Below are 70,445 nucleotides of genomic sequence, written 5' to 3' on the forward strand. Positions count from 1 at the left end.
TTGCTGTTAGCACGCCTGTTTTGTTGTGCCACAGCAAGAGGCTCCAGGTATAGCTTTCTCCTCCTGCCATTCTTCTCACAAGTAGTAGGATGCCCCAGAAGCTGCTTTGCATCTGCTATGCCATTTTCTCCTTGGTCTTTTTTTTTTTTTTTTTTTTTTTTTTGAACGCTTGGGATTTCTGCTTAAAACAATTGCAATGATGGGAAATGGTTTTGACAGAAGACTCGACCCTTTGTGCTGCATGCTCTCAGCACTGAGGCAGAAACTGTTAGAAGACCCGAATATTTTCCAGATTACACGCTCCTTGTCTGCCTCCATTGTGGGTGCTGGAGAGATGCAAGAGAATTTGCCTAACAGCCAGTGGGAAACTTTGCTCTGAAGGCAGTACCATGAACTTTCTTCTTGCTCTTCTTTCCCAGGACAGTAGAAAGGGAGTCTCTAAGTTTGGCAGAAGTTGAATGATTCAGATTTTCAAGCCACAGCTGCATGCAGCTCAGTGTGGGTCTCCATGGACCATGCAGCCCTGGTACCTTACATCTCTCCTGGCTCCCATCTTTGCTTTGGCACATTTGCATCTCCTTTGTGGACTGCTGGTGTGCCAGGACTCCACCACTCCTTGACCTGAATTTCCTGCCCTTCTGGGCTCTTCTTTTCTCTCTGCTGCCAGTAATTAGGGGCAAGTCTCAAACAACAAACCCATGTGGGAGTGGTAGTTAATGTTGGCTCAGACTGGCTGGGAAAGACCTCAGTAAAGGACTCAAATCCACAAGAACCAGGGCAGGGATACCTGAGGATTGGCGTGAGTCTAAGCCTTCTCAACTCAGTGTCCCTTGGCGTGTACCAGACCATGATCCCAAGATGTTCCAAGTCGTGTGTTGCTTCTGTAAGTTTTGACCTGCACATCCAAAGCCAGAGATGCCGGAAAAAACTCATGTTATCTTTTAAGGGGGGCAGAGCTGGGAGCTGGGTCTGCTCGCATCTCCACAAGTAGAGGTGGATCAGACTGCCAACATAACATTGTTCTTCTTCTCCGGTAGAGATGCATGAGCAGAGAAATTAGGCCAAAACATGGAGCTTTTACCCACTTTGTCTCTTGAGAAATCTCACAAGCTGTCTGCTCCCATCTTGTACATCTCCTAGAGGCGTGCCCTGGCATCAAGGTTTCTCTCCATATACCTCGATCCCTGGATGGAGTTTTTCCTATTGGAAGACTGAGGTTCTTAATGTCTTCTTTACACCTGTCTTTAATAGTCAGGCCAGTTATCCTCAGGGTACTCAGCCCCCTGAGTCTGGAAGGCAGGGATGGGGAGAAGAATAACCCCTACCATTCAGTTCAGGAGGCAAGTTAGGGACCTGTTGCTCCACCTGGACTGTCACAAATCCATGGGGCCAGATGGGATCCACCTGAGGGTACTGAGGGAGCTGCTAGAAGTGATTGCTAAGCTGCTTTCCATCTTTTAGCACCAGTCATGGCCAACCGGGGAGGTCCCAGACCACCAGAGATCTGCCAGTGTGCCACCCACCTACAAGAAGGGTCAGAAGGAGAATCCAGGAAACTACAGGCCTGTCAGTGTTGGGAAGGTCATGGAGCAAATCGTCAGCAGATACAGGACAACCAGATGATCAAGCCAAGCAAGCATGGCTTCGTGAGAGGTAAGTCCTGCTTGACCAACCTGATCTCCTTCTGTGATTGAGTGGCCTGCCTGGTGGATTAGGAAAGGGTTGTGCATGTGATCTACCTAGACTTCAGCAAAGCCTTTGATTGTCTCCCACAGCATTCTCCTGGAGAAGCTGGCAACCTGTGGCTTGTACAGATACACTCTGTTGGGTGAAAAACTGTCTGGAGGGCCGGGCCCAGAGGATGGTGGTGAATGGAGTTAAATCCAGCTGGCAAATGGTTACAGGTGCTGTTCGCCAGAAGTTGGTGTTGGGGCCTGTCCTGTTTAATTGATGACTTAGACACGGGGATTGAGTGTACCCTCAATCAGTTTGCAGATGACACCAAGTTTGGAGGAAGTGTCAATCTGTCTGGGGGTAGGAAGGCCCTTCAGAGAATTGTGGACTGGCTGGATGAATGGGCTGAGGACAACTGTATGAGCTACAACATGACCAAGTGCTGGGTCACACGCTTTGGTCACAACACCCTCAGACAATGCTATAGGCTTGGGGCAGAGTAGATGGAAGACTGCGTAGAAGAAATGGACCTGGGGGTGTTGGTCAGCACTCAATTGAATGTGAACCAGCAGTGTGCCCAAATGGCTAAGGGCATCCTGATTTGTATCAGAAACAGGGCAGCCAGCAGGAGCTGGCTGGGAGGTGATCATCCCCCTGTACTCAGCACTGGTGAGGCTGCACCCAGAGTACTGTGTTCAGTTTTGGGCCCCTCACTACAAGAAAGACATCAAAGCCCTGGAATGTGTCCAGAGAAGGGCAACGAAGCTGATATGGAGTCTGGAGCACAAGCCTTATGAGGAGCAGCTGAAGGGATGAGGCTCAGCTTCAAAGTAAACCCACAAGGATGTGCTCGTTGATCTGTTGAGGAGGAGGAAGCTACTGTGTCATCTCATGCAGGTGGCAGTGAGTATACCAGTGTTCCCTCACTCCCATCATGTGGTGGTGGTGGGGAGAAGCTCTGCCAGAAACCAACCTGCTACAGGAGATGTGAGAGCCCCATTTCTGTCTCCACCTCCTGGGAAGGGGACAGCACTGTCCATGCCTTCCTGCCTGATCTCCTGAGCTAAGAAAACTGCAACACTTGTGGCTTTGGTGATATACTGGATAGCTTGTCCTGTGTTGTAAGGGATGAGAGGAATCACAGTGGCTATGAGGCTGCTTACTGTTTCTGGGAGGGCAGTCTTAAGCTGGGTGCTTTGCAGGAGGCCAGGAAGGGAATGACCCAGGCCAAGATGACTGCTTACTGCGAGCACAACCAGATGTTATCTGAGATGCTTTGCAAGATTAATGGGGAAGAATGAGAGGTTCTTAAGGTAAAGGGAATTAGGCTGGCAGATGACTGCACCATCTATGTGCAACCCTCGTCTAAGCATATTTATATAAATCATGTGAAACTCAAATTAGAATTTCATCCATCTGCTCTGCAGCAAGTCACTGTTCTGCTGGCAAAGCATGCCAAGAAAATGCTCTTAAATCTGTAAGATCTGCCTCTAGCTGAGGAAACTTCATACTCCATAAACTTCATACCTCTTCATACCCCAGATCTGGTGGGGAGGCTGAGGTTTTGGAGCAGGTGAGTTTTCAAGCAGAAGAGCTGTGGGAATGTCCAGGCATTGCTCTTAGGGGCCACAGCAACTGGGGCAGAACGCAGGGAAGAAAAAGAGCTCAGAAGCCAAGACTGAGCCGCATTCACATGGGTAACAGGGGTTTGTACGTACTGACCAGTAACTATTTCTGACCAGGATGGTGTCTGGTAGATAGGAGGACAGCAGGCATTCTTTGCTAACCATGCTGTCCTGCACAGCTCTTGCTTCTCCCTGAAGATATTCACTAAAGGCCCAAACACCAGGGTAACCTTGTGCTGGGTCAGCACATTGAAGACTGAGGAAAATGTCCTTTCTTGTCTCGTCGCATCTTCCCATCTTTCCTGCTTGTAGCATCTGTCTCTTACAGGACTTTTTTATCCTTTCTTCCTCAGAGAGGCTCTGACACAGTCGTTTGCTTTAGAGGTGGCCAGCAAAGTGCTTGGGGGGAGTTTCTTGGCACCTGGAAGCACTGCACCACAGGCACATGTGGCCACGCTTCTGTCTGCCCTCTCGCGCGGTCACCGTCAGACAGCGCGCTGCTTGTACAACATCCTGCTGGTTTCCAGGCCTGTGAGTCAAAGCTCTTGCGAAACTTAAGCAGTTCATACATCCTTAGGCACGGGGAATGGTGGGAGGGAGGACACAAAGATGGAGACCATGCAAGGTCACAGGAGAGCAGTGCCTTGTGGAGAGGAAGCCAAGTGACTCAGCAAGACGGATACCAGGCCTGCTTCTGAAGAAGAGTGATTTCTAGGAAGCAAATCTATCTGCACACATGGGTGGTCTCTGAAAGCGGTGACTCACTAAGCAATCTTTTGACCTTCTGCCTGGCTTTCCTGGCATTTGCTGCTTTTCCTGTCACTAAAAACAAGATCCCATCTTCCCCCTGTCTCCCCGAATTGAGAATTTCAGCCAACAGTTTGAGACAAATAAGTGAAGATGACACAGCAGAGAAACAGTTGGTCAAGTCTGTAAGAGGTAGAGCTAGATCTAAATACAGCACAGCCTTGTTGGTACAGAGAGCAGTGTACGTGTCTGAGTGGTTGGATTGCTGTGTGTGTACTGCTAGGTTTCCTTAACACTGAGTGTGCCTATTTCTCTCCTTTTTAGCAAAGCAGCAGCAGAGTCTCACCAAAAGTGTTTTCAGGCAGAAGAGAGGAAGGGCTCCAAGGAGGTGATGAAACCCTATGTCCTCTTTGTCTCAGCTGGCTGGTGGAGGCAGATGTGTCTGGATGGGATGGCACAAAACCAGGAGGCAGAGGCCATACCTGCCTCACTAAAGGAAGGCCCCTGTGCTAAAGAGTGAATGTTTTCTGATGCCTGGAGCATCCTCTTTGTGGGGAGGGGCAGGGAGCAGGGTAGGGGAAGTCCTGAGGGTTTGGCAGCAGATTTGCCAGCTCTTGACTTCATCCACAGTAGGGCTGGCCCTGTGGGATTGCTGGCTTCTCATCTGTCCTTGCAGGTGGAGCTGTCTTGTGGGTGGGTGGCAGGGTACAAATTGCTCAAAACGGTTTGTGGAGCAGAGGGTTGAAACAGAACTGGGGGCTCTGCATGCCAAACTGCTCCAGGCTGGGTTCTCCATCAGAAGACACGGATATAGCGAGAGTTGCTTTGATTATTCTTGGGAGATGTTCAGAAAGATACTACCCCCAAGCACTTCACAGGCTGTGTGGCAGAGAGGAGAGTGCAAAGGTACAGCCTGAGACTTGAACGTGCTGCAGTGTCCCCAGGCCATAGGTTTGTGAGTGCTTGAGTCATCCTGTGCATCACAGTGATGCTGGCTACCTTGGGCTGGCATCACAGTTTGCTTTCAGCTGCTGCTTCTACCCAGTGAAGACTGGGGTGAAGTTAATAGGAAATGAAGTTGCCAGCCTGCACTGGAAGAGTAAGAGACTGTTGGAGCCACCAGCAGAGAGTGGTCCTTAAGTAAAGAGGCAGAGGACAGTGCCTGCATCCACAGAAAACAGGTGGGAAATGATCCTGTCTTGGTCATCTGCTTCTGAGCTCATTATTAATGCCAAGCATAGGAGTTAAAAAACAAACAAACAAACAACAAGATAACGATAAAAGTGTAGTTCAAGAGCCTTAATCATCTAAAATAGAGATAGTTGAAGCATTTGTGTAAGATGTCTTAAATGCCCTTTGGAAGCCTGGCCTGGCTGAGAACCAGAAAGTGTTTATTTCCAAAAGGGCTGAGATTAATTTTATTTTAAGGGGTAGAAACAGATTATAAAACTGGAGCCTTCTGTGATGCAAAACTGCTGCTAGCTTCATGGTTTTACTTAATTCATTTTATATAAACGGAACTTTAATTTGATTTGCCTCAGTTCTCCCCCCACTTCCCCTGTGCAGTGCCAGCCTGTTTGTGTCTGGGAGATTGGCAACAAGTGTCTCAAGTTCCAGCCAAGTATGTATTAAAATGCAGTTGCAATTTGCTGAAAACCAGGTTTTAAGATGGAAACAAATAATTAGAGGCACACAAATTAGTGCATGTCTGACAACAGGTTGAGCTCTGTACAGATTTATACAAAGTTGGTGACCGCAGGATGAGCGTGATTAAATCCGGAGGCAGCAGCTGAATATTGGCTGTAGCAAGCCAGGTGGAAAAAGTGCTGGGGAGGAGCAAATCTGGGCAGGTTTCACAAGGGCTGCACTCCTAGAATTGAGATGAAACCGTAACACTTCAGGGACTTTGTGTAAAATGCTGCATTTCAAGATTGCATGCCTTAGCTGCGCTGATGCGTGCGTGAGCACTTCCAGTGACAAGACAGCCGTGATTTCTTGGGCAGTGGTGGGGCACCACCGATCCCATATAGTTTTCACCAGTGTAGAAGTGCTTTCTGTGGTTTCCTACCCTTGGCAATGGTTGTTTTTCACACTTCTAGGCTCAGATAGTGTGGGATCCCAGCCCTCCCATGCCCCTCGATGGACAGCAGCTCACCTGGGTGGCTTTCCTGCAGCAGCTGGTACCAAAGTGGTTAAACGTTGTTCTTGTTGAGTCCTGCTTCTGTGTGTGTGTGTGTGTGTGTGTGTGTGTAAGCAAGTGAGGCACAAAAGCAGCATAGATTGTTCTTCTGCACTCACTGTGATAAAAATTGCCTTGGAGATATTTGTTCTGCTGTACATTCTAAGGAGTGCCAGCAGGAAGACTGCTCAGAGAGGAGGAATCCCAGCCAATGCGGTGCCAGCACTGCCCCCTCCTCGGGTTCTCTTGGAGATTAAACGTAGGGATGTTTTTGTGCCTATTTAGGCAGAGGGAAGGAATCCTCTGAAGGAAAACCCCATCTGTTGGTCTCCAAGGGAGCCCTTTGGCCAAATGGCTCAGCCTGTGCTGCACACCCGGAGTTTGGGCAGGGGCTTATAGGTCCCAGAATTGTGCCTGAATCATGTAAGAGTCCTTCACACTGCCAGTGATGCTTCACTACTGCAAATGGCCTGATTTTAGGCTAAAATAGGTTCTTCCTATTCCTTGATGCCACTTTATCTCAAAAAATAGTTTATCTTTAAAACATTTGCCATTGGATTGGTATGCCAGAGAAACAAGCTCTAAGTGTTTCCAATGCAGCTTCTTCACCATCAAGTCTGAAAGAAAGCTCCGAGTGCTCCCAAATCTCCCAGTTGCCAAAACACCACAGATACTGGTGAGAAGGGGCTTGCAAGAGCACATCTCCATGAAACCTTTGTGCTTCCCTTGCACTGCTGTTTTCCAAAAGAACCAGAAAATAAAGGTCTGGGACCACTGAGCTCGGCAGTGCTGTGGGGCCATCAGGAGTTGCAGGCACTGTCCTTGTTGCCAGCCAAATTCTGGTTTTGAGTCAGTGCTGTCCTTTTGGTCCTTCCACCACACTGTCCCTACTTTGAGAATGAGCTTTCATCTGAAAGGTTGATGGCCGGGCCAGTGAGGAGTGTAATAACAGTGTAATGTGGTGGGGTGTTAGGACTGCCCACCCTCTGTTTACATTGAACTGCCTAAACTCATGTCAGTTTTGGCCAAAAATAACATCTCTTCTTGTCTCAGTTAGTTATAAAGTTGGCTTCTCTCAGGTTCGCCTGCTGCTTTTTAGCAGCAACGTTGTTCCCTACCCCAGAGCAGGACCCAAGCCTCCAGCCTGTGTCCAAGAGCTGCACACAGCTTCTGCCACTGCAAGAAAACAGTGCTGATATGGTGAGCCTTGTTTGCATAACTGCTGCTTGCAGTTCCTGCCTGACATTTCAAGAGCGATTGTAAGAGCAGAGGATATGATGATGGGGTGCTGGGCAAAGTAGATTAATCTTATCCTTGTTGGCAGGGTACTAGAATGAGCAATGGGCTGTCCTTTCTCTTTTTGGAAGTCCCAGTTGATTCACACCAGGATCCACAAACAAGAAGCCTCACAGAGTTTCACCACGATTTGGGCATTCCTGGGACTGTCTATGGCAATAGCAGGTCTGGACAAGGGTGAAGCATTTGGCTTTTTGGGGTAGTATGTCCATCATATTGCTGGGCTGGGACTAGAGGGACCCTACTGGTGTTAGTGTCAGGAGGAGAAAGCAGGTAGGTCTGGGCAGGGGAGAGGAGTAATGAAGAGGGACTCCCCTGCAGCCCCTCTAAGCACTCCAAGCCTTGTGGCTGTTTCTACTGCTGCATCTCAGAGTGCTTGAGGGCTGGCAATGGTGGTGCTAACCCCAAAGGCTCAGCTTTCAACTGTCAGAAGCATCGGAAGCATGAGATTTGCAGCACAACCTTCCAAGAGTGTTTCTTTTGAAACAGAAAATGTTGGAGGGGTGGAGAAGGGTAATTCTTTGTATTTTACATCCTGAGCTGCTTTTACTTTATCTGCTGCTGCCTGTTACAATGGTAGGAAGCCCTGTGCTGGTTTTGTTTGTTTGTTTGTTTTTAATTGGTTGGTTAGTTTTAATGTGAAAACAGATATTTGAGGGGTTGGTAAGCAGAAGCTTGGCCACTAGAACTGACAGCACTGGGCTATGCCTGTCTGCAGCCATCAGATGCCTTGGTTTGACATCTGGTTGCTTTAGAGACGGATAGCAGAGTAGAGCACTTTAATCCTTAACCTAAGCTAAAAAAAAAAAAAAAGAAAGAAAAGAAAAGAAATTAGAATGGAGAAAAATATACAAAGTAGGCCATGACAACACAGTCTGTGAGCATCTGAGATCCGCTCCTAATTAACAGCAGTTCCCATCCCAGAAATCATACCGTTCAGCAAAAGTTAATCATCTTTGCTCATACATACAGTGCTCTTCAAGAGGGAATGAGTCACCCTCATTGAAATGTCTACTGTTATGAAATCCAGTGTGACTGATGTAATAGACCCAGCTAAGCTCTCCAAATTGGCTGGGAGCACCAACAGAAATGCTCAGCCTGTGTGTAAGTTGACTTCATTGAATTTTTTGTGTTTGTACCCTGGCAGAGTTTAGCCTCTAGTAATTAAAACAAACTCACAGGGAACGGCCAAAGAAGGAGTTGGGTGAACCTGTGACGAGAGACTGGATGGCAGAGGGACGAGCAGAGGCCAAGAGCAGTGGTACCACCAAGCCTAGAGATCCTCCTGCCCTGGAGCTGGCTGTTCCCACTTTTGGGACAGAATGGTAGCACTGGAATCCCAGCATTCTACTTATCTAAGCATTCACAAGCCTGGGTATTTATGCTCCCTTTTGTGGTTCAAATAGGAATGTTGGCTGAATTCAGAGTTAAGAACCTGCCTTGATATCAGCTGTTCCCTCTTAAATTAAGTACTATTACCTGCAAATGTTTCCTTCAAGCACTGGGTGCCATTTGCTTGGCATCCTTTGTTTAAATGTCACTGTACGAATTGCTGAAAGTAATTTAAATATTTAAAATCATGTACCACAAATCTGATTTTATTTTGAAACGCCAAGCCAGACTTGTAGCTGATGCAACCAATAACAGCTCCACCCAGCACCCTGGGTTCATGTCCCAGTTCTTGAATGTTTTGCATTTCCAATACCTTTCACTCAACAAATCTGGGCTCTGGGATTTCTTTTTCAGTGCATTGCCACTTCGCCAATAGCTTTTACTTGACCTGAATATTCATGGTTTCCAAGGAAATAATATTCCCCTTGGGAAATGCCACCTTCACCCAAGACTGTCCTTTCCTAACTTTCACAAGAAAAGCTTGGCTCTGTAGAAGTCATAATTTCTCCAGCTCCTAGCAGTAGCCTACTCTGACGAGCTGTGCTCCCACCAGGGCTCACTTCCACATCCCTGTGGCCACCTGGCTTGTGGGGCTTTATGCTCATGCCTCTGAATGCCATCTCCCACAGGTCTCCTAACATAAGGTTCAAGCTGCCTTCTAATCATGCAGCCTGCAACTCCCCAGGACATTTATTTTGCCACGTGCCCTCCCTGCTTCTTTCCATCCAGGGATGAGTCTTGCTTCTGTTCCCCAGAACATGCTTAAGCATGGTTGCCTGGTCACTTCTCTCTCTGCCTGCTCTTGCCTTCCTGTTCAGACCAGGAGTGAAGAAACGGTGACACAGACACAACACATCTGTGCAGTAATAGCAGGATCTGTGTGCAGGATCTTGTTCTCCTTGGGTTTTGTGTGTCCCCAGGATGTGTGTCTCCCTTCTTGCAGCAGAGGTCAGCACGGCACATGGGCAAGGAGGAGGAGGGAACCTGCATCTCCTCTGGGATAGAAGGTTTGCCGTGCTGTCCCAGCTTGTCATCTGCTCTGCAAGACCAGATAAGCCCCCTTTCAAAACTCTTGCCCCTTTTTATGATATTTCTGGTCATAAAACCAAAGCAAGGAGAAAATGCGGGTCCACTGTGTAACTCTCAGATAGGAAATGTGTATTTCAAAGCCCATTCCTTTCTTCCAAGCCCATCTGTTGGTCTAATAAATGATGTGAGCTCTCTTACACCCCCTGCATGTCCTTGGGCCATCCCAGCGATATCAACTGCATGTGAAAATAGTTCTATGGGGGAAAAAATTCCCCCAAATCCTCTTTGGCCCCCTCCAAGCTGTACCACAGCAAGATACAGGCTCTCAGTAACTCTCCAGAGATGCTGACAGCAGGTACAGCAATGCACACGGTGTGTTGGGTGAGATGCAACGAGTGCCTTTGATCGCAGCTACTCGTGCATTGTTCTCTCCTGCCAAAACCAGCAAGCATTTTGTCTGCTTTGTTTTCCAGAGCAATATATTGGACCAACGTTCCAGCAAAACTTTCAGACTGTTGTGACATGGATTAATTACTTGACGCCACACTGCGGTTCTTGGAGAAAATATGGGAAAATAGTGGCACTTTCCTCCCCAGACTACAGCACAGTGAGAGAGGGATGAGGCCAGAGAGGTAAGGAGCAGGAGCTGCAAACAGAACACCTTTGTTGAGAATCAGCAGGTGGGTATACACAATAAGATGGGTCCACAGCATCCAGAGGGCAGATCTCCTCCTGCTCATGTGTCCTTCTCGTTGGTCTGGCTGCTGTCCCAGCCAAAAGAGGCCATTCTGAGTTTGGTTTCCTTAGAAGAGATATTATATGCATACAGATCCAGACTGCTGGCACGGTTAAAGCCAGCTTAGTTGTGCTCATGCAGATGTGTGTGAGAGCAGCCCTTTTATAGCTGTGTGCATTGGAGAGGAGTGTGAAAGCTACCACAGGACAGTTGAGTTCAGCATCCTGAGAAAAGGGTAAGTAAAACCAACCCTAGATCAAAGGATCGCAATTCTGAACTTCAGAAAAGCAACCTTTGGCCTCTTCAAGGATGTGCTTGGAAGAATCTGATGAGATATGGCCCTGGAGATAAGGAGAGGTCTGAGAGATGTAGTATATATTGAAGGGTGTGTAGCAGAAGAAGGTAATGATAGTGCCTTCTAAGAGGATACAGGCACTATGCAGCGAGTAATGAAGGAGAATTGGCTTTCCAATCACTAGAGACCCCTCAAGAAAAGTGCAATCCCTACCCAGAGAGATGTTGCTCACTTATCTGGTAATCCTTAAATGAGGGTGAGGAGGGGTGGATCCTGGCTCCAGCCCTTCCAGTCACTCAGGTACATTGCTTGCACATCAGCTCCCTTGGTTAGCCACCCCTTCCTGGTGCTCACCTGGCAATTCAGCTGCAATGGGTCACCTCCTCCATGCTCAAGAATGATCTGTCCCTATGTGCAGGGCATCAGACACAGGTGGGAGATCTGTATGGGTGGACAAGGAACACCTAACGACACTCGAATATAAAAAAAGCATCCAGGAGGTGGAAGTGGGGAGAGGTGACATGAAAGAAACATAGGGAGATGTGGGGATGGAGATGGCAAAGTCTTAGTTCATCTGGAATTGAATGTGGTGATAAACCTGAAGGGAAAGAAGTCTTCTTTGCTTCAGACCTTACTGGCAAGACCAGCTTTCGGGAATCCTAAGAGCAGAGAAAAAGTCTAGAGCAAGGAAGAGTGACCCTTTAGTAGGGAAGGATTAGGTCAGGGAACATCTAAATAAATTGGACATATGCATGGCCACCGGCCCTGATGGGATTCATCGATGGGATGGGATGGGATGGGATGGGATGGGATGGGATGGGATGGGATGGGATGGGATGGGAGCACACTGTCACTGCAAAGCCACTCTTGATTACCTAAGAAAGGGCACATGATTGGAGAGGAAAGGAGATTTCCTGAAAACTGGAAGAAAGCAAATGTTATTCAGGATGGAAGATCCAGGGAACCACAGCAGGGTTGGCCTCACCTTGATGATTGAGATGGTGGAGCAAATAATCTTTGAAGCTGTTTTCAGCTATTTTAAAGGAAACAAGATGATTTGGAGTAGTCAGCCCGGATTTACAAATAGGAAGTTAGGCCTGACCAACCTGACAGCCTTCTGTAAGGCAACAACCAGCTTGGCTGGCAATGACTTTACATTTTTGATGCTGTCTCCCATAACATCCTCGTAGACATGCTGATGGAGTGCACGGTGAGGTGAATTGAACAGGCTGAACAGCCTTACTTAGAGGGTTGTGACTAGCAGCACAACGTCCTGCTGGAGGCTGGTGGTGTGCTTTAGAGGTTGATTCTAGGGTCAATCACAGAATTGCCAGGGTTGGAAGGGACCTCAAGGATCATGAATCTCCAACCCCCCTGCCACATGCAGGGCCACCAATCATCCCACCTAATGCTAGACCAGGCTGCCCAGGGCCCCATCCAACCTGGCCTTGAACACCTCCAGGGACGGGGCATCCACAGCCTCTCTGGGCAGCTGTTCCAGCACCTCACCACTCTCTCTGTAAAGAATTTCCCCCTGACGTCCAACCTAAATCTCCCTTCCCTCAACTTAAAACCATTTCCCCTCGTCCTTCAGTTATCAACCCTTTCAAAGAGTTGATTCCCTTCCTGTTTGTCAAGACTGTTGAAGATCTTTATTAATGACCTGGGTGACAGGAATTGCACAGCTTTTAGATGGTACAAAACTGGGAGGAACAGCTGATCCTCCAGATGGTTGTGCTGCCAAACAGACGACCTTGACAGGCTGAAGAATGAACAGAGAGGAACTTCATGAAGTCCAACAAAGGGAAATGCAATGTCCTGCTCTCGGGAGGAACACCCTGTGCACCACTACGTGACCTGGGGGATCTTGTGGTCAACAAGTTGACCATGAGCAACAATGCATTTGCGTGGCATTAGGAAGAGCATTGCCAGCAGGTTAAGAGAGAAGAAGGAAAAAAGTTTTGATTCCTCCTTTGTCATTGAGCACTAACATGGCTGCACCATTTCAGCATCAAGAGAAAATCCTTGCCATATGGTGATGTTGCACAGGTTCAGATGTGAGGGCTGCGTGGACAGGAGAGGGCAGATGCAGGTTTGGGACCTGGTAAGGAAGTGGTGATGAACGTGCCAAACCAGAGCAAATTTCCAATGGTGATGCTGGTGGAAGCTGGACTTGCACCTTATGAGTGCCACAGCTATTTCTTGTCAATGCTTACGTCAAGCTGTGTGATATTGCTGAGTATCCTTCTTCTAAGGATAGGAAAAGGGGAAGGATCCTGCTCAGGACTGGGTCAGTGGGAGGAGTCCAGACTTCTGAGACCTGGCCTGATTTCTTCTCTGATCATGTTCTTGCAGGTCATATATGTGTATCCAAGAGCTGTGAGTGTGCCCTGGAGGGTCAAACAGGCTGGACTAGTGACCAGAAGGGACAGTTGCTTTTTTTTTTCCACAGAATGTCGCCTTTTGGATAAGTGCACTGAGGAAGGGAGAAGGACAGAAGTTTTCCCAAGAGACATTTTGTATTCAAACTATTATTATTTTTGTTTTCCTGGAAACTAGTTTTATGGACTAAAAAAGAGCTGGATTCAGCTCACCACCAGCATTAATAACTCCAGGAGGAAAACAGAGAACTCATTTTCCAATGCTCTGAAAGGGGATCCAGCCCCTTGCTCATGAAAAACTTCTTGGAAATGGCTTCTTAGGTTTTGTTCAGTCTCATTTATTCACAGTGAGGAGAAACAAACTCAGGAAATAAAGCATCTTCAGGGATCTCTTGCAAAGCTTTGCAATGAGAAGACAGGCAGTGAGCCCTTGGTGAGGACAGGAGGTTATGTTTGACCAACATGAGCACCAAAAACCATCCAAACCAGAACAGCTATTTCACTGGAATGAAAGGCTGTGAAAAACAGTTGACTACCACCACACACATAGAAAAGGGGCAGAACCATGCAGGCTTCTTCCACAGTATCTCTGCATCAAACAAGGATTTAATTGGAGCAGTTTAGGGTTTCATCCATAGGCAGAGGTGTGGTGCACCAGCACATTCCTGGGTGCAATTCCAATCTTCTTACAGTGTATATCCCCAATAGCTATGCCAAAGCCACCAGGACTGCTTTGGCTGCAACCCATGCAGGAGCATGCTGAGGAGCTGTGGCTGCCCAGCTGTGCCAGGAAAGAGGTTCTGCCCCAGTATTTGGTCACTCTGCTTGAAATCAGACCCAGAAAGGCAGTGAGAAGGCAGCAGATTCCAAGTGCTGCTCAGCCAGTCTGGCCAAGTCAGGGTTTTCCCATATATCTGTTCCCCTTGCTCCAAGCCTGCATCCCAGCAGCAGCCTGGGAGGGATGAGCAATCCAATCTCACCCCATCAGCGAGGGTGGGGAAAAGCTGGGGAAGCAAAGCTGGGAGCCCAAGCTCATTTACAGAAGTGCTTGATGAGTGATGAAGTCACTTTCACAATTGCTTCCAGTGAAAAACCTGCACCAGGAAGCTTGCCACTTAGCCTCCTTGAAAATAAATATTTCTCTGCAGGAAATTGCTTCTTGAAAACAGCCCGGATGCCTGGGAGAAACTGCCAAGGAACTGACGTGTGTAAAGGGTGGGTGGTCACGTATGCCTAGCCTGCAGAGCTGGGAGGTGGCGGGGGTGCAAATGGGAGAGAGGGGAGGCACTCGGAGAGCACCGCGGGGTCCCTGGGTTGTTCCTCTCTGCCTGCCTGCTTACTGAGAGCAGCCTTCTCCTAGCATACAAAATGAGGAATGATTAGAAATGAGGCACACAGATGTATATTAAATTACATGCTGTGTATTTTGTGCCCATCTGGTTGAATTTGAGGCTGCCCTACTGGCTGGAGGACTATCTCATCTTTCCTCCTTTCTCTGCTGGGTTTTATAGGAAGTCTTGGGGACATCCCAAGCTGTCATTTAGCCAGTTGTCCCCAGAAGCACTGTGAAAAAAAGCTGGGCTAATTTTTCCTGGATAAATTAGACTTTGGCTCTGCAGACTGGATTTTTATTTTTATTTTTTACACCCAGGCAGAGGCAAACCGTTTTCTGCAAAAATGTGGACGTTTCCTCAAACCAAACTCTTCTTGGGCGCCCAGCGAAAGGACAAGAAGCAATGAGAAAAAATTGAAGCTTGAAACATGACAATTAAGCATAAGAAAACACTTTTTCTCTTTTAAGGTAGTCCAACATCATCAGGTTGCCCAGAAAGGGTGTGGAGTCTCCATGCTCAGAGATATTGCTATACTCAATTGGGACGAGGTCCTGCTGTAGAACACCTCACTGTGATGCTCTCCAGAGGGATCTCCAGCCTCAGTCTGTAACCGCTAAGAGTTGCTCATAGAAAACAGAAAGACCGAGTTCTTGGAGCCTTGTTTTTTGCTGTGAAAACATTTAAAGGGAAGATAACATCCACTTCTCCCATAGGCTGCAGCACTCTGTACAACTTTGCTTTGCCATGGCAGTCGCCAACTTGTACCTGGGGGGACATGCATGGTGGGCAAGGCAAGAACCAGCTCAAGGGGAAGGCTCCTACTCTCAGCCTCCTTTGGAAGGCCGAAATCTGGGCACAGATTTTTATTGGAGCTCTTGAGGGGTTTTCTTAACCTTGGAGATGCTTTCCAGGTCTGATGAGGGGCAAAGACGATGACAGAAAAAGAGTCAGTTGGATGACAGGGATGGAAATCCACGGGGATCAAATGTAATGTGCAAGAAGGAGGAACACCAGTAGAGACTGCACAGTGTGAAGACACTGGGAGGCTGCACGTGCTTTGCCTGCACCCCCTTTTAAACAGGAGGGGTTGGGTGCCTTCTTTCTGCAGACTTTGCAGCGGGGCTGTGTGAGGAACAGGGAAATCTCTTCCTACTTCCAAGAAAGATGCCTTCAAATACACAGGTGCTGCTGCACAGGGATGGCTTTGCTGCAGAAAGCAGAGCACAGCATGTCCTCCCGCTCAGTGCTTGTGGGTGAGGTGCTTTACCAGGCCAAAGTCATTTGACATTGCTCTAGTGGGTGTCTGAAGCTAATGAATCCAGATTAAGCAGTGCGGAGGCTGGGGAGCTAGATTTCTGCTGAATATGCATAAAGACAAATATGAATTCTAAAATTTTTAGGAAGTATTTCTACCCTGGCTCAGCGCTAATGTTGATAAAAAGAGTCACAAATTAGTACAGGAATAGGAAGGAAAATTGGGCTTTGTCTTTTTTTTTTTTTTTTAACTGCTAAAACCGGGCATCTGTTTTTGTACCAGGAGTTAATTTCTTACATGCAATAATGAAGCACGGAGTAAACTGTCAACATGTGCCCTTCCCTGGCAGAATAACTCCCACCTCAATTAAGTAAATAGGAAGAGGAACTGAAGTTAAATTAAAAAAAAATAAATAAAAATCCTCTGTATTGAAAAAAAAAAAGGTGATTAAATCAGGAATTTAGCACTGCAAGGAGGATGCCAGCATCAGATTAACCCTTCTGTCTGGCTCCCTAGCACCTGAGTGCCTGCAGAGGTAATGAGGACGCAACTAGCTCTACTCTACAGATGGGAAAACTGCAGTACAGAAAACAGCAATTTCACTGAGTGTTACAAAGCAAAAGTCACCCTGGTGATTCAGATGACTTCGGAGCCAATTCCCAGCTGAAATACAGCCCACACAATGCTGCTTGGAGCACCTCGTGGTTAAACTGCCAAGGAGGAGCATCTTCTCTGGGTACTGATGGAAGTGCGACCACAAGCAGGTGAGGGCATTTACTGAAAGGAGCCTAGTAGCTTTATGAATTGATATCTGGGCAGTAAATAATAGCTGGTACTTGACATTAGATGTTGAAAACAGCTGACTGAGCAATGAGAAGATGAGCCCTTGGGAGATTTAGCAGCGACAGCCCAGAGCTGCTGGGGCAGAGCTGACTTAATGTATGAGACTGGAAGGAAAACCCTTTTATGGTGCAGTGCTGTTGAAAAAGTGCATACTAAAAAGAAAAACATAAACAAAGAAAGATGTCTTTTTCAGAGATTCATTTTTAAGAATAAGATGTTACTTAACTGACTGGCTTCTGACTGCAAATACTTTTGCTTTAGTCTTCAAATGCTTGGAAATCCTATCCCACACCTAAGCTGCATACAATCATAGAATCACAGATTCATTAATGTTGGAAAAGGCCACTATGATTATCTGGTCCAACTGCCAACCTCTCTCTACCATGCACGCTCATGTCCCTCAGTGCCATACCTACATCAATCTTGAACACCTTCAGGGATGGTGACTTCACCACTTCTCTGGGCAGACTGTTCCAATGTCTCACCACTCTTTTTGATAAGAAAATTCTTCCTAATGTCCAAACTGAATCTCCTCTGGCATAACTTGAGGACATTCCCTCTCATCCTATCGATGATTATATGGGAGAAGAGGCTGAACCCCACCTTTCCACAAACCTCCCTTTAGGGAGCTTTAGACAGCAATGAGGTCTCCCCTGAGCCTCATAAGACCTGTGCTTCAGACCCCTCACCTTCTCTGGACACGCTCCAGGACCTCAATGTCTTTCTTGTAGTGAGGGACCCAAACCTGAACACAGCACTCGAGGTATGGCCTCACTAGAGCTGAGTACAGAAGGATGATTACCTCCTGCTCCTGCTGGCTGCACTATTTATGATAGAAGCCAGGATGCCATTGGCCTTCTCAGCCTTGGAAGGCCTCTCTAATTTTCCCTCTGGGTGACGTCTTTGTATTTCTCACAGCTTGCTTAAGCCTTCTTCCAAAGATCACAAACTCTTTTCCTGGAGTCTCAGTAAAAGTTCCCTGTTCATCCACACTGGTCATCTTCCCTACCAGTTCATCTGACAGCACAGGGGCACAGCCTGCTGCTATGCCTCTAAGACTTCCTTCTTGAGGGGTGTCCAGCCCCTTTAGGGGTGTCCTGGACCCCTTTATCCTTCAGGACTGAACACCGAGGGACCCTCCCTACCAGGGTCCTGAACAATTCAAAGTCTGCCCTCCAGAAGCCCAAGGCAGCATTTTTTTTTGCTGACCTCTCTCCTGACCTCACCAAGAATTGAGAACTCTACCATTTTGTGGTCACTTTGCCCAAGAAAGCTTCCAACCTCCACATCTTCCAGCAATCCTTCTCTGTCCCCAAACAGCAGCTCTAGCAGAGCACCTCCCCTGGTAGGCTCTCTTACCACACACTCTAGAAACCTCCTAGATTACTTCCTCTCTGCTGCACTGTATTTCCAGCATACATCATGTAAGCTGAAGTCCCCCATGACTACAAGCTGGCAATCACATGATATCTGTCAACTGTTCCTGGAAGGCTTCATTTTATCTCTCCATCCTGGACAGACAGATGATATAAACTTCCCTTTCCCTTCATCCTTACCCATAAGGACTCAACATTACCGTTCCCAGCACTGAGCTCTACAACATGGAAACACTCCCTAACATAGAAAGCCACGTCACCACCCCTCCTTCCTTGCCTATCCATTCTGAAGAGCTTATAACCCTCCATTGCAGCACTACAGTCATGAGAGTTGTCCTACCACGTTTCAGTGATAGCATTTAAGTCACAGTTTTCTTGTCACACAGTGGCTTCCAGCTCCTTTTGCTTGTTGCCCATACTATATGCATTGGTGTCGATGCAATTCAGCTGGGCTGTCGGTCTCACCCCAACCCTGACACTCTTGCCCCAGGCTCAATTTTAAAGTCCCTCTTGATAGCCTGCAGTCTTCTCCCCATGACCTCATTGCTGCAAGCCCAAACTAGCAGAAGTGGGCAATAATTAGAGGGCCACACCAGACCAGGGAGCTTCTGTGTGATGTTCCTGACCCAGGCCCCAGAGAGGCAGCAGACTGCCCTGTGGGTAGGAACTTGTCAGCACATCGAGCTCTCAGTTTCCCTTAGAAGGACTCAGCTATGACAATCGTGTTTCTTTTGTTCCTGACAGAGACAGTCTTGAGGCATGGGAGTGGCTGACTCGCCCTAGACAGCCTTCTGCATGGACTTTCTTCAGCATCCTCACTTACCTGTCCTTCAAGTCCCAGAACCTCATGCTTATTGTGCAAGGGCACGTGGGAAGGTGAGGTAGGCTGGGAGGGGTTCACCCAAAGCAGGAACCTGTCTCCACTCCTCCCTGCAGCTAGAGCCTTGAGACCCCTCATGGTGCTTTGGGTGCTGGATTCAGCATTACTCGTTATAGGTTCCCTTTGTTGTCTTTCCCTGCAGGCATCTTCTGCAGAACCTTCTTCCCTTTCCTCTGACTTTGGCTCTCCCTTGGCTGTCTCACTGCTGGAAGCAATGCCCATTGCAGGGCTATGTCAAGCCCGGAAAGAGTCTTAATTAGACATCTAACAATGCTGTTATCCCCTGTTTTGCCGTAACTCTTGGTGGTGGTCTGTGTTTCTAAAATGTGAGACAAAGACCCAGGTGGAAAGGAGCATGAGGGGCCTGAGCTAGTGGTTGTATCAGCATCACAGGAGAGCAGAGCAAAGGTGGTCTGAACCCAGGATGTAAGCGTGGGCACGGTATGTGGGCATCAAGTAGAAAGGCTGCTGGAAGAGAGAGTCCTACAGCAGGACAACAACCGGGAAGATACACACAGATCTGCATATTGGAAAACCCTGTCCAGTTTTGGTGGTACAACATGGAGAAGTAAGCAACCTGCTTTTATCACCGTGTATTGTTCTCAAGCACTTGGGACTCTTTGGAGCTGAGCTGAATGCTGCTCATGTCTGGATGTGTGCTTAGCTTTGATCTCAGCAAAGCCGTGTGTGTGACCAGAATAACATCACCAAAAAACCAGAGCCCGCACTGCCATGCCGGAGCATCCCCGTCCCAGACAGGTGCTTCCGATCCGCCTCCTTTGTTTTTTGTCTGGGGAGAAGAAAACCAGACGTGCACCGTGCAGGAGACTGAAGGGGATGCCCACGGCTCTCTGCAGAGCAGACGGCTCTTCCTCTGCAGAAGTCCCCAGGCAGCAGGTGGCTGCGGGGAGGACACAGGCGAGGGAAGGGACCTGTCTCGGAGGATCGCCACTCCGTTTCCGCTCACTTCTTGGCTGCCCTGCATTTTGGAGCAGCTGACTCAAGAGGGCAGCACGCCGACGGGCTGCCACCGGCTCCAGCGGCCAGCACTGCCCCGCGGGATCCCACCGACGGCCTCCGCGGCCGGGAGGGCAGCGTGTCGGAGGAATTCGCCGGGATGACGCGTGCTCCTGATCGAAGGACAAGGGAGGAGCCGGGGGTTCTCTGCTGCCCTCTCCCCACGCCTCTGGGCTCCTGGCTGAGGAGGCAAAGGTTCCTCAATGCTGCCGGGTGAAATCTGGTCTCACCTCCGCAAATGACACCAGCCTGGAGCCTGTCCCGTCCTGAGACTTACGTGGTCGCCAGTTTGACCACGAAATGGAGGTGAGATCTCTCCCTCCTGCTGTCACCGTGGTTACAGCTGCCTCCCTCGCGCCTCCAGAGCGGAGCCGAGCAAGTTTCTGGGCACTGAGAACACGAAGCACATGCAGCACACAGAGGGCTTTAGACCCCGAAGAGCCTTCCTTGCACAGCCCACTGCTGTTCTTCATACGGGTTGAAGGCGCTGTGAAACAAACGGAAAGGTCAGCTATTTTCACCACGGCTTGCATAAGAATCTCAACATCCTTTGCTGTAAGAGCTGCGTTGGTAACTTCCTACTGCAGCACTGAATCACAACAGCTTCCCACAGCAACCAGCAGTAAAAATAAACCGAGCAAGGGGAAGTGGCCGGCTTCAGCCGTTCTGCTCTCTGGGGCACACGCTTGAGTCACGGAACAGCAAGGCCAAAGGCGTTTATTTTGCTGATAGCGACGAAATCCGCAAACGGCTCCGAGCACGGCCCGCCGGGCGCACGCAGCCTTGCGGCGGGACGCTCAGTCTGCTTGAAGATAACCACGCGCTCAAGCGCCGCGTCGGCTCTGCGTTTCCAGCAGGGGCCGGGCTTAACGATTAGCCTAAAAGGAGACGGGCACGGCGAGGACCGACCGCTTCGAGGCCCCTTTCCCGAATGGGCGGGGAGCTCCGCCAGCCCCGCTTTTGTTACGGAGCGCCGCTCCGGCCCCGCAGCGCTCGGCGAGACCCCGCGCCCCTTCCCGCGCTTTGCCCCCGCCCCCTCCCGCCGCACCTCATTGGCGCAGAGCGCTGGGGGCGTGGCCTCGGGGGGGCGAGGCGCGCCGGCCCCGCCCCCCGCCCGCCCCCCGCGGCATGACACGCAGGGCCGGCGGCGAAGCTCCGCTTTAATTGAGGCCGCCGGGATGAGGCGCGCCGCGTAGGGCAGAGCGGGGCCGCTGTGCTCCGGGCCGCAGGCAGCGCGTACCCACGGCCGCGCGGAGGAGCCCGGCACGGCGAGCCGCCGCGGCGGAAGGGGGCGGGGGGAGGGCTGCTGCCGAGCCCCATGAAAACGCAGGTCTGGGGGAGCTCCCCGCGGGCGCCCATGGCTGCGGCGATGCCGTGCAAGAGCGCTGAGTGGCTGCAGGAGGAGCTGGAGTCGGGCGGCGGCCGTTCGCTGTTGCTGCTCGACTGCCGCTCGCACGAGCTGTTCGAGAGCTCGCACATCGAGACGGCCATCAATCTGGCCATCCCCGGCCTGATGCTCCGCCGCCTCAAGAAGGGCAACCTGCCCATCCGCTCGATTATCCCCAACCACGAGGACAAGGAGCGCTTCGTCAAGCGCTGCAAGGCCGACACCGTGTTGCTTTACGACGAGGCCACCGCCGACTGGCAGGACGCCGGGGCCGCCGGCTCCGTGCTGGGGCTGCTGCTCCAGAAGCTGCGCGACGACGGCTGCAAAGCCTACTACCTGAAAGGTGAGCTCCCCGCCGGCGGGTCTCGTCCCTTTTTCCCCGCCCCGCTTCCATCCTCCGCACAAAATGGTGGGAGTTGGGATCGCCCCGCTCCCTTCTGCCCTTCTCCGTTCCCCCGGCAGCGGCCGCAGCCTTCGTGCCCGCCCCGCCGCGCTGTCCTCGGCCGACCCCGGCCGTGCCATTGCTGCCCCGGGGTGCCCCTCCTTTCCAGTAATGGTCTCCCACCCCCGCCTCCCCCATAAAAGCGTTCCTCTCTCCCCCCCCCACTCGGAAACAGCAGATTGGCTGGGAGGGGGCTGCCCGCCCCCGGCAGGGCGTTGGAGGAGCGAGGGGTCTCCGGGTACAGCGCACGTGCCCTTCGCGGAGGCTGGGGGGGGGGGGATGGGGATGAGGAGGGGGCCGCGTCGTCGCACCCCTCGGCCTCCGCAACTGTCGGCGGCCCCGCTCCTCTCCGGTCGCTGGGAGGCGGCGTTGAGAAAGAAATAACAGCTGGGCCGAAGCGGGGGAGGCCGCTGCCGGCGGAGCTCTTCACAATGCCGCTGCTTCTCGGAGCCCCCGGTTAGGGGAACGGAGGTAGCCCCTTCCCCCCGATACGGGCAGAGGAGGTGGGCGTTTGTAGATCCGCTCCCAGGAGCCTCCTTCCGAAGTGACCGGAGGTGTCCGAGAGCCGGGCCCCAAGCGAGGGGCCCCTTCCCCCCTCCTCTTCTAAAGCCGTTCTTCCGCTGCCCGCCTGTGCGGGTGGCTGCAGCCCCCGCCCGTCCCGTCGAGCTCTCCGCTGCTCTGCCTCGCCCGCGGTGCTTGTCCCCATCGCTTCCAGCAGGAAGGAGCGGTGCTGAAGTTGCTCTGAGCGCTCCCCTATGAGCACGAGGGGGCTGAGCGGCCCCTTTCTCTCCTTTTTTTTTTTTTTCTTTTTTTTCCGGGAAAGCGTGAGAGCTGTTTCAAATTAAAATTCCAAAATGGCTCCTCGGTGCTGCCGGCCGCAGGAGGAGGAGGAGGAGGAGGGCTTGTTGGTGAATGAATGCGGCAGGAGCTGCCTGTCCTGCTCTGTGACCCCGAACCCACTGCTAACAAAGTTTTCAGGAGGCCTTTCTAATTCAACCATTTGTCAGTGTCAGTTTCTGATGGCTCTGTGACAGTTCAGTGCTGCCTGGAAGGAGGCAGGTTGGTAGGCGTTTTTGCTTCTGCCTTTCTTCCCATGCTGTTGAGATGGAGAAAGGCCTTGGGGACAGGTGTGAAGGGTACCATCCCTCCTCAGCCCTGCTTTGGTTTAGGTGAAGAGTGATCCTGTGTTGCTGTCCTATCAAAAAAAAAAAAGTGTTTGTAGTGATAAGTCAGAGGTGAGAATGGCTCTTTGGAAAAACATACATCCTTTTTCCCTGCTTGATGCTGAGTATGGGTGTTTTTATAGCCTGGGTATTTTTGCTTCTTGTTCTTAGTTTGTCTTTTCCAGACTCAGATACTTCTGTGTTTTTCTGCCTGGTTGGCATAATAACTCCTGGCTAAACTGCCCCAGCCTGGCATCTCATGGAGCTAAATGCAGTAAGACTGTCTCTTGCCATTCGTTTTGTTGTTACTTTCCCTGCATTTGAGATTTGGTTGGTATTTGTCAGACTCGGAAAGAAACTCTTTACTTGGGATTTGTTTGCTCAGTAAGAGCCTGGGGAAAACCTTCCTTAGAACGGTTTTTGGGTAGTTGAAAATGTGTGCACGTGTGCTCGGGTGGAAGGACATCCGTGCGGAAGAGTAAAACACGTTTCTCTCTGCCTTTTCCCTTTCCCAGGTGGCTTTAACAAGTTTCAGACTGAATATTCAGAGCACTGCGAGACAAACCTTGACAGCTCCTCACCCAACAACTCTCCCCCTGTGTCTGTCCTTGGCCTGGGAGGGCTGCGGATAAGCTCTGACTGCTCGGATGGTGAATCTGACCGGGAACCCAGCAGCGCAACAGAGTCAGATGGGAGCCCCATTCCCAGCAATCAGCCTGCCTTTCCAGTCCAGATCCTTCCATACCTGTATCTGGGCTGTGCCAAAGATTCTACCAACTTGGACATCCTGGGCAAATATGGCATTAAATACATCCTAAATGTGACTCCCAACCTGCCAAACATGTTTGAGCACGACGGAGAGTTCAAGTACAAGCAGATCCCCATCTCAGATCACTGGAGCCAGAACCTTTCTCAGTTCTTTCCTGAGGCCATTGCTTTTATTGGTAGGTAGCTGGAAGAACGTCTCTTCTCATGCTGGGAATGTGGCAAGCAGCTTCCCAGTGCTGCGGATGGTCTCTGGCCTTACCTCTCTGGGCCATGGCATCATTGCTAGCTAAGCAGCTGGATGGCACGCTGCTGGAGTGATGCCTTTGGTGCATCTTTGCTGGAATGGATTCAGGGAGTCCTCCCTGTCTGGAACTCCAGCCAGGTCTCCCGTGAGCAGTGCTGGGGAAGCAGCCTTGCTGCTGCTTGCCCTTCAGTGAGGGTTCGCTATGGTGTAAAATCACTGAGCTGAGGCAGTGTGGAACTCTGGGCACCTGGTTTGCTTGCAGGAGGGAGTGCTGCTGCGAGCTCTGTTACTGTGAGTGGTGCCAGCAATTTCCTGAATGTGCTTAGAGTCTCAGGGTGGGGGAGCAGGGTTCTCAGCAGGAGATTTGCTGGTCTAGCTGTGATCCTGCTGGAAGTCTCCTTAGTGTAACAACTCCTTGTATGGTTACTTTTCCAAAGGTAAGTGTCAACACAATGAGGGATAATAATTACACTCCAGAGCTCTGCTGCGAAAAGTGCTGTGCAAGACAGCCTCTGAGCAGCCTGGGCTGGGTGTTGAGATGGGCACAAGGGCAGATGCCTTTGGCATTAATTTGCTTCTTTTTCTTCTGGAAGCGTCTGTTAGCCTGAAAGGAGATGCTCACTTCCAGTGTGAGCTGCATGGGCTGTTGGCGATGGTCATTAGCCTCATCAGTTCTGATTTACTTGGGAAATTGACACAGATCATCGTTAACACTAACTACTAAAAGCTTGATGGCTTTTTATCTGGTTGAAAGTATAGTGCTAGGTATGGGCAAAGGGCACCTCTGCCTGTGTCAGGGACCTGTCTGATCTGTCTGCACTTCCCATGCAGAACCCATTATTAAACATCATGGGTGGTTCACAGGGTCTCTGCTGGCATGTGGCTTTTGGGAGCTGTCTGATCCAGTCAGGCAGTGTCCCTGTGAACACAATGCTCATGCTTTCCATTTAATGGCAGGAAAGGAAAGATTACCTCACTCTAAAAATCGAACACCAAGAAATGCAGCACGAGTCAGATGAAAAGCAAAAATGTCTTGCAAGAATATGGAGTAGGGAGAGAGTGGCGGGAGAGCTGGATGTGCTGGGTGCTGGTTGCCCACAGCACTGGAAATCCCTGCTTGGTTTTAGAGGCTGGGACAGGGTCCTGTTGTGGCTTGGATCTGGATTTCACTTTGCCTGCAGCCTCTTTGCATTCTCCCACATTGATGGTGCCAGAGTGTCTCTACTGGCTTTGCCTGGGGACCCTCTTTCTCTTGCCACCTTCTCCTTCCCTGCCAAACTCTGTCCAGCAATAGACTGCAAATATAGCTGCCCAGAAGTAAGTGGAGCTGTGTACTTGTATGCGCTCAGTGTGCTCAGCAGTGTGTCCCTCTTTTAGCATCAAGATGTCAATTCATAAAGAGGTCATGCTGTTCCGGCTGTGAGAGAGACAATGAGCATGTGTGTGCTTTTCAATCAGTGGCCAAGGAGGGGAAATGTTGTTTCTGTTCTTTTGCAATTTTTTGGTACAGCCTGCATTCCTACTCCCCGCTGCCATTCGTTCCGAGAAAATCTTCTCCAACGCAAGCATTTGTTTGTAGTGAAGTGCACTTCTCTCAGTCCTAAAAAGGATTTCACAATAAGGGAAGTTCCTGCACTTCAGGCTTGGCTTCACTTGGCTTTGACTACATTCAAATAACTTTCTAGTGGAAGGATGAGAGTAGCAAAGGAGCTGTTTGCATGGTGTTGGGCCATGCTCCTGTGTTGTGTGCAGCCAGGTGTTTGGTGGTTGTGTTATGCCCAGCATCTCCCTGGAGCTGTTGTCTCCAGCCCTGTCTGCCTTTAGATGGTACTAATGCTCTCTGGGAAAGGGATGTGTGCCAAGCTTGATCAGCCCTCCCTTTAATGTCTGAGATGCATGGTCTTGCTGTGTCGAATGGGTCTGTGCCATGTTGCTGCTTAGTGGGAATGTCTCGGTAGCTCTTTCAGAAGGGATGAGGTGTCAAAGGGATTTGAGGTGGTGTCAGTGGGAGCAGAGGATCCAGTTCTGGCAGTCATCCTGGTCCTCTGAGTATGCAGCTGTCACCTGGCCCTGCTCCAAAGCTTTGCTTTCTTGGTGCAGAATAATAGACTCCCCCTTCCCCTTGTCTTGTTTCAGATGAGGCCCGTTCCAAGAAGTGTGGGATCCTTGTTCACTGCCTCGCTGGCATCAGCCGGTCCGTAACAGTCACAGTCGCCTACTTGATGCAGAAACTCAACTTGTCCCTTAATGATGCCTATGACTTTGTGAAAAGGAAAAAATCCAACATCTCCCCGAACTTTAACTTCATGGGCCAGCTGCTGGACTTTGAGAGGACTCTAGGACTCAACAGCCCATGCGACAACCGCTCACCCAGTGAACAGCTCTACTTTACCACCCCCACCAACCACAACCTGTTTCAGCTGAACACGCTGGAGTCCACATGAAGAAGATGCCATCCGGTTGGAAACTTGGGCATCAAATTGCTTCTCTTGAGCATTTCAACTCTTACAAAAATCTGTCTCGCCAGGCAGCTCTGGAAGGACTAGCTTCTCTGGGCAGAGGTGCCACGTTGCTGCTTTAAGAAGGCTAATGCCATTCATTAGTATCCCAATGAAAGTGGTTTGAATAGGTAGCCTTTTCTACAGGGCTTATCTAACACGGGCGATGTTAAAGCATTTTGAATGCAGCTGTTACCAGCAATAACTCCTTTCCTGGGTGCATTGGGACCGTCAGAGCACGTACATGTGTGAAGAGCTTACCAGGGGTTGGCTTGCTGTGGAAAGTGAGGAGATTTATGCACTTGGAAACCTTGAACAAAAAGCGTTGGGCCAAGACTGTTTTAAAACCCAAGTTTACTTTTTAGATTTAAAGAAAAAAAAAAAAAATAGATCTTACTCAAGCTTTGGGTTCAAACTCTTTTTAAATATGTAAGTTCCTGACTGTTTGTACAGACGATGTTGCAAAACCGATATTTTATTCTGTTTCTTGTTTGATCATTATTTTTTTAATCAAATGTTTATATTGACCAAATGCATTTTGCACACTTTGTGAAGCCTTGGTATGTCCTGGCATATTACTGGGTACTCCATAGAGAGATACATGCTGCTGCTGTTGTTGTTAGCATCTGGTAGGAAGCTTTGTGATGTGTGGAAGGCCAATTGGGCTTAAGCGCAACCCCTTCACCACTCCTGCATTTGCAATCACAAACTCTGCACTGATTCAGCCAAGGTGACTAAGCTGCAAGCTTGTTTTAATGCCACCCCTGCCAAAACACTGCTATTGCCCAGAGAGAAAACTCTTTGTAGCCTCCAGAGTTGGTAGAAGCATGTCTGAGCCCAGCTTCATTTTCTGCTGCCTGTTGACTGACTTAAAGTCATCCAGCTGGCCTGAAATCATTCCAGCTTCCTGAGAACAGAAAGGAGACGTGATGTTGGCATTCCTGGTGCATGGTTGAGTCTTTCTCACATGTGCTCACGTTTGGGGGTTGGATGACATGGCTTGAGCCTAGGGCAGAGCGAGGGTTGCAGAGCAGAATGGGACTGAATTGGCACACATTGAGTGTGCAAGAGGAGTGGGGAGGTGTGGAAGTGATGACAAGAGTGTTGTAACAGAATTTTATATATATATATATATATACATGAATATATATATTAACTGGCAAATTCTGAGATGACTGGAGCTTTCAACAGAGGTTCTGATTTTTATTTTTTTCTTTCTCTTTCAAATAACTTTATGCTGTGCCTTCTATTCTGAGAAGACTTGTTTATATTTTTTGGCTAGTGTTTGGCAAACACCTAATACCGAGCCGGGAGGGGGAGGAAGTGGTAATAATCTCTGGGAGGAGAGCAGAACGGATTTGGAGATTTCTTTATTGGCTGCAATGTAGTCCTTCCTTTCTCCCCCTTCCCTGGCTACTTTAACTCTCATGTAACTGAAAAAAAGCCACGGATTTTTTTCTAAGTATCCAATTTTTTTGTACATTTTTTCAAGAAAAATAAAAATAAAAAAATACCCTCCATCTGGAGGAATGTTTGATGCTGTCACATCCTGAAAAAGTTTTTTGTTAAAGATGTTACCAGAATGTTGGAATGAGCTTCTTTTCTTGTTTTCTGGTTGTTTTTTTTTTTTGGTTTTTTTTTTGCCTGTTCATTAGGTTTTGTTAGTAACAACGTTGGGATCATGGGTCACTGGGGAGAGCATGAGTGTAAGTACGGTTGCGAGTGAGCAAACTGAGAATATCTGAATTTCATCTTACCTCATCGAGGAATTTACTTTTTCAGGGATTTTTTGACAGTGCATCTGTATTGCATTACAGCTAAGCTGGTTTGTAAAGGCTTCCTGTGCTGTTAGTTGTCTTTCTTCTTTAAAAGAAAAAAAAAAAAGGATCTTCTGATTAGTACAAATGGAGCTTGTTAGTGAGGAATGGTTCTGCCTTCTGAGTTATGAAGGACAACTAGTGACCCTATATATACTGATCCAATATTGGGACTTTGTTTATATTACAAATAAATATTATTTTTTCTTTAAAATTGATGTTTGTCAGATGCTTGTCTGGCCTCTGCCCATATAAGGGCATGCTGTTCTCCTATCCATGTTTTTTAGTGGTTGATTAGTATTCTTCTGTGACCATGAAGAGCATTTGCTGGGAGATGTTCAAGTGTGGTGTTTGGTTTCATGCACAGTTTAATTTTTAAGACCTGTGGTAAAATGGAGATGGATACGTGGGAGGATGAGGAGAGGGATGGGATATTGGATAAAGCAAAGGAACAAAGAACAGCTTGAGAATGGGACTGGCTTTGACCCCAACCATTCCTCTGTGCCAAAAATAAATAGATAAAGACTTTTGCTGTAATGGTGGCCTGTGAAGGCATGGCAAAGCTTTGCTCACAACTGCTGTGGTAGCAGATTTTCTTTCTGTAGGAAAGCAAATAGTCATGGCCTTGCAGGCAACTGATGACTTCTGGGTCCTGTGGCTCTGTTCACAGCAGGGCAGGACTTAGATGGCTCTGCCAGTGTTCAGGGTGCTTCTTTTTTCCTGAGTGCTGGTGCAAGTAGGCTATTAAGAATGGTTAGGAAAGGTTATTAACAGCTTGCCATTTGCAGCTCACCTGGAAACAGGTAGGCAAGAACTGGCTGGTTCTAGTTGTGGAGCTGGATGCAGAGTCCATTGTCCTAGCTCAGGAAAAAATTTTTTTCCCTTCCATCATTCCCTTTTCTGATCTAAACAGCAAGAAATTAAATTACTATTTATTTAATTTGTTCAATCCTTCTGCTTTGTGAGTATTTGTTCTTCTAATCATAGGGCCTGAGCACAAAAGATCTCTAGTTTTATTTCAGAAGGAGCTTGGGCCATTGCAGGGTGGGGTAGGTGGTCAAAAGCTAAAGCAGGAGCTTGGAGAGCATACACAGTGAGAATTTGTTTACTCGTTGACTGTATGATGGGAATCTATATATTGATTAGAAGCTTGTTTGTAGCTCAGCAAATGAGAATAGCTACCTGTTATGTGGGGAAAAGAAGACCTCTAGGTTTTCTCCTGTAATTACATAGTAGATCAGGTCCTGAGAAAGGAATAGAGGAATGTTGGAGGCTTGTTGTGCACTTGTTAGGGTTTGTCAGGTTTATGGTTATATTTGTTTCTCCCTAATTCCTTACAATTTTCTGCCAAGGTGTAGGGTAGGATATTTGCAATCAGAACAAGCTCTGTGAGCATGGTTGAGCAATAGCTGAGCTGTGGCAGGCTGGAAGACCACAGCTGCTATTTGCAATGGCCCTAGTCAAAAAACTCCTTATCCCAGGAGTTGTGAGTCTGAGTATCCCACTGCTGCTCCGCTTAGAAGCCCTGTTGCCAAAGGAAGGAGATGGCTTGTCTGAAAAGCCATCTGCAAAGTGATCTTTCCTAGGGGGCCTGAAGGAGCATTTTCCAAGCCTTCTGGCCTCAATGGCGGTGAGCAGCATGCCTGCCTGGTCCTCAGCCATCATTGTTTTACCCATCTCGGCTTCCTTACTCGGGATTTCTCCTTGGAAACCCCATGTCTTGTCAGAGTAATTCAGTGAGGAGATAAGAGCTGACATCAGGAAAGGGTCAATGCTGGAAAAAACCTTACATGAGAGAACAGTGTGTGGGGTTTGTCTGTTCCCTTGCAGAGGTGGGCATAAGCACTAGCTAATCGTAGGAGCAAGGGCTGAGTGAGAAAGCTGGTTATGTTCAGATTGGTGGAATTTGGCAAGGAGATGCTGCTTCCCACACGCAGCAGAGTGCAGCTTCTTGGTTAACCCATTGATTGCAGAGCAAGATGCTGTGTGGTGCTCTGCTCTACAAAACCAGGTAGTCTCCTGCTCTGGCTGCAAGATCTGTTATTAGGTGTTCATGTGTGGTGCCACAAGCCCTTAGCAAATATGGGAATTTCTTTTTTTTCCCCCTCATTGGACCCCTTTGACTTCTCTCTTGAACAGCTAGAGGGACTGAAGGTTGGTGCTTTCAAAAAGTTTCTCCCTCCATTTCCATTAAGGGCAAAAGTTTAAGTAGCTACTTTTGAATGCTTCCCACAGTCTTTTGCATAGCCCATCCTAGCCTGCCTCCATCAGTGCTCATTGGCAGAGCTGCCTGCTCATTCTAGCCAGAGAGGGAAGGGCCCAGAGCAAGTACATCCTGAGCATGAGGATAACTACATGTGAAACAGGAGAGTAAAAAGAGCATGTTCTCCATGCAGGGCAGCAAGGCTTATTTATGCTTCCACTGACAGAGCATAGGCAGAGGAGTTGTGCTCTGAACAACTGCAGAATGAAGATGGGAAGGGCTCTTTGTAGCACTAGAATCCCAGATGAGTAGCACACAAGCTTAGAGCTTCAGAGTTAGTTGTAGCTTGTTTTCCTTCTCTTGCCTACTTTTATTCCTTTCCTAGGTGCTTACTTCTTGGTGTGGCATTAAATGCAATTCAAGCGTGATGCAAGTCAGACTTCACATCTCTGAACTCCTGTTGTGCCACCCAAAGATGCAAATGGGGAAACACTCTTCCTGCTACCATCTGAACGTGGAGGCTGATGTCTCCAAAACAGACAGGTTACTTTTGATGGTTGTTTTCATCTTCTGTCCTTGGTGTGAGAAAAATCAGGCTACATATAGAGTTGTAACATCACGTAAATAGTTTGTTTCATCAACGCATCCTTGTATTTACAACTGATTGGCTCAGCCTGTGACAGTTATGTTCTGGGCTGCTTAGGAAATATGTGGAAGTGGGATTTCTTCTGGACGTCAAGCCAAATGCCCCTGTGCCTTCTCAAGTATTTCAAATAGTGCTTTGGATCTGAATGCTTGGTTGGTTGAACTTCATGGGATGGGGAAGGGGAGGTAAAATGTCCAGAAGGTTGAGAGAGTGAGAAGCAGCCTCTTTGCCCTGTCTGTCCCTTCCTTCAGGAATGATCTCCCTCAGCCTAGGAAGGGGCAGCCATTTTGTGCACGCCCCTCCCTGTCATGGCTGTTACCTCCTGTCACCTCCCGAGATTCTGGAGTGGTGGGACAAGGGCCTCTTCCTGAGCAGGGAGGGATTGGAGCAAGGTGGAAATACCTCAGTAAGCACTGTCTCCTTTTAATAATCTGGCTGTGGCTCTGCTTTCACCCTTTCCCTCTTCAAAACACCTCAAGGATCTGCTCTGATCCCCATGCGTGTTTTGCTGCCTGGGGTAACACGTGGAGGAACCTTGTCTGATGGCCTGGGAAGGCCTGACAGGCCTGCTGGTGTCTGTTGCAGTGGCTACAAATGCACAGCTGAGTCTTGCAAAGGGAGCGTGGGAGAACTTGTCCCGAAGTTGCTCTTCAGCAGCTGGCGGCAGCTGAGCACCTTTTCCTGTGGTGCCTGTGGCAGATGTTGGCAGCCATGATGGCACTGGCTGGAGCGGTTAGCGATGAAGAGCTGCAGTGTGAGTTAGTTGTGCCTCTGGGCTCCCCTGCTCAACTGTGTCTTGATTATATCATTGAGTTGGGAACTCGGTCAGGACGGAAGCTGTGGTTTCACTTTGATGGCACAGTCGGTGGTGGTGATTAATTATTGGTTGGGAATTAATCACAGGGCAGGTGCAGACACCCAGACTGCTGACACTCGGCCTGTGTGGTCAGCTTGGACCCACCTTACACCATATGGTGGGGCCCCCATCTCCACGTGGTGTAAAGTGAGATCACCAACATTCCCTATTCAGTCTTTCTATTCTGCTCCGGTTGTTGGTGGTCATTGCTAGAACTGCACGTGCTTTGCATTATCCTTTCTTACTTCTTTGCTGCTTTTTGTTCCTCCAAATAATTGGGATTTGAAGTATTCTCACGTGGCAGCTGTTACTATGAATATGGGGTCCTTCTGCAGGAGGCTGGGATCTGGGCTTTCTCTTAAATATCAGGGCCTGTTGGAAATGGAGACCAAATGTGTTATGAGAAGATGATCATGGCTGCTTTGTGGCATGAGGAATCCAAAAACATGTACAGCCTTAAAAAGTAGCTGGTAAGGGAACCAAGTCTGAGTAGAAATAGAGAAATCCCGACAGTATTTTCCTACTTTTTTTTTTCCCCCTGGAGAAACATCTGGCTTATGTAAAGTCATTTGCTGGGGTTTCTCGCTGCTTTTTGGTAGCAACAGAAATCTCTGCATTCAGACACTATACTTCTCATCTTCAGTATCTGCCTCAAGGGCAAATTCTTCATAATTTGGAGTTCTGCTTTTATGAAGTTCACTCTTTGTTTCTGGTTATATTGTCTTTTTTTTTTTTTTTTTTTTTCCCCCTCTTCTTTTCTTGTAAGGAGAGCTGTAGTTTGGCTTGGGGTTTTGTCTTGTTTTTGTTTTTCTTTCTTTCTTCCTCTTGGGAAATGAGTTGTGATAAATCCTGTACAGAATGGAAGGGACCATATTGTTGCATTGGTAAGACCCTGGTGTTCATCCAGTGTTCATGAAAGTCTTGTGCTGGCAAGAAACTGAGGTCTAAGGTTGAATTGCGGATGAGACACCTTAGCAAGACAGCATTTTTCTGTATGGGAGATTTTCAAGGGGGAGAGAGATGCTTGTGGCCTGTCTTGTGGCATTTGTTCCTGCCTCCCTCAGATGTGTCCAATTCAGAGCCACATTATTTGGCTGCTCCTCTCCAGTGGTGAGGATTCTTGCTCTAAAATTCTCTCTTTCCTTTACCTGAATGGCTGATGTCCTGCTGCTTGGAACAGGCAGCAGTTGTTGCAGGATTGCTCCTGAAAGCCAAAGATTCTTTTAAAGCTGTTCAAAGCAGGATGCTGGATGTGAGTTTGAGGGGATTCTGGGTGTTTTGTCTAAAGAAGGTTGTCGTCTCCTCAAACAGCACAATGATCAGCTCTGCTGTCCATTCTGTCTGTGTCCTTTTCACTGTTCATCACCTTCCTTTTGCTCCTATCTAGGCTGTTGCCTTCAAGTGACCCTGCATTAGAGGTTCATGCAGCCATGTCTTGGCCATTCATCCATTTGGCAGAAAGCTGAGAGAGACGTTTGGGTAAGGTGATTTATTTATTTATTAAACAAGAATTTTCACTATTAATTCGTTCCCCAAATAGCTTTCTCTCTCATTGGCCAATTTCTTCCTGCTAGAGGACAGTCCAAGCTTGTTCTGACAGGCAGCTTATCTGCCTCACAGCTCTGACTGCTTCCTCTGTCTCCCCTTTGTGTGGGAGGTGTTTTCTCTTTCAAAACTTTTGCTGACTTCAGTGGGTGCTAGCTTGTGCCCAAACATGCACTGATAGTACAGTTCAGTGCTGAAATTTGCTGCTGATTTTTATTTATGTTGCTGTAGCTGTAGCATGTTTTTCTTTACAAAGGGAACAACTGCAGGTGGTTTGGGGAGGGGTTGGAGTGTTGCTGCATGTTAGTAAAGGAGTGGTTCTCCACTGACCCAGGTATGCTTGGTGGGTCCTGCAGCACAGTTGAGAGGTGTCAGGCCAATAGGGCTGCAAATAAGCTGCCAAACTGTTCTGCACAAAAGCTGTCTGAAAAAGCACAAAGCAGCCAAGTTGCTCCTTTCTTGTGTCGGCAGCTGCTGAGGGTGTTCTAGAGAAATTCCTGGTCTAGCTTTCAATCTTGTAGAAGTGGAGAGAAGTGCATGTGCATACATGTAGCAGGATTTACAGATGTCAGTATTCTTAATAAAACAAATCTGGTCATGTTTGAAGCTGCTGTCTGCCAGTGTGCAGTTCTTCACACAGATAGTGCTACCACTGAGTGAGAATTTTCAGAACAGAACAGGACCACCACTGCCTGTCTGTGGATTAAACCAACAGTAGTCAGGAAATCCCCAACTTGTTGCCTCTTGATGCTTCTCCTAGAGCAGCAGCATCAGTCTGGTGCACACAGCCTCATTCCATAGACTGGACTAGCTGGGCCCCTCCTCGTTGGGAAGGACAGATCCTCTCAGGAGGGGCACATCTATCTTGTGGAAAGCAGCTCTTATTGTACATGGCACACCAGGAAAGCTTCTGATGTTCATGCCAGCCTTTGGTTAACAAGAGCAGTGACCACTCTGATCCTGAATGAAAGGCCCAGTGCATTAAATGGGGAACACTGTTGCTTGGTGAGGGGCTGATGTTGCAGTAGATGGCCAAGCACCACACAGTTTTTTGCTCACTTTCTTCCTTCCCTGTGGAATGGAATGGAGAAAACAAACAAACAAACAACAACAAAAAAGTAGAACTCATGGATTGAGATAAAACTACTTAGTAAGATAGAGAAAAGGAAGAGGGAGGAGGAAAAAAAAGGATAATAGTTATACATACATATTTATATATATTTGTTATATGACAAATGATGTGCAAGCAGTGTACCACCTGTTGACCAATGTTGAGGTAACCTCATAAGCAGCTGAGAAGAGCCCAATGAACCACAATCCCTTTCAAAACTTTCCTTCTACATAGTATGGAATATCCCTTTGTCCAGTTTAAATTAGCTGTCCTGACTTTTGTCCCTTCCCAGCTCCTTGTGTCCCCCCACTGCTATGACAGTGGGAGAAACAGAAAACTGAAATGCCCTTGGCTCTGTGCAGCACTGCTTAGCAACAACTAGAAACATTGGTGTATTACCAGCATCGTTTCTGTCCTAAAACTAAAACACAGCATCATACCTGATGCTATGAAGAAAAGCAACTCTGTCCCAACTGAAACTGAGACAGCTTGGATGGGGCTGCCTCACCTGGAGAATGGTGGCTGTCCTAGCTAATGTTAATTGGCCACCAATAGATGAAGGTGTGTGCAGGAACATTCTCCTTGCCTCAGTGTTAAAAATCAAGCTTTGGTGTCTGACAGACTCTGTCCAGAGTAACTCCCAGATGCTGCTATTCTCAAATAACTATGAATGAAACTCTAGATGAGGGTTAGTCATCTTCAGTCTCCAAAGATTCTGTGAAGATGCATTTGGTTTTGTCTCAGGAGACCTTCACTTTTCTCCCTGAAAGTTGGAATGCTTTTTTTTATTGGCTTTGTAATGCCACTATGCATCCAATGCAACTGCCTGTGCAGTAGAAGCCCAAGGATGTTTGTAGGTCGGGCATGGCAGATGCTCATTAGGACTCAAAGGTAGTATTTAATTGCATTCCAACAGCAGCGAAAGCAGTAGCAAGGTTAATGAACAAATTATAAGCTACATTACTAAGCTGACAAATGCCACCCACTCATTACCTGTCTCAAACCGCTCATTGCTAGCCAGTCTTTGTGAGAACTGATCTTGCTTCTCAGTGTCCAGCTTGTTCACTTACTATCATTACATTACATGAAGTAAACTGCCCTTCTTTGTGAAGCAAGAGGAAGATGTTTTTCCTTGGGGTTGTTTTCTGAGTGCTGAAATGTGGGTAGCTCTGGGCTGAGGACTCTGACAGACACAAAAGCATGATGTGGCTGGGAGATGAAGACTCCATATGAACAATGGGAGTGGGATGTGGGTGTCAGGATGGCATGCTGTCACTGGGGGAAAAGACTGTTCATCTCTGTGGTATTGAGGAATAGTACCCAGGAAAAGAATGTTGGAAAGAGCTGCATTTGTTTTTTTTTCCCCTCTGGGTAATTTCCAGGGCTTGGGAGTAAGCAGGGTTGCTGTATGATGACAGCTCACCCTGTGGCTGCTCCAAGCCCAAAGTGTTGCAGGAGGAAGTCCTGGTAGTGTTTCTGTGAAGACCTGCAGGTTTCTCCTGCAGAGAGGAGGGGGGTAAAAAAGGGATTAGCTGAGCTCTGTTATTTTTGTGCAGTAGTTTGAGTTCAGGAAAACCGAGGATGCTTAGCCTGAGAAGAGCAATCTCAGTGCCTGGCTGCTGCCATCATACTGTGTCAGTCTGTACCAAATACTATGACTGCGCTGTGCTTTGGTGCAGCTTTTCTCCTTCTTTACTGGCACAGGCACCCTCACTGGGACCCTTCATGTGTGATGTAGCTGAGGCCTGCAAGCTGAGGAGTAAGGTGAGAGTGGATTGAGAAAACGCTCCAGGATCCAGCCACCCATGGCAAGCCAGAATTCCTATTATGCTCTTAGGATTTTGAGATATCACAAGTGTATCTCTAATGGGTAAATAATAAGCTGAAAGAAGGGTAAAGATTGTAGGGTGAAGAGCCAGCTTTACTAATGGAAAACTGACATTGGTCAGCAGTGACAAGGGCCTGTCAAAGGCCAGAGTTGCTGAGTAGGTCTGATTGTGATAAAGAGGAGTAAAAGGCAGCTGAAGTACACTGCTTGCTATTCAGAGCAGCAAGAAAACAAAAGCTACACTGAATAGCTGTCCTAAGTCCTTGTAATGTGGAGTGGTGGGGTTGTGGCATAGGATGCTGAGAAAAACAATCTGGGGGGGAGAGCTTAAGCCTGCTGCACTTTGTCTTAGATTAAACAGGATGATGTCACTTGGTGATAAGATCTCAGAAACAAAATGAACTGAGCTATAGGAACAAGGTTTGGGTAGCAGCAAAACCCCAAACCATCAGACAGTTAATTCACAAGAAAACAATTCACCCTGAGAACAAACTGTATAAATGCACTGTGTAAATTTGTAGTGAACAAAAGTTTATGCAGGTTCGGGGAAGACTGGAATAACTAATGAAAAGAAAATCCACTGAGGGCTATGAATTACCAGTGCACAGTCCCTGGTTGAGAAAGTCCTGGAGCTGCAAATAGCTCGAGCGTGGTAAAAAGTTTGTTATCTAACAGCCACACTGTTATTCTATTCTTGCTTTCATAGGTGCTGCTATCAGTTACTGTTGGAGATGGAGCAGGGTAAAGCTTGATCCAGCTTAGTGGCTCTGATTCTTCTACTCTTGTGAGCAACCTGATCTATCTGTCCTCTACATTGCATGGGAGTTGGACTGGATGACCTTCAGAGGTCCCTTCCAACTCAAAGCATTCAGTGACTCTAGGAAGATTCTGTCCTGGAACAAGCTATGCATAGTTCACTGTGGCTGCGTGCTTGTGAGGAGGTTTTAAGGAGGTTGGGGCTTGTCCTCTCTGGAGAAGAAAGATGCCCAAGTACATGGCTGGAGGAAGAAAACTCTTGAGGTTATTGTACATCTGTTCTCAAAAGGACATTGAAATGCATGGGCAAAGTACTGTAGGACAAACAAAGCAGGGAGAGGAGCTTTTGCTCAACAAGCATCCTGAAGTTCTTGTTCCTCACCACCACTGGCTACTGAAATGAACAGCTTCCTTAGGTGATGGAAAGCCACTGCCCTGGTCACTAAAACTGCCTCTTGTTTTTCTGAGTAGCTCTGGGGCAAGGCACCATTTCCAAAAGTGTTTCCTTTGTTTGACCCTTCATCTCTCATTGCTGTGTAAGTATTGTGCTTCTGCTTAAGGAGAAGAGGGTGACATGGAAGTAGCTAGGTGGACCAGAGCAACTTGTCATCTCTTCAAAGCCCCTCTATGTGCTACTTTAACCCATGCTACAATGGGATGAGACACTGTGTGGGAGAGCAAGAGTAAGATGGTTTCCTAATGTTCCTGTTGATCAAATGGGCCTGCTGAGTCTCCTGATCTACTGTGGAGATATGTCACAATAAGGACTCTCTCTTAATCCTCATAATCCTTTGTTGGTGCTTCCTACCCACATACACTAGTTATTTCCTATCAACAGGGAGTAACCTACATGGAAGATAGGATCAGATTCCCAGGAACCAGGCTGTGGTAAGAGTGAAGGAAGAATGAGGAAACTGTCCTAATTTTAGGCTAATCTTATAAGTATGTGGCTGGATACAGATAATATGAAGGAAAATGTTAGGAGATCTTTAGCATTTGGTGAGGGAAAGATCATCTTTTGCTAAGAGTAGCCTTAATTGTAACTTTAGATGTGCTAGGGCTGCTGTTTGATCTCAGCTTCAGCACAGAGGAGGGGACAGATTTTGCTTTATGTCTCTGGAGGAGTAGCCTGAAAAAGGACAGGGAAAAGGGGCTTCAAAAGCTTTATTTCATGTCATTCTTGTACTGATTGAAATATAGTGCATAGATGGAGTGCTTTTTGATTTCTCAGCTTGGTTTGGTTAAAATGCTATATGAAGAAGAAAAAAAGGGCTGTGTGGGTTTTATTTTTTTTCTGAAGTAGACATGCTAATAGGATTTATTGTTTGGCATTTAATGTTGCAAGGACGTTGCTGAATATACGAAGATGACAAGTCTTTTCTTCTTAGCATAAGTGGGCTGGCAGAGGTCTGGAGTTGTTCCTTTCTCCTACGTAAACCTGGAACTGGAGCCTGTAGCAGTCAGACTCTCAGCCCATCCTTCCTGCTTACATTTCTTGTGGGCTGGGTGGAGCGTGCTGGAACTGTTTGTGGTGGGAAATTCTCTCCAGACGTTTTTTTATAACCCTTTTTGGACAATCCATAAAAATTAGGGATTATCTTCTATCTTACCTGAATCACAGCACCATACACAAAGCCTGCAGTTGCCTCTATGTGTTTAGTTTGCAAGCAAGGTGAGAGCATGTACGTGTTTGTGAGAAATTAATTACCTTTACAGAGGTGTGTGAGGTTCATTACCCATATGTTCACGTGAAGCTGTTGTTCTACTGCAATCTGGTAACCATACACATGAATACAATGCAACAAGGCATGGACACTGGTTGTTCATCTCCACCCTGAAGGCAGTGTTGCAAGTTTCCAGAAAATCCCATCGTGTCCTTGCAGGTTTGGACTTGTTGGGCTTTTTGCTATCTACCCTCTTTGGAGATGCTCAGTTGTATCCGTGCTTGCTGTTTTATTTATTGCCCAGCTCTGAGCTGGTTGCTGCTTGTTCTTTCAGAAGCTTTACGGGCTTTATCTTAAGCCAAGTAATGAAGTAGAGGTGATGTACAGAACCCCTGCTGTTTCTCAGAAGGTTTCTTTCTCTTTGAGTTAGTCCCATGAGAACAGATCACACCAGGCTTGACCTAAGAAGAATAGTAGTAGTTCCCCATCCCAAGTGTGCATTAGGATGAGACCTTTTAGCCTATCCATGTCTTCATTTCCCAATTCTGTTTCTGGCTCTCTCAAGATGGTTGAAAGTCAGCAGAAGGGTCGTGCCATATGGCCTTCCATAACATACCCAAGAGGTTTTCTTGGCTATTTTCTTGTCATTGTAGCAGGTTATGTCTACTTTATTATAAATAATATGTCTGTGTTCTTATGAACAGTGCACACTTTAGCTCTGGTGGCTATTTTTTGTTTTTTTTTTTTTAAGTTTCTTTATTTTTTAATAAAATGAAAGGTGTGTTTGGTCAGTGTTGAAGGTGAACTCTATCAGAGAGCAAGATTGTCTCAAAGGACGCATACGAAAGTCTGATAAAGAGACATGAACAGATTTTTCTTGAAGTTGAATATCTGGTGGCAACCTTATACATTCCATTTGAGAATTCTCAGGTAATGTATATTATGTTACTGGGAAATTAAGTCTCAAATATACAAAAAAAAAAAAAAAGATTTTTTTTTGCAGTCTTGAAACCTGCTCTCAAATTCCTTTATCAAAATGGAAAGCAAGGCTATGTATTTTTTGCCGTTTACAGGACTGTTTAGCCAATGTATCAAAATGCATAAAATTATTTGCTATAATTTGAGTTAGCCCTGCACTGTGCCCTAGTTTTAGCCTAGATAGTTTTAGTAGCACACCACTGTTTGGCTGTTGCTGAGTGATGAGTGCACACAAGGGCTGAGCTGGGCTGCTGGACAGGGAAGAGCCACTGCAATGCTGGCATGGGACAGGGGGCTGCTGCTGGTATTAAAGTGGAGTTTTAGTCCTGCCTGAGTAGCACTGAGATCTGGAAATGCTGACTCTGGTGCTCCATGCTCTCTAGTGAAGTACTCTGCCTGGTCTCTGGTATTGCTGAATTTTGCTGCCTTCCATGTCTTCTCCTCCTTGGCAGATGTTCCACTCTCTCAGTCAGGTTGAATCCCATCCTTGTGTGTTAGATTTTATGGTGAATCCTGCTGTAGCGTGGATGTTTGAGTGTTGCTTCTTTGCGATCCAGCATCACTGTGCGATATTTCTATCTTCTCAGATCAGCAGAGACCCTGCAATGAAGAAGCTCTAGTCCCTTTTGGCCTAGGATGCCTTTAAAGCCTTATGGGGGACCGTGCCAATGGGGTGAGAATTGGCTTGCTGGGAAGATGAATTGGAGAACACTTGTTTTATGTGTGTCACTGGGATCTGATCTGCTACAAGCAGGAGAGTCCCTGTGCTTCAAGCTGGCTGTGCTAAGCCCAGGCATGGATGGAGGGAAGTGTCCAATCTGTGTAGGCTGTGAGTGTACCCTGGGCTGAGCCACCAACAGAAAGCTAGAAGAAATCAACAGAGCTTCTAACAAGCCATCTTTCACTGGAGTCTTGTGGCCCAGCCTTCTTATACCTTCTCTAAGCAATAGTGTAAGGTGTCATGCCAGACTGCCTCATTGCTGGAGCACTGATCTGTAGCCATCCACACCTGGGAAGTTGTCTCTCACAGCAGCATCGTGCCATGTGGAAAGCCCCAAAGAAAGATGCTGCAGGCAGTTGTCCAGATGCAGAGCACACATCTCAGGATGGGGTTTCAGGACTGCCTGATCTTCAGTTCTGGGTCAGACTAGGTAAATGCTCTTTGCAGCACTGGTATGTTGCATAAACAGAGTTTGCTGGATGTACTGCACTGAACTCTTGCTCATCCTCCTTTTTCCTGAGGGCATTCTTCATTCATTGAACTTGTTACCAGAGTGGCTTTGATGGAAATCACCTGTTTCCTGAAAGCAGAGGCCTTTCTTGAGTTTTGTTGTGTTCTTGTTACCACGGATCACAGGCAAGAATATGAAGTGTTATCAACACTAAGAAAGAAATGAGCCAGTTTCAGTTGCCTGCAGTCGCATACGTCTGGTGAGCAGGGCAAAGCTTTGAGTGGAGGGCACTGCCTACTTCTAGTCTATGTCTTCCTTCTTTCCTTGGCTCTAAAAGTGCTTTCAGGTGTATTGCTCCGAAATAAGCAGAGAAAACCAATTGAGGGTAATCATACAGTCTTTCTCCCTTTCCATTCTTCACTGCGCTAGTTAGCAGAGACATCATTGCAGCCAGCTCCTCTGTAGCATCACACAATGGCTACTGTGTGAACTAAGAAAGTGGCAAGTCCTGTGTCATTTTGGTGAAAATATTTATCATGTTTCCTGCAATCACAGACTGAGAGGAATGGTAGTTCTGCTGTTGGCAGGTCTTTCTGATTAAGGCCAATGGCTTTTAGCAAGCATCGTGGCTCTTCAGCTACTGGGGGTCAGTGTGTCATCTTTCAAAGCTTCACATAACCACCTCTGTTGTGCCTACTGAAAGACAGGTATCTTCTATGAGAGGGATTGGAGGTAATCTCTAAAATCTGAAAAGGAAAAAGGCTATAACCCTTATTCTGTTTTTATTCTTCCTCTGCTCCAGTAGCCTTTTCTTTACTCTGCCAAAGTAAGGAATCTGTAATTTCTTAATTGAAACTGCTTCTTTTAGTTCAGAGAAAAAAAAAACCAAAAAGATACAAACATGGAAGCGTAAACAGGAAAGCACACCAAAAAGACCCCACACATTCCCTTAAGAATGCAAAGCCTTCTAGACCAGGAGACTGTGAATCAACAATCAATTGGTGTGAGGTACTAGAAAGGGAAATGTTTAATTTTTGTGTTTATGTCCAGTGGAGCTAAATGAAGCCTTCGGGGGAGGGAGAGGGGAGGGGGAGCTAAAAAGAATTCAAAGGGAAATCAGCACATAGAGCTTTTGGCTGTATGTGCAGCACTGTCCAAGAGTTTAGTGGGAATGTTAATAGCTTATTTTCAGCAGTGTTTGTGGAATGTGAGTCTGTAATTTGGGATCTCTGTGCATAATTTTCAGGTTTAAAATTAGAGAAATGTGGCCTAAATTATTGAAAAGTGACTGTGGAAGTTCTCCCAAACCAACGCTATGATATTCCACAAGCAGAACTAGAGGCTTCAAGCTATGCCAGGGGAGATTTAGGCTGGATGTTAGGAAATAGTACTTCTCTGAAAGGGTGGTCAGGCAGTGGAATGGGCTGCCCAGGGAGGTGGTGGAGTCGCCGACCCTGGAGGTGTTCGAGGAACGTTTGGATTTTGTGTTGAGGGACATGGTTCAGTGAGTACTATTGGTAATAGGTAAATGGTTGGACTGGATGATCTTGTAGGACTTTTCCAACCTTGGTGTTTCTGTGATTCTGTGATTCAGTACCTAGAAAAGCAGATCCCTTAAAGATGTCTCCAAGTGGAATACAAATCCAGTAGGTAATTCAGGTGATTTTTCAGTTTGGAAATTATGTGATTTGTTGTCCAAAGGAATCATTTGTGAATTATCTATTAAACATGCTCACATAGAACATACACTGTGTTAGTGAACAGTCACGGAAGATAGAGTTTGTTCATGGCTACTAGGTGAACTGAGAAAGGAGCTAAATCATTTGAGTACTTAATCCAAATTCCACAACTAGCTTTACCATCAAATCGCAAAGAGCAAAACATTTAATTAAGGTCAGTATTGATGGGTTATGAAGATCATATCAGTTTTTACTACTATTGGTTTATTTGGAAGAGTCTATAGAAGCTTTGGAGCATCTTACCATTTTTAACTCCTTTTGGAAGAATGCCAAAAGGCCAGAGCCATGCAGTTATCCCCTCTGCAGCTGGTCAGACAACCCAGTTTGCAGGCAGTTTATTTGGTCTGGGAATTCAGAGCTATCCTTGTGCTGAGATTCTGAGTGATGCCTGCCAGGCAAGACAACAATTTTCACCTCTGCAATTTGAAGAAGCTAAGAACAAACTGTCACAATGAGCTGTTCCAGCCAACTCCCTCCTTCTGTCAACTGCCAAGCATGATTTTGTTTAATTATATATAGATCATTAGTCCTGAGCTCTGTGCTGCATGAGGATAATGATGCAAAATCTGTGCCAGGTTTAGATGCCATACAGAAGCCCACCTTACATTAGTGGAGTGAAAGAATAACAGGGCTTGCTTTGGAACATCACCTAAGCTGCCTTGGTGTGTTGGCTGTGCAGAAGTGGATAGACTCTCTTCTTCCAGCTCACTGTCTCAAGAAAGTCTGCATGACTGGAAAATGAACCAAAGTTCTTGAGGAAACGAATCCCTTCTCTGTAGGGCATATGTCCTAAAGTACTTGAAGTGCTCAAGGAAAAATCTCCCCTATTGTTTCCACTTTGAATAGTAAGATATTTAACACTTTCATTTAGCCTGGTTGTTAAAATATACTTCTTCAGAACCACATTTCTGCACTGATCAGAATCTCCTTTGTCTTCTCTGCTGTGCGTTTGAACATGACATTTCTGAGGGAGCTCCTCTCAGAGATCCACCATGTGCTTCCCACTGGACCAAGCCCAGGCTTGGACAAGACTGTATGGAGCAGCAAAAAGTCAGTTATTTGGCGACCTTGGACAAAGCAGAATTTCTCAGTCTTTGCTCTCCAGAGAGCAAAAACTCAAAGCATGTCTTCTGAAAGTGCCTGGTAATTACAAACAGACCTCTTCCAGTGCCTGTAGTGATGATTGGCCCTAATATTACTTCCGTGTCCCCTCAGTCTACGTGTAAATGCATGCTTCTTTTTGTTCTTTTCACGTATTCTCCTTTCTGAGCTTCCCTGCTGACTGTTGATAAGCATCTTATCAACTTAGTGTGCATGAGAGTGTTTGGTTTTGGAAGTTCTAGCAAGGCTTATTATGGATTACCCAGAATTATTGAAGAGTTGTCCTATAGCCTGCCTACTGGTTCCCTCCTGGCAGGAACGTGCTCACTGCAGATACCAGCTGGTATGGCAGGGATGAAACTGGGAAGGGAGGCAAATGTGTACTGGTGGTAATCCTCTGATCAGAGCAGGGTGTGAAGGGGAAGAGCAGTGCTGGTGAAAGAGAAGGTTTGAGAGGGTAGAAAGGGGACACCATTTCTCCTCTTAACTCTGCTGATGTGTCTGCCCACCTACTTTTGTGCAGGACTGTGTGTTTACTGTCTGTGGGAATGAGGCAGGGCAGAGGATGCCTGAATGCCTTGCTGTTTCTCAATACTGTGGCTGGACTTGTTGAGCACAGTTCTCTGTCACCTGAATGACATCTGCCTTAACATGGTGGCAGTTCGGTCAGAGATGGGAGCTGGTGTGCATTATCTGTTCCCATGGCTGACCGTGTAGGGGGAAACCAACTACACTGCACTGCTATTATGAGATGTGTGCCCTTTATGTCTGCCTGGAGCGGCTGGGTCTGTCTGCACTGGAAGATGCTCTTCCTTCTGGAGGAAGAAATACAGGCCCAGCTTCTGTGAGATGCTGCAAGGTGGCTAGACATTCTCAGCACATAGAGGCTGTGTAATTCAGGTGGACTGCTGAAGTTTTAGGCAGCAATTAGGACTTAAAATATTTGATTCTGAATTATTGCATATCTGGATGGCGTCTTGCTATATTTCTGATGTCAAATCCTTCCTACATAGAGAATGAAAAAACACTTCCTGTTTGCCTCCTAGGTGTTATTCTTGGAAACCTGATCAAAAGCCTGTGGTAGTGTTGGAGGGACTTGTTCCATTGAACTCCCTAGGTTTTCTTTGTTCCTCTAAACTTGCAGGTGATCCCAGGCAGGTTCTTTGATGTCTTTCTTCCCAAGTGGAGGACTATCAAAAGGGACTTGAAGGCACTGGGGCAGTGAGTTGATGGAGCAGGAGTACAGGTGGTGTTTTCCTCTAACCCCTTAGTGGTAGTGAGGGATGCTGAGTGGACTCGAAAAATATATCTTATACATGCATGGCTGAGAGGCTGATGCAATTGCAGGAATTTTGTTTTTGACCACGGGGTGGTTTACTGAGCACTTGGCCTGATGGCTGCAGATGGCTCTCACTTGTCTTAAAAGGGGAAACAGATCCTAGGCCAGGAGCTGGCAAGGCTTGTTGAGAGGGCTTTAAATTACTTATGAAGGGGGAAGGGGATAAAACCAGTCTCACTGGAGATGGGACTGGGGGTGAAGCAAGGGGCTCAGCTAAAGTGCATCTGCACCAATGCACGTAGCATGGGCAACAAACAGGAGGAGCTGGAAGCCATCATGCAGCAGGCAAACTGTTGCCATTACTAAACATTGTGACTGGAGTGCTGCAATGGAGGGCTATAAGCTCTTCAGAAGGGATAGGCAAGGAAGGAGGGTCATCAGGGTGACTTCCTATGTTACAGAGTGTTTGATGTTGTTGAGCTCAGGGCTGTGAATGATAAAGTTGAGTCTCTATAAGTAAGGATCAGGGGGACGGCCAACAAGGCTGACATGCTGGTGGGGGTCTGTTACAGACTGCCTAACCAGGATGAAGAGACAGACGGGGTGTTCTATGAGCTGTGTGATTGCCAGCCCTTGTTCTCATGGGGGAATACAACTTCTCTGATATATACTGGAAATACAATACAGTGTAGTAGAGCCAGTCTAGGAGGTTTCTAGAGTGTGTGGAAGATAACTTCCTGATGCAGCTGGTAAGAGAGCCTACCAGGGGAGGTGCACTGCTAGAGCTGCTGTTCGAAACAGAGAAGGACTGGAGTGAGATGTGGAGGTCAGGAGCAGTCCAGGGCAGAGTGACCACAAAATGGCAGAGTTCTCTGTTCTTGGTGAGGTCAGGAGAGGGATCAGCAAAACTCCTGCCTTGGGCTTGGAGGGCAGATTTTGAATTGTTCAGACACTGAACAAGGGGTTGGATGCCCCTCAAGAAGGAAGTCTTAGAGATGCTGGTGCAGGTGTCCCCCTGTGCCATGAGATGAACTTGGAGGGAAGACCTGTGTGGATGAACAGCGAATTTTTCTGAGGTTCCAGCAAAGAAGTCTACTTCCAATGGAAGAAGGAATAGGCAACTCAGGGAGAGTACAAAGAAGTTGCTATAATTCGCAGGGAGAAAATTAGCTCAGCTTGAACTCAACTTGGCAGTTGGGGTAAAACAGAACAACAAACTTTTTTTACAAATATATTAACAGTAGGAAGAGGGATAAGGAGAATCGCCATCATTTACTGTATGCAGTGGGGAAGTTGACCACTGAGGATAAGGAAAAGGCTGAGGGTTTCAGTGCCTTCTTTACATCTGTCTTTAAAAGTGAGACCGATTACCATCATACCTCCTGACCTGGAAGTCTGGGATGGGGAGCAGAATAAACCCCCCCAGTTCAGATAAGAACAGTTTGAGACCTGTTTCTCCAGCTGGACTGTCATAAGTGTGTGGGGCTGGATGGAATCCTGCTGAGGGTGCTGAGGGAGCTGACGGAGGTGATTGCCATGTTGCTTTCCACCATTTTTCAGTGTTCCTGGTCAACCTGAGAGGTCCCAGAAGATTGGAGGCTTGACAATGTGACTCACATCTACAAGAAGGGTTATAAGGAGGATCTGGGGAACTACAGGACTGTCAGCCTGACCTTGGTGCCAGCAAAGGTTATGGAGCAGATCATCCTGAGTGAGATCACACAGTATATGGGGGACAACCGGGTGAACAGGTCCAGTCAGCATGGGTTCATGAAAGGCAGGTCCTGCTTGACCAACCTGATCTCCTTGTATGATTGAGCAACCCGCCCAGTGAATAAGGAAAGGTCTGTGGATGTGATCTACCTAGACTTTAGTAAACCCTTTGACACTGTCTCCCACAACATTCTCTTAGAGAAGTTAGCAATTCTTCGCTTGGACAGGTGTAGTGCTGGGTGAAAAACTGGCTGCAGGGCCGGGTCTGGGAATGGTGGTAAATGAATTAAATCCAGCTGGTGACTGTTAGGGGTCAGTACTGGGGCCTGTCCCGTTCAATATCTGGATGAGGGCATTGAGTGCACCCTCCATGCAGATGACACCAAGTTGGCAGGAAGTGTCGATCTGCTTGAGGGTAGGAAGGCCCTACAAGAGGGATCTGGACAGGCTGGATCCATGGGCTGAGGGCAATGGGATGAAATTCAACAAGATCAAGTGCTGGGTGCTGTGCATTGACCACAACAGCCCCAGGCAACTCTTGGGGCAGGGTGGCTGGAGACAGTGCAGAACAAATAGTCCTGGGAGTGCTGGTCAACACTCGGCTAGGCATAAGCCAGCAGCATGCCCAGGTAGCCATGAAGGCCATTGGCATCCTGGCTTGTGTAAGAAATGGTATTGTCAGCAGGAGCAGGGAAGTGATTGTCCTGCTGTACTCAGCACTGGTAAGGCCACTCTGTGAGTGCTGTATTCACTGTTCAGAAGAAAGACATTGAGGCCCTGAAGGTGTCCAACAAAGCTGGTGAGGGGTCTGGAGAACAAATCTTATGAGGGAACTGTGCTGGGGGGACTGGAGAAGAGGAGGCTCAGGGGTGACCTTATCTCTCTACAACTCCATGAAGGGAGGCTGTGGTGAGGTGGGAGTCAGACTCTTCTCCCATGTAACTAGAGATAGGACTAGCAGGAATGGCCTCAAATTGCATAATGGAAAATTCAGATTAAATGTTAGAAAAAATCTGTTCTCTGCAAGAGTGTTCAGGTGCTGGAATGGGCTGCCCAGGGAGGTGGTGGAGTCACCATCTCTGGAAGAGCTCAAGAAACATGTAGATGTTGTACTAAGGGACGTGGTTTAGTTGGGAAATATTCATGGTAGGTGGATGGTTGGACTGGATGATCTCGGAGGTTTTTTCAAACCTTAGTGATTCTATGATTATATGATTCTAATTATGACTCCTGTGCAGCAGGCTAGTAGTTCTGAAGACTTCAGTCAGAGTGATTAACAACTGTACTTTAATAAAAAAAAAATGTTCTGCCTAAGCCTTCTGAACTGCAGCCCTAATTACTCTGCAGCCTGATGTGCAACAATTGCAAAGCTAATAGGATCACCTGAATCCAGTTAATGAATCCTCTGTTCCAGCTTGCTGTGACTCATAAATTGTGTAGCATGCTTTCTGATCTCCCCTGCCCTGCTCCATTCCCTAGTGAATATTTATGCTGTGTGTTGCCAAAGGTGGTGGTGGTGGGGTGCTTTGAATAAATTAACTTAATATCTGTGCATCCTTCCTCTCATTATTTCAAGGGATTGTAAGGATCAAGAGCCAGGGTGTTTTGCTTTGGTCTCAAGGTGACTCCATTCAAGAAGAGACCAGTAGCTGTTACTGCACAATAGCTCTTCAGGCTTTCAGGTTTTGTGAGGCATCAGTACAGCCCCACTCTCTGCTTCCCCAGAAGTGCTTTGCATCTGTTAGAGAACAGAGTTAGGAGAAACTCACCTCCTTGCTAGCATTTTGAGATCATTTGGCCCGTATCAGGACAGGAAAAAGTATTAATCTGGAAGTAATTTGTTTTTGTTGGAATATTTTTTTTCTCTTGGTTTCAACCCTTTATGTGCCAATTTGCTTATGCTTCTTGCAGTTTTCGCCTACAGTGCTTTCAAAAGAAAAAAGGCATATTGACTCCAAACCCTTCATCTTTCATTTTTTACAAGATTGTAAGCTGGTGGTCTGGGTTTAGGAGGCTCAGGAGATTCAGGAGAGTGGGACTCTGCATGAGCAGTGGGAACTGAATGATGGTTTTGGTTTTAAGTTGCTTTTACAGATGGAGGGCATAGGTGAGGTTTGGGTTTGTGGCAAACTGTTGTGTTAAGGAATCAGCCTCAGAACCAGGAATAAGCAGAAGTTTGTTGTGAAAGTGGTGGTTTAGAACTTCCCTCCTTGTTGACTTCTCATCTGAAATGTACTGTTTCTTTACAAGCTTTCACCCAAATAGAGTGGAGATATACATAGATTTATAGGCACGCTGTTTAGACACACTGTAGAATGCACCCCTCTACGCCTTATGACAACCACAGGCAAGGAAGCCTGTCTGACGAATTTAGTGGCAGGAAGCAAAGTAAACATCCAGAGGATGTAATGAAGAGATTCAGGAAGGTAGGACTTAGCAACATACCAGAGGAAAGACTTGACACCAGTTACATTTCTGGTCCTGTAGCTCCAGAGCAGTCCTTTACTAAACAATGCCTGTCATGGTTTTATGATTTTTGATTAGTGTTATTCCACGTCATAGCATCACGTAGTGCACTGGGAGATAAAGTGCTAATGCTCCAGTTCCAGGCACCTGTCCGGAAGAGAAGAACAACTACATACCCCAGAACACTTTGTGTTCAGAGAGGAGATAAAACCCCTGACAAGGTCACCTGATGTCCCTTTTTTCTTACCTTCAGCTCTCCTCGCTTCTGCTCGACCCGACTGCGCATCCCACCTCAGTGAGGTGAGGCCTTCAGTTCTCAGACACTCTATCATTATATTTCATATACTTGCTTCAATTCTAATTATACTGTATTATAGCATGTTATCTTGCATTCCGATTCCATATTTAGTAAATTAGTTTGTTTCTCCATAGATTGTTGCTGCTGTTTTTAATTATTTGGGGTCCCGTTTCCCCTTGCTGGAGGTGCAGATCTGTGGATCCCTTCACCCTGCTAGTCACCGAGCTGAACCAGCCTGTAGACCATTGACAATGGCACAAGACACATCTGTCTTCACTGCTCATGAGTCTGAGTTAATGTAAGAAAAAATAAAAAAGAAAGCAGATATGAGGGCTGACACATTAGCTGTCCCTGAACTATGGCAGCAGTTCAGCAGAGAGGAGGATGTGTGCAGCAGATCTTTCTCTCTACCTGTGCTTACACTACAGCTGCCTTCAGATATGGGTCAAGCTGAAAAAATTCCAACTCCCTCAGAGAGTGTTAATAGGGAGTATTAGGTTGGGGGTTTTTGGAGGCTTAATTAAATCTCTTGAAACTTGAAAGCCTTGGCTAAGAGAGGGAAAATGCTAAATGAGTCAAGTGTTGAAGTAGAGAGGTGAACAAAATTAGAAAGGAAAGACAAAAATATTTTTTGCATGCTAGCATCAGATTTCAGGCCAGTCTGTTACAGCTGTGGGGAGAGAATGGCACTTTTTTTTTTTTTTTTTTTTAAGAGCAAAGCTTAAAGAAAAATTAAAAAAAAAAAAAAAAAAAAAAAGGCTTGATGGCATATGGAAAAAGAAAGAAAACCAAGGAAACCTGCTTGGAAATGGTAAGGATAGTAAGGAAGGAGAGATGATGGATGATGCTGGAGACTTTCCATTAAAAGTACAGCAGCATCTCTGGCTGTTCCAGCCTAGTCAGGACCTGCAAAAAGCCTCTGGTGAGCCATGGGCTGAATGTGGGAGGAAGGGTTTTTTAAACATTATAGTATCCACCTTCTGTGTGCTTAACTTTCCCCTGCTGTTTGAAGGCTCCTCTGTGGTGATTGCAGGCGTTTTTCTACTGTCTGTGCTCAGTCTGATGACTGGCAACGGGTGAGGGAAGTAGGAGCTATAGTAGCTATGGGAACTATAAGTAAATAATGGTTTTAATTGCTTGGATTTTTGTTTGCTTGTTGTGTTTTGTTTTTCCTTATGGAAGAAAGGGGTAATGTGTTGTGGGACTGACCGCTGACTCCAAGAGGCCAAGTGCCTTGCAGTGGCGTTGTTAGCTAGGTGGCTCAGAGAAAAAAGGGGAATGCTTGTGTTCCCTCACTGTTGCCCAGAGGGTCGGCTGGGTTTTCTCAGGTTGGCTGGGAAGATGTCACTGCTTGCCTCTTCATCAGGCAGAGTGGAAGTCAGCCATAGATTTCCCTTCGTCTTGCTGATAAATATTTGAATTTTGGATGTTTTGGAAGCTGAGCAGGAGGAGATCAAAACTCAAACTTGTCAGCTTTTTGGGAGAGTGGGAACTGGCTGCCTCCCCTGTACTATCTGTGGGGCTGCTTCACACGGCTGCTCTGTGTTTGGGGACTGCCTTGTGCTTCCTCCGAGATGCTCCAGGCCCTCGGGGGCCTCTATTGGGCACAGAGAAGAGCTGTCTGCTGTGGACCAGGAGGGAAGAAGACTGTTCCTGGCTCCAGCACAGATCTAGCTCCCTCAGACCTCATCCACCCAGCTCCACCGCCTTGGCAGGGTGAGGAGGAAGCTGGGCAGAGCAGCGTGTGCTTCGTGCTGCTGGAAGCTGGATGTCCTCACTGTGTGACACAGTGGCAGATTGCAGCCTGCTGGTCCTCTTGGAGGAGGGAGGTTTGTTCGACTTGCTGGAGACCAGTCTGGCTTCCAGCAGGGCTGCGGGGAGCTGCAGCAGTGAAGCTCCTTCTCACAGCCTACGGTAACTGGTGGGAGTTTTCAGCGTGCCCCAGAGTGGGACAAAGATTTTAAACCCTTACCCTAAGCCATGGGGCAAGAATTCAGGAGGCTTTCATCTTTGGATGAAAGAGCTATTATTTACCTATCAACAGTGTAATTCCCCTCTCTTCTACATGTTGCAGGCAAACTCCTGGGGGCAAATGGCGCTGTAATTAAGAACAAATATTTACTATGAAGGACTAGCTGAGGCCTGGCTGGGCAAGCAGCCACGAGCCTTGTCTGAACTTGCCTTATGTTTGTTCCCCTTTTGTGAAAGCAAGGAGTCGAAGTCTTTTGTCAGAGAAGTGTTTGTGAGGCATTTGATGGTAGGCTCAGCCTCCGAAGCAGCCAGGAACCATCAGGCTGTTTGTTCCACGCCTAGGAAATCCTCCACAAGCTAAGTTACTTGTATCTAGCTAGAGGTGCTTCACTTCTTTTGTTAGGGGTTGCTGTGAAGTGCATCCACAAATGAGGGTGAGTGCCAAGGAAGGACTGCAATGCAAAAGGCACAACTGCCATCGTGCTACAAGCAAACCCGTGGAAGTTGCTTGTTGAAGTGCTTTAAAATCACAACTTAACTTAGGCTTCATTTGCATCTGCCTTTCCTTTTGATTCCTGTTCCAATTCAAGAGTTTACTTCCCAGGCCCCGAGTCCTGCTGTTTTGATGCAAGGAAACTTGGCTGCTGGAGAAAGCAGGCGCTTGCTAAATTGCTGGGACTGTTTCACAGATCAAACTCGCAGCCTACTCACCTGGTCAGCTGCAAGGAGGGCTGACAGGGCCCTTGTTCATCTTTTTGGCAAAGCCCAGCAAGCTGAAATTTAAATAAGTCAGTTGTGAGTAATAGGAACAATTGCAAGGATGTGGTGTGTGGTTCAACCAACTATCACTGGTGTGGTAATGCAACAAGGCATGTGATTAGACTGGTGAATTGCTGTAGCATATCAAGATACACAACACAAATGAGTAAACATGGGTGATACGTATGCAGACATGCAGAGCTTGCAAAGGAGTGAGTAGGATATCTGAGCAATGCCAGCCAGTTTCCTGGCTGCTAAGAAAGCCATGCAAGTAACTGGAGAGTTGCCCTGCAGCACACTGATGTGTGCTATAAAGCTCAAAACTTTGATAGAGCTTTTGAGAAAACACATGATCCAGTGGTCTGACTTAAGAGACTTTTATTTGTTCATCATCATGGTGGAAGTGATCATGTTTACTCTGCAGTGTATAAAAGGCTGGCACATTCACCTACCTGCCCGGAGCTCTGATTGACAAGAGTTCGTTGCTGTATTTAGTGTCTGCTTCAGATACTTTTAAATTACCTCATTCTCTATCAGAGAGAAGCTGTTCTTTGTGGCTTTACTCTGTCCAGTATGATGTTATTGGCAGCTTAGCTGCAATGCCAAGGTGAAGGCAGCATTGCCTTGCATGCTGTGTCTGGAAGGGCTGCACAGGGGAAGGGCTCACAGCACTAGAGAAAGAGGAAGCAAATGAGCTAGAGGACCTGGCAGACTTGCTGTTAGTGCCCCTTACGAGGGCTCAGCAAACAATACACTGCCTTGCAGTGGCTTTATCAGTGCCCACCTGCTGTTTTGGTCCTTCACGTGTGCGTGAGGAGGAACTGGTTGCTCTGCTGCTCCAGCTTGGGCCATGACTAGCATGTTAATGCTGGCAAACCTCCCACTAAGCAGACAGTTCGAGTGGGACAAAACTTGCTAGCTGGTTTTTGTGTTAAACCCACGCTGTCCTCTTTCATGAGAGGGTGCATTTTTTGGCTTCTGTGGCCAAAACAAATGCAAAACAAATGCCAGAAGGGCTACTGGGTCTCTGATTTGGCTCGAACAAAGAAGCTGTCTGTTATGGTGTGTCTTGTGCACGTGGACTGTAGGAGAGGAGCACGACTTTCGGTTCCTGATCTTTGCCTGTGAGCCAGACATCTGAACTCCCTTCGTCAAGCCCCCAATATTTTTGCTTAATTTTTAGAGGAGAAATGTGAGTAAAACTGCCTGGAAGCTATGTCATGCTTTCTGAAAGGGAAGTAAGCTTTGGAATTCAGGTCAGAGAAAGCATATCTTGGTTCTTTGGGGAAATGAGTCCTGCGTTTTTGTTGGTTCTCATTTACTGCTCTTGTTTCCCAGTCACATTTGCCCCTTTGCAGGTTACGGGCCACGTGTATTTGAAGCACTGTGTCCTGAAAAAATGAGTTTGGCTAAAGAGCAAGCCTGTAGGAAATGCTTGGATCAGCTATTGTTTGTCTTGTCCAGCATAAGATCTTGAAACTCTCTAGACAGAAGCTGCGTACCTGAGCATTTTCTTTGCATTGGAGAGTAGAAACCAAAATGAGGAGGCAGGTGGTGGATGAAGGAAGCGAAGCGTGATGCCTGGATGTATTCCTGGGTGACCTAATCTAGGAGTTCCTGCTCCGGCAGGGGGATTGGACTAGCTGATCTTTCGAGGTTCCTTTCCAATCCCTGACATCCTGTGATACAGAGAAATGACTTCCAGAATTTTCCAGGGCACTCAGAACCAAGGCTTTCTAGCTCAGCCTTCTGAGCCTGGTCCTCCTTTACCCACTGCACAAAATGAGTTTTGTGATTCCCAAGCAGTCAAAACATCAACGTGCAGCTGAAGAGATGGCTATATACAGCTTAATGGTAAAAGTTTAATGACACAAATGAACTACATAGTCCTTCCAGCACGTCCCTTTTAAAAAAGATTCGTGCTTTACTTGTGCAGGCTCTTTAGGACACACTGGATCATGAGCAGTCCAGGTCTAATGTGTTTAAGCAGGTATGCTCCCTGCAATGCATTCCAGGTAGCTGGTACTGCCAGGTGTCATCTTGGCCTTTCTGTCTTCTTACTGCCCTTATGAGAGAGGGTACTTGCTGATCATTGCAAGAGCTGAGTGTCATAGGTCCCTGGATGACTGAGAAGATTAATAGCTGTCTTACAATTCTTCTCTCAAACTCTTCAATTAGACCATTTCTCTGTTTTTGTTTTGTTTTGTTTTGCTGTATACTGTGCAGCTGTTTCTTCTCTGTAGTTGTCTACTTGCATTTTCCTTGTTACCCCACATACACGAGTTCTTTCTTCCTGCACAAACAGTCTGGACCCTTGTGTCAGGAGCTGAAAAGGCTGTTGACGTGGGATTTCACCCAGGGCGAGATTCTGTTGACTTCTGTGTGCTCTCATGAGTCTTAGCCATAGCTGGATCTATCTCCTGCTGTAAAAATGTAGTTTAGCAGAACAAAATTTTGCTGTTCCTGTCTGTTACTGCTATTTCTTGGAGCTCTTTCTCTGTGTTTCTGCTGGTTCTCTTATTAAAACATGTCCTGGAAGGTAAGAGCTGCCCCAGAACCCAGGCTGGATGCTGGCTGTGCGCTGGGGTATCATCACACCCATTTTTAACAAAGGTAAAAAGGATGACCGTGGGAACTACTGAGCTGGCACTCTCAGCCCTGTGCTGGGAAAGATCGTGGAGCAGGTCCTTCTGGAAGCTATGCTAAGGCACATGGAAGGAAGGGAGGTGATATGGGAGAACCAGCATGGCTTCACTGAGGGCAGGTGCTGCTTGACCAACCTAGTGGCCTTTGGTGGTGGTGTCACTGCATCAGTGGACAAGGAAAGAGCCACTGATGTCATCTTTTGACTTCAGTAAGGCCTTTGACACAGTACCAGTGTAGTGGAAATAGTCACGGCTTGAGACAGTGTTTGAGAACCTGATGGGAAGGCAGGGCCAACCCAGGGGAGCTCAGGTGCAAGAAATGCAGCTGAGTGACTGGAAGGGATGGGACCAGAATCCACCCCTTCCCAGCCCTCATTTAAGGGTTGGCAGTGGAGGTGTGGGTATCTCTTGCTGGAGATCCCTGCCTATCAAGGTCTTTCAAAGGTAAGAAGGCACTTTTCTTTCATTTTTGTGTCTGTGGCTGCTGCATTAGGGCTTGTTCTCATTTGCTGTAGCCAAAGACGTTGCCGTCTTGCTGTTACCATCCCATTATAACATTACAACCCCACAGAATAGAATCATAAAATCCTTAGAGCTGGAAGGGACCTCTGAAGGCCATCTAGTCCAACTCCCCAAAGAAGCCATACTTCTTTCAATGTAGCCCAGAGTACAGATGGCTTTCTGGGCCACATTGCTGGCTCATGTCCAGCTTGCGATCCAGTAGTACTCTAAGTCTTCTCCAACAGTGCTTTGCTCCATCCTTACCTCCCCAGCTTCTATTGGTAGTGGGGGCTGACTCAACCCAGTTGCAAGATCTTGCATTTGGATTTGTTGAACCTCATGAGGTTCACCTGGGCCCACTGCTCAAGCCTGTCTAGGTCACTTTGGATGGCATCTCAACCCTCTGGTGTGTCAACTGCACCCCACAGCTTGGGGTTTCAAGACTGCCAAAAAAAAAAATTTATGTTTACAAGACCATTTTCAGTTGATGACCTGCATATTTTCAAATGAAATGTATGGAGTTTCAATCAGATATTCAACTCAAAAATATGACCATGACTCTTTACCGGACTTTCATAATCCCTGTGTTGGCACAGAGAAAAATATCCTTCACAATCACGTCTATTCATGTCATCACTTTCTTACAGAAGACACATTTTGAACAATAATTCTAAAGGATGAAGTACAGGAAGAGTAAACTTTCATTGGAAAGGTGACAGCCCAGGTGACTGCTGAGCCTCCTGCTCTGCTGTGCTGTTGTGTTTGGGAGGTGGGGTTTTACTTTTCTGGGGCAGATGTGTCAGACATGCTCTCTTATTCAGAGCTGTTGATGCTGGAGACATTTTAGCATCCTCTGTCTGGAGCAGCAAGCAGTCACTAGGGCTGAATAGAGTACTGCTTTTTAAAATTGTTTGAAGTTTTGTATCAAGGACGATCTATCCTTAAATCGTATATACAGGAGGAAGAGTTAACTCTTTCTGTTTGAGCCAACTCTGGAAGCAGATGCTGGATGGCTGAGCATTGGAAATCTCTTTGTGCCAGGTATAACAAGGATTATCTGGACAAAATGTGTGTTTGCCTGAGACAGCTGTTTTAGGCATGCACTGAGCACAAAAGGAGTTTGCTGTCTGCTGGAAGAGCCAGGTCCTGAGCCTAACAGAAGCTGGATTCAGTCCAAAGTGTCTGGATGGCATATGGTATTTACTGAAATATGGCATGGCACCCTTCTCCCTCACTCTGAAAACCATCTGGGCTTCATGTGTGAGCAGTTGAAAACCAAGAGCAAGAGAGCATCTGATGCTGTATAGCTCTGGCAATGAGACTTCCATTCTGGTCCCCACCACCTTGGGTTTCCCTGCTTTTGCAGGCATGGGAGTCTCAGCCATGCCCTGATGTCCTCTTAACTGCTTTTTTTCTTTATTCTTCTGCAATGGTTTTAAAGAGAGTAGGGTTGCATGAGGAGTTTGTGTCAGGCTTTACTGCCTGGGTAAGAGGCAGATTGTCTTGTCTGGGCCAGGGGACAATCATTACGCTGGCCAAACCTTTCTCCATTTCTAGCTGGCATCTACAGCCTGTAGCTTTGACTCTCCTGATTCTTATACCACCTAAGGTCCAAGCTCACACAAGTGAGGAAGAGATATTAAACATATTTGTGTTCTGGCACAAAGAGGCATTTTATCTGAAGGGATCTGAGCACCACCAGGAGAGGTTTGGAACTAGTCAAGGCTCTCTGTTCTTCATGTTGCCAAGCTGAGAAGAGAGAATTTGCTCAGTTGCTGTGTTGGGGGGCCAGAAGGGGCCAGGGGGGTGCAGAGAATTGAGAATTCAGTAATGTGAGCGTGGCTGTGCTTTTCATTAGCTACCGAAATCGGGTTTAGTTAAAGGTGGTGTCCTCTGCTGTTTTTGAGGCTTTGTAATTTCCTCTTACTTGTGTGCACACTCTGTGGGTTTTGTTTCTTAGAGGGAGCATCATACGACAGCCCCAACACCACTGATCATTCTGGCAGACTGATCCCTCTTCCTTCCTGAATTTGATAAACAGTCCAAGAATCTGCGTGTGTGTGAGTGCATGTATGTCTCTGAATCCCACAGCTTGCTTCTCTGGTTCTTGGTGTGGTTTTTACATCCTTCCGGCAGTGTTTCTGTTGCTGCACTGCTTTGCCTTCCCATTTCCCTTCTTGCTGTGGTTTACCTGCTGCTGCTTACTGTGAAGATGGAGTTGATAATGCACAACCCATTTCTGAGAATCTTGACCTGTACTCTCCGGTCTCGCAACCTCATGCAATCCTGAGGGGTTTCTGAGGTAGTTGAGAGTTTCAGACACCCCTGAAAAGATACTGCAATACTTTCTGTAATCAGCCTGCTCTGAGGGCTAGCAGTTTCTTGCTGGAGCTTGGATGCTGTGACTTGCATGTCCCAGTGTGAGCATGCTGTCTCTTGTGTCTGTGCAGAGCACTGTCACACATAAGAGCTCAGCTTCGAAGCTGGATTCTGCCTCGGTGCCACAGTGTGAATTGTTCCCAGGCTCTAGCTGCCTTTTGCCTGAGGAGGGTAAGTTACAGAGGCACCAAAACAGGCTGTCTTGCTTCCAAGCCCAGCGTTCTGTGCTTTCTGTGGCCAAAGGATCTCATTCCAACAGTAGAAACAGCTGGAAAATGGAGGTGCCCCCAGTGTGGATGCACCCATCAAGGCCTAGGGATTGAGAGGCTTGGTAGTTGCACCTCTCCTCTGAGAGAAAAACTGGTTCTCATGGGCTGGGACTTCTCAAAGCCACACAGGGCAGCACAGTCTTTTAGGCTGAGAGGAGTGCATCTTCCACAGTCATTGAAATAGTGTGTGTCATTCTCATCTCTGGAGAGGATTACAGTGAGAAATGAGTTCTCAGAACTAGGTTGGCCTAGTCTTGCACTGTCTTCAGCTCTTCCAGCCTAGTCTATCTCTTTCCTAGAGCACAGCTGGTGCTTGGAAAGTGATGTGTGTTTGTCTCCATCTTCCACATAGGGAGGAAGGTTCCCATTTCTGTTTTCCCTTCCTCCATCTCTCAGAGCCTGAGAGAGCAGCTCAGCATTTATTGGCAGCATTTAAACAGATCACTTCAGTACCCAGGTACTCTTCTCTTCCCCTCATGTCTCCTTTTTGCTACTTTGGCAGATTGCCTTGCCTGATTGACTGCATTTCAATTCATCTCAGATATTTAATCTTCTCCCTGGAGAAAGATAGACTGGAATGAAGCTTTTTCTGCCCTGAGGTAGGAATCAAGAGCTTTAGAGCATTACTTCATTCAGTTCAAAAACAGCCTTCTAATAACACAGGGGAGGATGTGTTGTGCTGCATGAAAAGCCAGATTTGAGAGATCATGTAATCTGTCTTTACCTAGCCTTGTGCTGTTTCTTGTAGAGCTGTGATCAGAATAACACCGCAGGTTCTGCAGCTCAGCTGATGGGAGCCACTTGCACCGGTTCCATCTGCGTGTTCTGGAGGAAGGCCTTTCTCTCCTTCCCCATCCTGGTGAAATGACATCCAGGACACTTGGTGTCAAAATTAGGAGTTCTTTTTTCTAAACTAAGGTGCTTGGAATAAGAGCAGCTCTATGTAATCTTTTTTTTTTTTTTTTTTTTCCCCAAGAGCTTGTTCTCTTTTACTGGGGAAACCTCCTTAGGGAATGGTAGAAAGAGGTAATATGCTTTCACCTTGGCTGCTACTTCGCTTCCTCCTGAAGCTGAATACAACCTTCTCTACTCCTTTGCTTTGAAGGGAAGTGGCCTCCAGCTTTATCTGCGTGACATGGGTGGAGATGCAATAAGAGGAAATGAAGAAGCCTGCACTAACAGCAATGGCTTCTGTTTGTCACCAACAATACTGCAAGACTGGCTTCCTTAAAAAGCAACTGCTGACTGGCCAGCTGCCATCCTCTTTGGGCTCTGGCTGCACACTCTTGTCTGGAGCACAGAGCAGAGTCCTTCTCATTTGCTCACTGCAGGTTGTGCTGCATGAGACAATGGGAAAGATATGATGCTCTTATCTAGGAGTTAACACTGGTTGAAGCACATGTTTAACTGCAGTTGGTTGGGCTCTCCAGGTATTCACAGAGCAAGACCCCCTCCTCTTTTCAGATGGTGAAATGTCTCTGAAAAGCTCTCACTACTCTGGACAGACTTTTTTTTTTTAAGCTGCTTGGCCTCTGCCAAATAAAGACTGTGTGGCTTTATGGGAAAGGAGTTTTAGTTGTTCAGTAATGTATTGTGTGTATTTTAATGGGTACACTCAGTGGATCATTCAGCTAGGGATGGAACTGCACTCCTGACCACAGATGTTTGTGCATATGCATTGATTGCATTTATCTGTAAAGTTACAATCCTTATTCAGTCAAAGCTTCTGGTATTAGGAGTCTTGTTATTCTGTGTTCTGCAGGGCTCTGTTAAGCCAGTTTCCACTTCCTTCTCTACTGCATACTGGTCTGTATCTTCCTGTGCCTTCCACCCAGTTGGAAGACTGCTGCAGCACTGGGTCTGGCTGCCCAGCTGTGCTTGTGGGAAATGCATGACTTCCTTGAGGACTGCTGGCTGGTGATGGTGAAACAGCAGGCTGGGGTCACAGACGGTCTTCTTAGCAATCCAAAACAGGTCATGGTTTCTCTGTGCCTCCCTAAAAGGATGTATATTTTCTGTAGGCATGTTGAGACAGAGGATACGAGTTCCAAGGGAGCAACTTTTTTTTTACCCTTTCTCTTCTGAATGGGTAGGAGAGAGGAAGAGCTCTGAAAACCTAAAAAATGAAGGTGGTGTAAGACTGGTGAGGATCTAAGTTTGAAATTAGGTGTTTCCCATTTGCTCTGAAGCTAAGACATTGAACAGCCTCCAGAAGGATCAGTGTGGGGTAGATGCAAGAAGCTGAATTGCTCAGTGGAGAGACTTTTATTATTTTCTTTATGTGGACTGGTTGTGAAATAATGCTGTCTGCTGGTAGGGCTTGGATTGATAGCTGAGGGAGTCCCTCACTGGTGTGTGGGCCTGTATGGGCACCATGCAGCATCCTGCCTCGTTCTGTGTTGTTGCTGTGGCCTTGAATACTGTTCTTTGAGATGAAAACAGATCAAGGTCTGTAAAAGCCAAAGTTTGCAAACAGTCTAAGCTTAATCTAGTTTCTCCTGTGAGGTGCATCTGGGATGTGAGGGAAAGGGAAGGCTTTGGCTGCAAAGTGGAGCAGCATGACTTCCTTTATTCAGAGCTTTGTTGGCCAAGCAAGGCTGTGATTGCTGCTCTTGCTTCTCTGTCAGCTTCTTTCACTGGAAACTCCAGCCATCTTCTTTCCTCTGCCTTCAGCAAGTAACAGCTGTCTCAAGACTTGTAGGAATGATGGATGGAAGCATGCTCTTGCTTCCAGTGGGTACGTGGGACTCATTCTTATCTTGCAGGCATGTGCTAGTTGCAGTATTCAAAGAGCTGAGCCAGCACTGTTTCCTTGACACGATGAGAGGGAAGGTAGATACAAAGAAAGCAGAAGAGAGAGGATTTGTGTGGCAGGTGAATGCAGCCAGTGTGCCTGTGCCAGCAGCATAAAGGTATTCCTTGAGCACAACAGGATTGGGGCTGGTAGAAAGCTTCAGGCAGCTGTTGCTCAGTCCTGTGAGGGAGCTCCTGTTGTTCATGCTTCCCCAAATGCTTGATGGACAACCTTGCCTATGAGCAGCCCTCAGAAACAAATAGCTCAGAGAGGAAAAGGTAACCTGCATTAAGTTTGAGGCCACAATGCAACTTGGTGATGTGGCTTGTGATGATATTTCTCCATCTGTGCCTAGATAGTGCTGAGTATGACTAACATACAACAGAAAAACATACTTGAGGGGAAATATCTATCTATCTATATACACACACACACTCTTATATCCCATCCAACATCACCCTTCTGACACTGATATAACCACTTGCAGTGGGGGGGGTGTTTTGGGAGGGAGCTCACGTGGAAGGAATGTCTAGAGGAAGAAAGGCAGGGTATGGAAGTGTGCTGTGCACATGGAGAGTGGTGTGGGTGACAGCAGAGACCAGAACTTGTACTTGTGAGCTCAAACCTCTTGCTGGACACCAGCAGCCTTTTTCAGAAATGATATTTAAGAAATGCTTTGGAGGAGGATTTGCACTCAATCCTCCGTGGGAGTGGGCAGCTTCTGGCTATAAAGCTTTGATGAGTCTGGCCTGTCCCAGGATGAGCATGGAGAGTAAATTCATTTAAGTAGAGGACTCCTCAGGATCTTAACTCCTGTTGCAGATGATAATATTCAACACTGCAGATGTTACGCCTTAGCTTCTGAGGTGCTGAAACTCCTCTATCTTACCCATAAACAAACAAATCATCACTTTAGTTGTGCCAAATCCAGACTAAAAAATGAGCTGTGAGGAGAAGGTATGGAGTGGAATAGGTAAGCACTGGCTAAGATAGTAGAATCTTCTTCCCTGGAGGTCTTCATTAGCTGCCTGATTGATATCTTCGGCAGGCAGCTCCAAGTGGCCCTGCTTAAGCAGGAGGAAGAATAGATAAACCTGGAAAGAATATAGGGATGTTGTCCACATGTGTAGAGATCAAGAAAGCCAAAGCACAGATGGAGCTGAACTTGGCAAGGGATGTGAAAAATAACAAGAAGGGGTTCTACAGGTACGTAGGCAGGAGGAGACAGACCAAGGAGAGCATTCCTCCTTTGATAAATGAGAACAGGCTTCCTCAGACATGGAAAAAACTGAGATGCTTTGCCTCAGTCTTCACTGGTGGTCAGGTTCCTCCTCATGTCTGCCAGGACCCTGAAGCTCTATGTGTGGGTGAGAGGAACGGATTACATCCCACTCTAACTATGGAAGAAGTCCGAGACCTCTTCGTGAGACTGAATGTATATAAATCCATGGGGTCAGATGATAAGCGTCCCAGAGTTCAGAGGGAGATGGCTGATGTGGTTGCCAAGTCGCTCTCCATCATATTTGAAAAATCATGGCTATCGGGTAAAGTCCCCAGTGACTGGAAAAAGGGAAACATTACTCCCATTTTTAAGAAAGGGAGAAAGGAAGACGCAGGGAACTACAGGCCGGTGAGCCTCACCTCTGTGCTTGGGAAGATCATGAAGCAGATCCTCCTAGAAATGATGTCAAGGCACATACAAGACAAAGAGGTGATCTGAGACAGCCAGCACAGCTTCACCAAGGGCAGGTAGTGCATGACCAATCTGGTGGCCTTCTATGATGGGTGACAGCTTTGGTGGATGGGGGAAGGGTGGTGGATGTCATCTACCTGGACTTCTGCAAGGCCTTTGGCGTGGTCCCTCACCACATCCTGCTCTCTAAATTGGAGAGTTGTGGGTTTGAAGGATGGACTGTTCAATGGATCTGGAATTTGTTGACTGGATGCTTGCAGCCCGGAAGGCCAGCTGTGTTCTGGGCTGCATGAAAAAAGGGGTGGCCAGCAGGGAGAGGGAGGTGATTGTCCCCCTCTGCTCGGCTCTTGTGAGGCCCCATCTGCAGTGCTGCATCCAGGCCTGGGGCCCCCAGCACAGGAAGGACGTGGAGCTCTTGGAGCGGGTCCAGAGGAGGGCACTGAGATGTCAGAGGGCTGGAGCAGCTCTGCTATGAGGAAAGGTTGAGGGAACTGGGCTTGTTTGGCTTGGAGAAGAAAAGGCTCCAGGGAGACCTCATTGTGGCCTTCCAGTACTTGAAGGGAGCGTATAAACAGGAGGGGGAATGGCTGTTTTGCAGGATGGGTAGTGATAGGACAAGGGGGAATGGTCTTAAACTGAGACAGGGGAGGTTTAGGTTAGATATCAGGAGGAAGTTTTTCACTCAGAGGGTGGAGAGGCATTGGAACAGGTTGCCCAAGGAGGCTGTGGATGCCCCATGCATGGAGGCATTCAAGGCCAGGCTGGATGAGGCTCTGGGCAGCCTGGTCTGGTGGCTGGCAACTCTGCACATAGCAGGGGGTTGAAACTAGATGAGCATTGTGGTCCTTTTCAACCCAGGCCATTCTGTGATTCTGTGATTAACCTAGAGGTCCCTTCCAGTTTCAATTATTCTGTGTGACTATGTGGCATTGTTAAACCTCCCAGTGAGGCATCTGTATCTTCTCTAGGACTGCATCATGTCCATGTTTCCTTGTGCACATCCAGTTCCCACCTTGACAGTGTCTTCTGCCTGATTGCTGAGGACTAGGGATGTCTAAGGTAACTGCCAGTCCTGCAGCAGCTCTGGCCGTGCTGTGACATGTCTGAAAACTGGTCAGACATGGCATAATCAGCTGTTCAGCACACTTTTGACTTACATGGGAGGCATCCTCAGTTTTAGTGGGAAATGCCACACCATGGTATTGTGAATGAAGTGTAGGGGGATTGCTTGGACTTCTGGATGACTGAGTCTCCAAACCTCAGCTGAGTAGCTAAAGTGTGAGCCTCCTGACTTGCTCCTTCAGTATCTGCTCTGGATGTTTTCTGCCAACTGGCAAGAATAGAGAAGTTGTCCCAGGGGTAGGCACTGAAACCCAGGTTGTCCTCTTGTTTCATATTCTAAATCTGAATTTTGGTTATTTCATTTTCTGCTGAAAGAAGTAATGGTTTAAAAGGAAAATATACCTGTAGAGCCTGCGGACCAACCAGAGACCCTGGATGTACACACTTCTTGCAGGTGATGTGGAAGCAAAGCTTCCCCTTTGTGGCTGTTGTGCCAAGAAGCATCATCCTTTCCTCTGGCCATGCTCTGTGATCATTTCTCCCCTTCCAAAGGGGATGTAGAGCAGGGCAGTCCTAATCTACGAAGCCTGTAGAAAAGGAAGAACAAGGAAATGTATGTTGTTGAACCGTTTTCAAGGAGTGCAGCCCTTAGACAAATGTTTCTGCAAAAATGATGTGTTTTCTCCTGCTCAGCAGAATCCCCTTGCTTTGATGTGGATGAATTAAGTGCCGAGTGTCACAGCAATGAAAGCAGTCCAGGTGGGTGGTCAGACCCTGTTCTCCTTTGCCTGCCCCAGGCATTGTGGTGTGGGCTTGAAGAACATCTCTGTGGGTCCAGTTCAGTTTTGGCTCTGTCCATTCTGACTTCTTTGCAGAGCCCTGCTTTGATGGCAGCGCTGTGCCATGCTGAGCTCTGAGTCCTAGTGCTGCTCCAAGTCTGCAGCCTTGTGGAGGGGAAGATGGTTTTGTTTAGTTTGCTTATATACAGAAAGCCTGTCAAAATAGGACTTGGAAAAAAGGGGGAGCAGGAAGTCTTCCTGATGGCATTATTAGAAAGGAAACGAATGGTTTAAGTTCAGGGGCGCTGCTGGAAGTACAGTGCTTGGGGACAGTGGTGTCGTGAAAACCTCATGACTTCCTGAGTGTGGGGTGTGAATGTGATCTGGAATAAGCAAGAAAGGACTAAATATAGAAGCTGCTGGCTCCTGTCCTGCAATGATGGCTCTGCCCTCCCTGCAGTCCTGGAGATAGCGAGTTCTGCCTATTGTTCCGGTCACATTCTTGTGTCCCACAATGGGGCCTCTGCAATGGAATGAAATGAAGAGAAACAGATGGGAAAACAATAACCCTAGGAATAAGCTCTGAGCTTTGCTGGCAGCTTCCAAAAACCCATAAATCCCCAAATGCGTTTGTGCTAGATTAGGGAACTGGAGCAAAGCAAAGGCCAAGTACTTGCTTTCCTATCTCCCTGCGCTCCCTGTCCTTAGGGAAAGCTGTCTGTGGGGATTCTACCTTGCAGCAAGTCATTGCAATACCAACTCTGTCTCCTTGGTCTTTTAATTCTGGCTACTTTCTCAGCTATCCTGTCTCCAAGCTCCCTGGCATTTTTGTCTTCATCCTCTTGGATAAAGGGAGTGCAAAGCGAGACAGCTCGCTGTTCTGTCCTTCTGTACAAGGGAGGGACCCCTGAAAAGTAGTGATGTAGTCTTAGTTGCTGATAAATACATAAAGGAAAACCATTAGTGACTGTGAGCCTCCTAGAATGAGCAGCTGCCTGAAGCACTGAGCTTGAAATGCCCCATATGGTGAACATAGAATCATAGGATGGTTTGGGTTAGAAGGGACCTTTAAGATCACCTACTTCCAACTCCCTGCTTTAGGCAGGGACACCTCCCTCTAGCCCAGGTTGCTCACAGCCCCATCCAGCCTGGCTTCCAGAAAGGAGGCATTCATAGCCTCACTGTGCAACCTCTTCCAGTGTCTCATCGCCCTCATGGTAAAGAATTTCTTCCTCATATCTAGTCTAAATCTACTCTCTTCTAATTTAAAGACATTTCCCCTCATCCTGTCACTACCTGCCCTTATATAAAGGCTGCACATGCTGATGCTGTGCTGCTGCAGCTGTGTTGTTACAGCACTGGAGCTAAGTCGCTTAAAGCCAGATAGGAATCTATACACCAGCATTCATCACCCTCATTAAAATTCCCATTTTTTTTCTCCCCGTTCTGTTCCCCAAGCATATATTCTTTCAGTCACCATTCTCCTTGATATGTTTGCTCTTTCCTTCCAGTGCTGTGTGCAAAACAGCTGTTGCTGCTCCAAATGGACAGATATGTCCCCATTCAAGCAAAGAAATGGTGAAAATATTCATGGGCTGAGGTGGATGGTCCAAAGCTGCTGAGACTGACAACCAGGCCTGTGTTTTAACAGTCTTTGGATTAGGCTTGATATGACTTAAGCAAAGTGGTATTTGTAGGACACAGGTTTTCTCTGTAGCTGGTTACAGTTCTAGGAGGTACTGTGTACAGGTAGATTTGTACTCTGGATCTGTAATAGTTTATTAGCTTTATTTTTTCTATTACAGCTTTGAGTAGGAGAATTTTTTTATTATAGAGTGCTTATGCTCTTGTGTTCTTTGTGTACATGAAGCCACACAGGAGCTTCAGTGACTGGCAAAAAGTGAACTTCTAATCAGCACAGAACACTGTTTTGTGCACAGGAAAGTGTATTGCTTCCTTTGACCAAGTGCTGTGCTGTAATGCACAACATGGTTTTTCCTCTGCTACATACTCTGTCATTCTGCAATGCTGTGATGCAGCTGGATGTGTTGAGCACACCTAACAAAGGGTATTTCAAAGGCAACATCTGGGAAATGCAACTGGCTGCTGCTCCAGTTCCTGTGCTTGTTTCTGACACCTTGGCAGGCTTTCCTAGGAAGACACAGCAGGCATGGGGAACTGTTGCTGCGATGCTACAGGATGTAAATCTTCCTGTTTTGTTACCCACCTCAGCTCTATTTAGGGCGAGCCCTGCTTCCTGCTCAGAGCCAAACAAGGGACTGTCAGAGGTAGACTTCATGAGGGAGGTGAAATATGTCCTCCTTTCCTTGGGGTTGTAGCCACGCAGAGCCTTGTCATGTTGTCTGAGTGGGATATGGGAGGAAGCACCGGAGGAGGAGAGGCTCCAGGCTGATTTTCTCTATTAGGATCTGTTTCCCATTTCTGCTGTCTCAGGGGAAGAGTAGTTTACACTACAAGTCAATGAGCTTTTCTCAAATGAAAAGTAAATAGTTTCTCAGCAGCGTTTTCTAACCACTGAGGAAGAAAGTAGAGGACAGGGAGGTGACAGGCATCCTTAGGTGTCACAGCTCTGGTACCACAGAACTAGGACGGATAATACCGTGAAGCCAGCAGGAACAGAGCTCTCCAGCTTTTAAAGAGGCGTACACACACAAAATGCTTTCCAGGACCACTGGGGACTCTGAGATAAATTCAGGCCACTCTTCAGTATGTTTGGCTAGTCTAACTCGGAGGTGAAGGAGGGGGAAAATCCTCCTGTTTGCCTTGCCTCACTTCACTTTTAATGTGTGTAGGTGAATCACTTTGATCAAATGCAGCTATTGTTAAGAGAGAAGAAAATAAAACTCGAAACTAAGTACGTGATAATGCATGAACAGTTGAATCCTCATTTAATCAGCTTAATATGTAGAAGAAAAATGTTTGGGCTTGAATGAAATACTGCATTCCATATGAATGGGATGGCATTCAGTAATGACAACACTACATTATTTAGGAAACAAACTGAGATCATTTACTCCTTTCTTAACATTAAAGTTCATCTGTAATTTGCAATTTGAAAACGCAGCTTGGACACTTAATAGAATCCTAGAATGGCTTAGGTTGGAGGGGACCTTAAAGATGATCTGGTTCCAAACCCCTTGCCAACAATCCTCTGGCTGTGATCATTCAACCAATCCCTAATCCAGCCTTCAAATCCATGTTACTTCGATTTAGAGATAAGGGTGTCGTGAGGGACCATGTGAAAGGCCTTGCACGAGTCCAGGTAGATGACATCTGCTGCCTTTCCTTTGTCCATGAATACCATCTCTCCATCATAGGAGGCCACCAAACTGATCAGACACAACCTTCCCTTGTTGAAGCTGTGCTGGTTGTCTCAAATCATCTCCTCGTTGCCCATGTGCCTTAATATCTCTTCCAGGAGGATCTGTTCCATGGTCTTCCCAGGCACAGACATGAGGTTCACCAGCCTGTAGTTCCCCAGTGTCTGTTCTTCGTGTGACACATAAGCTTGTTCAGGCTTTGTATTTGTAGTGTGAGAGCTGAATTTCACCAAGCTGAATGTGAGCAGGGGCACCTTGTTCAGTGCCCTGCAAAGCCTTTGGCTCTGAGACTGAAGCAGTTGCAGTGAGCTGTTGGGTCTTACCTTTGTTATGGGCATGGGCCCTGGGCTAGGAAACACTGAGAGGAAAAAACAGCAGAAAACTGCCGAAGTAGTGATGCTTGCCTTACATTGCATATTTGGTCTGGCTCATGGAATGAAGGAAAATTTCTTTTTGTGATTTTTAGATAGTGTTAAAACTTGCTTTAGCTCTGTTTTTGAGATCACCATACTATCGAGTCTACTTCCATGCAATTTTGAATTAGATTCTCTAGGATTGCTTTTGCTCTCAATAGAGTTTTGGTCTGCTTTGTAACTCCGCACCACCTCAAAAGGAATACATATCTTGAAACACTTATTCTTACTGCAGCCCCTAAGCTCTCATTGTGCTTGTCCCTATATAATTGTGGTGCTTAGCTGAAGGCCTTCACTGTTTTAAAGGAATAGTCAAAGCAGTGGCTTGCACAGGGGGCAGAGGTGCTTGAAGGCAGGTGAGAAGTGACTTAGAACCCTGCTGCTGGGGGGGCTGGAGGCTCAGCCAGCACCTTGCTTCCCCACTAGGCCATAGCCTTGCGCAGGAACGACCAAGTCTGTTGTTCCTTTAGCAGTCTGATAGCTTCTGAAATGGAGATCAGTTAGAACCAAGTTGGGGCTTGACCTGGTCTGCTTGTAACATGCAGCATCAGAAGTGCAGCTGTCTGTAGTGCTGCAGCAGGTACACCATTGATTTAACTTGTAGAGGTTGGAATTCCATCTCCCCCTTATCAAACCACATTGCATCAGTACAGAGCTGCTAGCAGATTCTCTTCTGGGTAATCTGTTTTTCCTTTTGGCAAGTTGATTACAATCTTGCCTTCAATGGCATATTTATGTTTGTGAAGTTTCTAAAGCACAGTGGGTGCTGGCCAGTCTGTCTGTCCCTTTCTGTGCAGCATCTCTTGTCTGCATGACTGGAAAAGCACATGCCTTCACCAGACATTAAGCAATGGCAACTGACATACGTTAGCAATAGAAATTGCTTACCCCTTTCTCCTGCTCTGTGTGTTGCCTGACAAGAATAATGGAAAGTTAAAAGAATTATTTAACATATTTAAGTAGATACTTAAAGAAATACTTCTTCCTATGTAGCATGTGCATGGTTATTGACCACCTAAAGAACAGCGATTCGTCTTTAGCTCCTCAGTGATAGGAATCCATAATGCAGTAAATTATACCAACATAAAAGTTAATGTACTCATCTTTAACATGGCTTGTTCTACTGTTATTATTGCTATCAAAAAAGGCAGCTGTCACAGTGTCATGCACCCAAGGAGAGGGGAGGAAAAAAAATCCTGGTGTAGTTGTGTCTAATAACCCAAATTACGGATCTCTTCTAATCCCTTTCCATAACGTTTTTTCGGTTCTGTATTATACCCTATTAGTGTGGTTTCTCTCCTGTCTGTTCATTTCTCGGATTGAGAAGTCGAAGAGGATTGCCTCTTCCCTTCCACTTTCTGTGATCAGCATTTATTATCCAGATGCTTCCCACAAAAGAAGGCTTAAGTGACAAAGACACATGGATGCTGACCCAGATACAGCTCAGCACCAACTTTTTTCTTACCTTCCCCTCAGCAATAATATGCTTGTTATGGTGTTGAGGAGTCTTTGTTAAAAGGTTCAGCTTCTACTGCTTGGTGTTAAAAATGCTCTAATTAGCTGGAACTTTAGTTGATTAGCAAAAAAGCTCTCAGGGAAGAGGTGCTGGGATGGATTCAAGGTGTAAATAAACAAGAGCAAATTCCATCCTGCTTCCTTATCAGCTCCTAGTGGCTTTCAGTACTCAGAAGCAGCCCTGGCTGGGGACTGAGTGATCACTGGCTCACTGAGGCAAGAGGATCTAGGGTGGTCTGCCCTAGGCTGCAGGCTGCTCCACTGCAAGAGCTTCATGCCATGTTCTGCATGAACAGCTGATTTCTGCCTGCCCAAGCTTCAAGAAATGTGGCTGAGTGACCTCATTCCCTCTGTGTCACTCCCTGGGCCAAGGGAACCCTGGGCAGCTGTGCAAGTTGGGATACTGAGTGGTTAGATGGTGCCCAAGAAGAGTCAGTAAATTGTGTGTTCTGTTCTCTCACTGCCAGGAAAACTGGGCTTTTTTTTTTTTTTGTCCATTGCTGGCAAGGGGACAATTGATTTCTGCAGCTCTATCCTGCAGGAGCCAGGGCATGCCTCTCCTCTGCCAGAATACTCTTCTGCTTGGCAAAG

The 70,445-nt window shown here is 47.1% G+C and overlaps 1 protein-coding gene and 1 long non-coding RNA gene across 4 annotated transcripts; both read left to right on the forward strand.

Moving 5' to 3' along the window:
- The first annotated feature begins 1,181 nt into the window (after positions 1-1,181).
- Positions 1,182-16,297, forward strand: LOC149916371 (uncharacterized). Of its 3 annotated transcripts, XR_016470029.1 has the most exons (4): positions 1,182-1,653; positions 10,416-10,574; positions 13,329-14,569; positions 15,006-16,297. It is a non-coding gene; the product is annotated as an uncharacterized LOC149916371 (long non-coding RNA). The 3 variants fall into 3 exon arrangements; XR_016470028.1 differs by having other exon boundaries at positions 10,416-14,569; XR_016470030.1 differs by lacking the exon at positions 1,182-1,653 and adding an exon at positions 7,495-7,686 and having other exon boundaries at positions 10,416-14,569.
- A 4,902-nt stretch (positions 16,298-21,199) lies between these two features.
- On the forward strand, positions 21,200-27,623 carry DUSP7 (dual specificity phosphatase 7). Its single transcript, XM_031609416.2, has 3 exons — positions 21,200-21,789; positions 23,567-23,995; positions 26,200-27,623. The coding sequence occupies exons 1-3, from the start codon at positions 21,378-21,380 to the stop codon at positions 26,505-26,507; spliced, it is 1,149 nt and encodes a 382-aa protein (XP_031465276.1). The 5' UTR covers positions 21,200-21,377; the 3' UTR covers positions 26,508-27,623.
- The last annotated feature ends 42,822 nt before the right edge of the window (positions 27,624-70,445 follow it).

This window comes from Phasianus colchicus, chromosome 11, assembly GCF_987193195.1.
Source record: "Phasianus colchicus chromosome 11, bPhaCol1.hap1.1, whole genome shotgun sequence".
NCBI lineage: Eukaryota > Metazoa > Chordata > Aves > Galliformes > Phasianidae > Phasianus > Phasianus colchicus.

Bases quoted from the DNA above. Each gene is read 5' to 3' on its own strand.
- DUSP7 (XM_031609416.2), top strand. From the start codon at position 21,378: ATGAAAACGCAGGTCTGGGGGAGCTCCCCGCGGGCGCCCATGGCTGCG. The intron at 21,790-23,566 runs GTGAGCTCCCCG...TCCCTTTCCCAG, and splicing joins CAAAGCCTACTACCTGAAAG to GTGGCTTTAACAAGTTTCAG. The intron at 23,996-26,199 runs GTAGGTAGCTGG...GTCTTGTTTCAG, and splicing joins TGAGGCCATTGCTTTTATTG to ATGAGGCCCGTTCCAAGAAG.